This window comes from Mauremys mutica, chromosome 22 (genome assembly GCF_020497125.1).
Source record: "Mauremys mutica isolate MM-2020 ecotype Southern chromosome 22, ASM2049712v1, whole genome shotgun sequence".
Lineage (NCBI taxonomy): Eukaryota > Metazoa > Chordata > Testudines > Geoemydidae > Mauremys > Mauremys mutica.
The window spans coordinates 13,007,950-13,061,373 of record NC_059093.1 but is presented as its reverse complement, the minus strand read 5'-3'; the positions used below and the strand labels follow the sequence as shown (position 1 = coordinate 13,061,373).

The 53,424-nt window shown below is 50.1% G+C and overlaps 1 protein-coding gene and 1 long non-coding RNA gene across 3 annotated transcripts; one reads left to right on the top strand and one right to left on the bottom strand.

The window, feature by feature from the left end:
- Positions 1 to 3,634: 3,634 nt before the first annotated feature.
- Positions 3,635 to 12,720, bottom strand: LOC123354943. Of its 2 annotated transcripts, none has more exons than XR_006574974.1 (3): positions 12,633 to 12,720; positions 5,558 to 5,830; positions 3,635 to 4,805 (listed from the first exon to the last, which is right to left on the bottom strand). It is a non-coding gene; the product is annotated as an uncharacterized LOC123354943 (long non-coding RNA). The 2 variants fall into 2 exon arrangements; XR_006574975.1 differs by having other exon boundaries at positions 5,558 to 5,712.
- A 7,771-nt stretch (positions 12,721 to 20,491) lies between these two features.
- On the top strand, positions 20,492 to 49,209 carry ADAMTS15 (ADAM metallopeptidase with thrombospondin type 1 motif 15). Its single transcript, XM_044997165.1, has 8 exons — positions 20,492 to 21,899; positions 35,338 to 35,470; positions 37,319 to 37,486; positions 38,659 to 38,942; positions 39,913 to 40,090; positions 44,100 to 44,281; positions 45,159 to 45,334; positions 46,667 to 49,209. The coding sequence occupies exons 1-8, from the start codon at positions 20,934 to 20,936 to the stop codon at positions 47,445 to 47,447; spliced, it is 2,868 nt and encodes a 955-aa protein (XP_044853100.1). The 5' UTR covers positions 20,492 to 20,933; the 3' UTR covers positions 47,448 to 49,209.
- Positions 49,210 to 53,424: the final 4,215 nt, after the last annotated feature.

Genomic DNA, 53,424 nt, shown 5'->3' with positions numbered 1-53,424 from the left:
TACAGATACAGGCCATAAATATATATTTTGTAATTAAAGCCTGCAGGTATAACTCTGCTGGCACATGGCTGGGTGGTGTTAGAAGAGGCCATTTTTACATAATAATTTTTCTGGAAGAATGTCACTTTCAGAATCACTTCACATTTCTTAAAGTAACCCAAAAAATAGCAAAGTTCACAATTGCGACACGGCCCTTCTGTGGTGTCCTTCATCCAAGAACTTCAGCACACTGATGACTAGCGCCTCACAATCCTGTTTTGCGAGGTCGATATTCTCATCCCCATTTTAAAGAAACCGAGGCACAGATAGCTGATGTCTGACAGGGTCACGCAGAGAGTCAATGAATAGAACCCAGGCGTCCTGACCGACTCCTTTTCTTTAAGGATAGGCCATCCTTCTCGTCAACTCTCACTGCCCTAGCATACATCCATATAACGTGCGTAGAAAGAAATGTGACTAGGGTTTGGTAGAAGGGAATTTGGGAATAATTTATATCCTGTTATGACCCCCAGGAAGCTTGACTATGGCAGTAACATCTACACAAGGCATGGGGGGAGGGGGGGACACGACATCTTTCCAGTAGGATGCAGCTCATTTCTTATCCATGCCTTTGACCACATTTATACCTTAGATTTTAGGCAGCCCTGGCCTGGTTTTCATTAGTGGTTTTGTCTGCAAACAGTAGCTCGTAGTTTCTTATAACTGATACAAGTCTCTCAGGACTTGTTAAAGTGAGTTCTAAGGAGTGCTTTGGGATAACAGAACCAAACCTGGTTTTCACCTCCGGCGTCAGGCATTGTCCTTTCACAGATCTGAGGAGCAGATGAAAAAAGCCAAACAAAATGCACTGACTTCTCTGGAGTATTTGTTTCTCGTTGTAACCCTTTCAGATCCACTTTACAAACCACTAACGGAGGATGGGAGTTTATGGTTCAGTGCCAGTCTCACTGAAGTCAGTGGCAAAGCTCTCTTTGATTTCAAGGAGAGCAGGATTGGGACTTTAATTTCCATGAGAGGGGTTGAGCATATAAAAACATCTAATTCATAATCAGTGCGAGTTTAAAGCCCCTTTGATGAAGTTGCTTGCAAACTCTTTCCCCTTCCCCCTCTCCAAACACCCGGATCTATCACTGCACTGAACCAGGAGACTAAGAAACAGAAACTTCAGGGAAGCCACTATTCAAAACGCAGAACCCAAATTCTAAGGCGCTGCCTCCTGTGGGAGTTTTGTTTCCAGGATCGGGCCCATTGCACGTGCTCCCATGATTCTGTAGCAATGAGAAGCCGCCAGTATCTACTGATCACTTTCACCTGTCACCTATGATACATTGTCTTGGGTCACCTGCCTGATTTGGAAGTTTACTTCTTTTTTGCAGCACTGACCCTGGTTAATTTGCACTCACTCCTCCCCCTTCCCTGTGCTATCTAGTGACAACATCTAAGTACATACAGTCCTACCACTCCAAAAACAACCGCTAGATGTCAGTGCTGTTTTATCCTCTTGTGCTAGTGTAGATTATGAACTCCCAAGCAAGGGGAACAGTCAGTATCTTATAGAGTGTGTTCTCACCTCACACAGACTGTTATAAAAAGGGTTGGGGGATAGCCTTTAGTCAACTGAATTCAAGATCTATCCATCCATTCATCCAGTGCTAGACATAGATCAGCTGCTTGCAATCCAGGTTAAATTACCTTCACCCAGCAAGCATCACTCTGATTTGACTAACGCTTGGAAGTGTGTTCTCTACTGAATTCGCAGCTGGCCCTCAATATTCCACCCGTCTGACTGTGTCAGCAATGATCGGCCCTGGGAGACAACTTTTCCCACACAGGAGGACAATTTGAACAGGCCTTACACTGCAAATATTGGCTCAAGAAGCAGCAAGGCATCCGGAGTCATAGGATGTTGAATCTAAGGTTTTCATTCAGGCTTGTAGCTGACAGTGAAGTGTGCAAATGAAGATAGTGAATTATTTGTGTACACAGGGCCTGACTCTGAGTTCACTTGCATGGTGTAAACCCAGAGGAACTCAACTGAAACTATCAGAGTAACCGAGAACAGAATTTGGCCCAGCCTATGTAAATACTGTATCGCCCGAGGTTGAAATACATTTGATTAGTTTTCCTTTTAAACAAAACCCAGTTGGTAGGAACACATCTCTTTAGGAAAAGATCCATGGATAGGATTTGTTTCTTACCAGATTATTTTCTAGTGTGCTCAGTGAAAACCGTCTGGGTCATAAAGATGTGAAACTACAGTTTGGACATGTTGACAGCTTAGCATTTTCTTTAGCTAACTTGTGAAAAAGAATTGTGGCCATGATGAGCACCTGTACTGCTCAAGGTCAGGCCCTAATAAGTGGGTGAGTATCAAACACCAATATACGTGTATGTGTATTAAATACTCAATCATGTAAATTTGGCCACCAGAGGTCACCCTTGATTTATAAGTGCTGTTAATTTAGTCTACAAATACATAACCCTTTGCATAAAATTGCAGAGAATCATTCAGATTTCTCCTCACTATAATGAGTTACTCCATTTATGTGTGTCAGTTTAGGGCCTTGAAATTTTTGTTTCAGTTAGTTTAAGAAATATGTTTATACTGAATTACAGAACTAAGGATGATATTATCAGCCTCCAGAGGGCAGTCTTGATTGACTGTGGTTTCAAATTATTTTCCACACTGACGGTCCAGTCAGTGGTACCCTTATACACAAGTATATGAGTGTGCTTTAAGAAGAACAGGTTTAAAGCTTTCCAAACCCCCCTAAACAATAGTCCCATCATTCCAACTCCATTAGTCACAAGGAAACATGCTAAGAAAACGTAGGACGACAATTTTGTGGTTTAGGCACTGCCTGACGCCTCAGGAAACATGGGCTCAAGTCCCACCTCTGTGACCTTTGGCAAGTCAATGCCTCAGTCTCCCCTCTGTGAAATGGGGATAATGTTTCCTTTCTGCCTCTTGTTGTCTGGCTTGCCTATTTGGACATAACCTCATTTCATTATTTGTATTATGGCAGTGCCTAAGGACCACAGCTGAGATCAGGGCCCCATTGTGCTAGGCTCTGTATAGAATAAGAGCTAGAATGTAAACTCTTCAGGGAGGAACTATGATGTGTCTGGTACAATGGGACCCCGCTGTTGGTGCCGTCTTAATGCCTATAAATGACAATGATACGTTCCGACATTTCTGGACACAGCTAAAGTACAACTTGAATTTACCCTCACAGCACTCCTGGACTGAGGGACGTGCTAAGAACCCCCCATTTTTCCAATGCGGAACTGAGGAACTTGCTGAAAGCCTATAGCAGAGCTGGGACTTGTACCAGGGTTTCCTAAATCCTTGGCTAGAGCCCAACCACAGGAAACCCATCCCACTCCCCTAAGAATACTTCTTAGCTAATTTCATCAGCAAAGCTCCAAGTGCGATACAAAGGAGGGCAGTATTATTAGCCCCATTTTACAGATGGGGAAACCGAGGCCCAGGATGGTGAAGAGATTTGCCCAAGGTCACCCAGCAGGCCAGTGTCAGGCATAGACCCTAGCTCTCCTGAGTACCACTCTATCCACCAGGTGCACATACTGGTTTATTTCCACATTGCATTTCATACTCTTACTTTTAGTCCCCTTTTATACTACTATGGAAAAAAAAATCACATCTTTTCCTCCCATGTTTTGCCCTTTCCCCTGCTCAGTATTTCTCTTTCTTCAGTGAATTTAGCCCTGGAATGACACTGAACTCCTCTCTTCTACATGGTAACAGGCCTGGAGATGGGTGAGAGAATTGCACTTTCCATGGGCTTCTTGGTGCTTTTGCTGTCTCTGTGGAGATGGATGAAACACGCTGGTGATTTTGAGGATGTGCATTAGGCACCAGGCTGAGACGTGGCAACTCGTTCCATACAGGTCTTCACACACCCCTCACACGGCAGTTCCTTTTGGCCACTACGGACTGGTTCTTGATTTGACTAGGTCCCTTAGCCATGACAGATTTCCTAGCCCACTCTCAGTCCTCCAGTCCCCCCAGGCTTATGTTTCCTATGGCTCCTGAGACACACAAGCTCTGTCTTGTTTATCCTCATCAGCAGCTCTGATGCTGCCAGGCAAGCAATGGCCTGACAGGTCTGTGAGCCTTCTCCCTCTGCTGGGTGACTCCAAGAGAGCATGTGAGATGGAGGGGCAAGGCACATGGCATGAGTGGCTCCTGGCTGCACTATTTCAGTGATGGATCCATGAGCAAGCAGGGCTAGCCTAAGCCTGGCTTTGCAGCTGCAGGGCGAGCGGTCTGCCTCCCACAGCGTGGTGGCACCTGCACCATGATGTTGTATTGCCAAGGTCTCCTCCCCTGGGCCCTGAGATCCTCTCCACCCATCCCAAAGCCGCAGGCAGAAGAAAGCCAGGTTGTAGGGCAGTAGCAGAAGCCAGACTCCAGCATGAACTTCCCCAGCTGGGATGGGTTCCTGTGTGGGGCTTTCACCCAGCCGCTGGGGCAGGGAGGTGCTGCTCCCAGGCATGCAAGTTTTGAATGGTACAACAGGGGCATCACCGGGTGAAACCCTGCAGAGCTGGATGAGGGAAGAGGAAGGGCAAATCCTACTCGCTAGTGAAACTCGGGGACTGATGTACCTCCTGGCGACTCTGCAGCAGTTCAAGTAGGTGCAAACAGGAGGGGGCATTCTGCTTCTTTCCCTTGTGTGTGATCCTGCTCCACAGTCCCCTTCCTCATGCCCTGGGAGCACAGCACGCCTCCGGCCAGCTCCTCTGCCTCAGACCCTCTGACCCATCCACACAGCTTGAACCTGGGGGCCAGGAGCAGAGAGGTGAGCCCCAGCCAGAGGAGATGGGGAATTCCCCCCCCCAAATACATCATTCAGATAAGACAGATCAGTCAGGGAGCAGCTGCAATGTGACTCTGCCTTCAGTTTTAACACGGAGCAGGGGTCACAGATCGAACTGTGGCTGGGAATCCCACCCATCGGCAAATACCCCCAGTACCCTACAGCCCTGGGTAGGGCTCTTACAAGGGGCACGGTTTGAGATTGTGGGACAGTCTCCCGCCTACCGCAGAGGGAGCGAGAGGCGTGTGGGAGATGCTGCCTGCCCCAATGGGCCCCCGTTTAATTCAAGCTCTGCTCCTGCCAGCACAGCTGTGTTTGAGGGTTGTACTTATTTCCCCTTCCGCAGGGCCAGACTAGGCCACGGCAGGTCTGAGAGCTCAGGGGATGCTGGTGGACCACAGAGCAGAGGTTGTCATGGCACAAGGCCTCCCCAGAGGGAAAGGTGTAGGGCTCCCCCCAGCCTGTTTCTCACAGGCCTACCAGGCCCTGGGTTTGGGTTTGGCTCTAGATCTTGGGGGAAGAGAGGTGGAGAGTGAGATTCTGACTAGCAGCCTCCACCGCAGGCCAGGCCGGCCTTACACAATGCAATGTACTGGTTGGTGCCTATGGGTTCCACTGCCCCCGGAGGTCTATTAGAGATAAAAATCAGTGCAGCTACCCCGACAGCTAAGGATGATTCTCCCACAGAGGATGTATGAAGGCTTGTGGTTTACCTGCAATACCCCATCTTTGATGTCACAGGTTCCCAGTTCAGTGGTCGATCCATCTGCACTGATCCATTACAGGGTGGCACCTGGCTGTGGGATCCACCTTGTTTCAGGATGAGCTATGCCTGGCTTGGAGCACGTGTGTGCACCAATGACCCCTCCTGCAGGCCCAGAGAAGGTAAAAGTGCTGTTCCAGGTGGCAGATCTTACTTGGCCTCATGTGTCAGGCCACCGTGGAGCCAAAAGGCTGATGCTCTGTTTCCTAGGCAGGATGCAAAGCTGGTAGCAGAAGAGTTTAGACATTTTTTTGCAGACTTTCCCCCTCCACTCACTTGGCTGAAATGTCAAATGTCTAGAACTGGAAAGAAAGTTTTGCTACACCAGAGATCTCTGTACACAGGCAGCACAGATCTGCACAGGACAGATCTTTCAGACCAGAGTTGGCTGGTTCTAGGCCATCTGATTACCAAAACCTTGCCAGGGGCTGCAGAATACTGGCTGGTCACCTGGTTCTGGCTCCTCTTTAGTCCCAGCAGCTAGATCCCCGATGTAGTGGGAGGAAGCAGGTGGCCTAGTGGTTAGGAGCGTGAGTTTCCAGTCTCGGCTCTCAGTCTATCTGTAAATTGGGGGTAAGCGGCAGTGCCTTACCTCACTGGGGCGTTGAGGAGAAATTCATGAAAGATTTGGAGGTGCTCAACTATGGCACCGACAGCAGCCAAATAAGTATCAGTGATAAATTAAAGTCGGCTACCAATATGTCCAATACTGCCCCAGTGTTACTTGCCACATAGGCAGTTGCTGCAGGGATCTTGCATGTTTATGGAGGGGAAAGAGATGGGCTGTGCAAAGCCAGATGGGAGGGGAGGAATCTCTGACACAATCATTTTACTGAGAGAGAAAGGGTGGTTGTACGGTTACGGTGCAGGATTAAGTCTCATGAGTAGTGAGTTCACTCCTGGCTTTGCCACAGACTGTGTGACCTCGAGCAAGTCCCTTAAAAAGTCACAGGTGCTCAGTTCCCTTTGGCCAGGGCAGGGAGCCGATGGGAAAAGCGTGAGAATCCCTGCTCTAACTCTGCTGGGTTATAGGCTGACAAGGAACCAAATCATTGTAGAACAGCTTGCTCAGTCCACATGGGTCTTTGGATTGTGAATCCCCATTACACCAGGTTTATTCCAGAAGCGTAAACTAGAAAAGCACCAATCTACAAAGATCAGTCGATTTGGAAGGACAGTTCACCTACCCATTGCTTGTCCCAGGGCCAACAGAACTGGCCCCCTGGGCCCAAAGGAGGGTTGAACCTTAGAAAGGTTCAAGGGTTCCAGAAAAGAGCAGTTGGATGCTTTGCTGAAGCTCAGATAAACTACATGCAGCCCTCAGGCCTGCCAAGCTGGGCTGGAGGTGCGGTAAGAACTGACTTGCTTGTGATATTTAGGTATTTCCAGACTGAGCACCAGCCAATGCAGGCGTGACAGAAGAGTACCTCTAAGCAGTGCTGGAGCAGTGTCAGTCCCAGGATACTAGAGACAAGATTGGGGAGGTAATAGCTTTTATTGGACCAACGTCTGTTGGTGAGAGAGACAGACAAGTCTGAGCTACACACAGGGCCATCCCCTAGTGGGGTGCAGGGCTTGGGACGGAAGTGACAAATCAGTCACTTCCAGGACCGACCCATCACTTCCAAGACTGACTGTGGGGCCCGGAGTAGTCACCCTGATTCACCGAACCCCAGGGACGGCTCTGGCTACACAGAGCTCTTCAGATCTGGGAAATGTACTAAGCGTCACAGCTCAATACAAGATGGAGCAGATTGCTTAGCATCAGTAGGTAACACACGTTTAAGGACCCATTCAAGGTGAAGTGGCCCATACCTGGACAGTCTCAGAGCTCTGCAGAAATGAGACTTCCTGCCTGTTGGGAACTAGAGCATGGGAGCAGGGAATGCCGCTTGAAAAAATAAACTGGTTTGCTCATCCCTAGCCTCCGTGTAGAGGGGATCCGGAAGGGCAGAGACCTATGGAGCAACAGAAGAAATTCCTATTTCTTCCTCCAAACAGTTGCTTAGCAGGGTGGCCCACTCGAGGGGAATTGGCTGTCTTAAAGACTTTGGTACACCAGGGAATTCTGGCATTGCTGTAGTTTCACTAGTGAAAACCCCTAATTGTAGATGTGCTGCACAATGTACAAAAAGTGACTTGCATTAGTGAAGTTTACTCCACTTTTTACACCAGAATGATACATTTACACTAGGGGTTTGCACAAATGCAGCTACAAGCGTGCAAAACACTCCAGCGTAGACAGGACACACAACAATATTTGGGGCCCAAGTTTGAGCAATTCCTGTGTAAGAATTACTTTTTAACTAAGAATCAGGTGATTCACATGGGCTTGTCCTTTGGGGCCGTGTTCAGTAGAGTTTTCAGCAGAGGACGAGGCCCTGTACATTTACACTCTACTCTGGCTCCTAATCAGTTGGCATTGATTTGTTTAGACAAATGTGTAACTCTCCCAGGCCAACTGTGTATATCTGCAGCTTTCGCATGCATAAAATAGACAGATGGGTTCAGTGTATTTATATGGCCCCCCAGTCACTGTGGTATCCGAGCACCTTACAATCATTAGTGTATTTAGACACCCACAAGAGCAGAGCAGTGCTATTACTGCCACTGCACAGAGAGACTAAGTGAGCGAGAATTGCTCCCAAATTTCCCCAGGCCACCTAAGCTCCACACCAGTGTTATTTGGCGAATACCATGGGCCAGATTGATCGCTGCTGCAAAGCCTCTGAGTGCTTCGAATTACAGCGGGGATGGGTTTGGCCCTAGGTGTAGAACGGCCTCCAAACAGCTCGGTTTGATTCATCCTCTCTCCCTGGAGACAGGATACTTCTTCCTGACCAGGTGGTCAGGACAGAGGCTCCTGGCTCAGGCAGCGGGGAGAGCTCAGTTTGTCCGATTGGGCTGCAGTCCAGTTTCTGACGCAGCCAACATGACAAGTGGGGTAATAAAGCCAGAATTTCCTCCGCTAGAACCTTTCCACTCTATCTTTGGCTTCGAGCGCTCTACCAGGCTATTTTAAACTACGTCTCTTTTTGGACTGCAGCTTATGGGAGATACTTGGGGTTCTCCCCCCCGCCATCATTTGAATTTGCAAAGTGGCTTCAGAATGTTAAACAGCAAAATTCTCTGCCTTTGGCAACACACCAACAGGAGCAGAGAGAGTTGGGAGAAGGGCCGAGGAGGAAGCATTTGGATCCAGAGCAGATTTAAAATTCCACATTAGGTTGGGATTTTGAGTTTAAAATGAAGGCAAGGGTTCATGTTTGGATCCAGTGCTGCCCAGATCTCACTAGCTATTCTTGGGAGAGTTTAGCATCATCTGAACCAGATCTGGAAAAAACCAGCTCCTGTGTGTGGATACTATCTATTTTAGATCACACCACTCCCACTGGCAACCTACAATTCAGAGCTGACTCCCATCAAAGAGAATGGAATTACTGGAGTGTAAAGCAGCAAAATCCAGCCCCAAGTGCCTTGAAAGAGATTTACAGTGCAATTCAATCAGTGCATCTTTCTCCTGCTTCTTGTCTTAGTTGATTCACAGATGCATCTACAAAGGGCATCATGGTGTTTGCAGTTTCCATAACACCAAGAGATACCATTTAGATTTCTCTTTACTGCACCTTTAAAGGTAATAGAGCCTCTCTGCCAGCAGCAGGTCAGACACCAGGGACCATTCTGTGTTAGAGGTCACATGCAGAATAGTACAAAGAGAATCACTGCATGTTCTCTCTTTGACTTGAGGCAAAACAAGAAAGAAAGAACAAAGATAATCTGAAATAAAAATTCCACCTGTGACCCTATGAGCCCCTCAGTGCCAACTGGCCAACAGCCCACTGTTCTGTAATTCCATTCGTTACACCTAACATTTCTCTCATAGTTATCTGTAAAGAGCATCATGTGAAGTAGCAAGTAAGAGCTGGTGATGCCCCAGTAATCTGGAGTACTGTGTCCAGTTTTGGGCCCCACACTACAAGAAGGATGTGGAACAATTGGAAAGAGTCCAGTGGAGGGCAACAAAAATGATTAGGGGGCTGGAGCACATGACTTATGAGGAGAGGCTGAGGGAACTGGGGTTGTTTAGTCTGCAGAAGAGAAGAATGAGGGGGGATTTGATAGCTGCTTTCAACTACCTGAAAAGGGGGTCTCAAAAAAAAGGATGGATCTAGACTGTTCTCAGTGGTAGCAGATGACAGAACAAGGAGCAATGGTCTCAAGTTGCAGTAGGGGAGGTCTAGGTTGGATATTAGGAAACACTATTCCACTAGGAGGGTGGTGAAGCACTGGAATGGGTTACCTAGGGAGGTGGTGGAATCTCCATCCTTAGAGGTTTTTAAGGCCCGGCTTGACAAAGCCCTGGCTGGGATGGTTTAATTGGGGTTGGTCCTGCTCTGAGCAGGGGGTTGGACTAGATGACCTCCTGAGGTCCCTCCCAACCCTGACATTCTATGAATGTTGTTGCATAATGTATGTACCAATGGGGGATAAAAGGTTGTGTACATGTGCTGGAAAAGATGGTCCTGAAATATCATTTTGGCGCAGGCTTGATAAACAAGTTGGTTTTACACAAAGGGATGTTGATTTGCCTGTGTCTGTAATATAAACTGAGCATGGGGACACCAGAGACAACGGGCAGTTCATTGCATCGGAGATAAACCCCAGTTATGAGGAGAATGAGGAAACAGCATTGTGTTAGGACACCCAGCAGTCTGAACCCCAGGGGTCATCTTGACACTTGAGACAAAGACAGTGAATGCTGGGGACTGCAAGGAGACGCAAAAGAGCTTCTTAACCATCACTGAGAGATCAGCGCTCTCTGCATCTATCGATGGCCTCTCCTACCACAGAGGAGGCACGTGTTCCCTTCAGAGATTTGGAAATCTGTGTAATCAAGGGGACTGGGTTGGGAATCAGAAGAGCTGGGTTTACTCCCAGCTGTTCTACTGCCTGTGACCTACAGGTAAATCACTTCATGTCCCTGTGCCTCAGTTTCCCCCCACCCCATGTAACATAGGTGTAGTACTACTGCCTCCCCTTTATAAGGCACTTAAAGAGCTGTTATGTGTACTCCAGTAGCCCCTAGAAGGCCCAACCAAGATTGAGAGCCCCAAATCTGTGGATGAAATACACTACATGAGAGCTAAGTGTTAGCTCCCTGAGGCGTCCTCCTCCTCCAGCAATGCCCAATATCTGAGGCATCAAAGGCAGGCAAGTAAGTGATTTGACTGACTGCAATGCTTGACCCTGTGTGCGATCCCTTTTCACCTCCTCGAGGCAGGGCTGGCTCCAGGCACCAGCATTCCAAGCTGGTGCTTGGGGCACCAATCTGCAAGGGGCAGCAGTCCCTGTTGTTTTGCCCCCAAGCAGCGCGCCGAATTGCCGCCGCAGACAGTGGGGGGAATCCGTGTGCCCTTAGGGCGGCTCGCGCATTTCTGCGGTGGCAGCAGTTCAGCAGCAGCTTCTGTGTTTAGCTGTCCGCAGCAGCTTCAGCTAAACATAGAAGCTGCTGCGGAATTGCCGCCGCGGAAACACGCCTGCCCCCGCCGTCCACGGCGGCAATTCGATGCGCTGCTTGGGGTGACGAAAACTGTAGAGCCGGCCCTGCCTCGAGGAATTCTTACAGCAACAGACTGAGATATCCCAAGGGAACAGACACACATGTGGGAGATCTCCCCTGCTTACACATAAACTACTCTCTTCAGTAGTGAAGCCATCCAGGGACAATGTTAATCACAGATACATGAGATGCAGGGCATGAATATTCTCTCTAACCGACTCTCAAGAGAAAGATCATTACAAAGAAACCTGTGTCTTCCTTATGTTTTTCAAGAGCATCCCAGCAGCAACAAGACACACCTGCAAGTTGTCATCAGCGTCAGGCCCAGAGACACTGTGGTGTGGGGTGCATAGGGCAATCTGCAGCCCCATGGTATTAGGAGAAGGTTCTGGACTCATTCCCTTCTTTTGCCTTCCAACAGGACTGTCAAAAGTTTAATCCACAGGCTATTTCATTCCCCTCCTCTGTACAGCTGAAAGGACAACAGTCACCCTCTGCCCCCTTGTATATTAATATTAATGGGTGTCAAGGCCATTGTACAAGGCACTGGTGAAACCTCAGCTGGAATACTGTGTCCAGCTCTGGTCACCCATGCTGATCTTTGTATTGCTGCAGCACCTAGGAGCCCCGCTCATGGACCCAGGCCCCTGTGTGCTAGGTGCTGTACAAATATTGAACAAAGACAGTACATGTTCAAGAAAGGCAAATTCAAACAAGCGCAAGTGCAGAAAAGAGCTATTGGATGATCAGCACCAATCTCACAAGGAGCAGGTAAGAGCACTTCACCCTCATTTTCCAAGGTGAAACAAGCCAAGAGGGGATCTGATTGCTCTGAAAATACATCAGGTGAAGGTTACAGGGAACGTGTACCCTCGTGCAGCACAGGCCCAGCTCACCTCAGTTGCCCCTTTATCTGCCCATTCAGAGGAAAAGCATCTTTCAGTGGCAAATTCAAGCCCTTCTATTCATAGGGATGTGCCAGAGGCTGCAGACCCCTCAGGGCAAACACAGCTCCTCCCAACATAAAACAAGGTTACACCACAGCAGGTCTTCAGTCCCATTTGAAGGCCACCATTCCCAACACAGCCACCCCCCAGTCATAAGCCCTCTGTCCCACTTCCTTTAGCTCCTGTTCCAGGGCTCCCCCCCCCCAGAGAGTGCCAAGACCCACTTCTTTCCCAGGAGTCTTCTCCTTGTACCCCAAGTCAAGGCTCCTGCAAGATGGCTCCCTACAGCATTTCACTTCCCAACCCCATCACCTGAGATGTCTACCTCCACTCCTGGGGACCACCACCCCTAAACCAACCCTTTGCTTCTAGGCCTGGCTTGCACAGGCTATGCTGGTTCTTCCCCTCACTCCTCAGCAGAAGCCTTCCCACAACTTAGCAGGGTCCCCCAGCTCTAGCCAGTCCTCCAAACACCTATCCACAGCACTCATCACCAGCTGCTTACAGGTACCACTCACCTTCAACTTTTCTGCAGCTTTTCCCCTCTGGCAACTCTCTGCTGCACCATCCATTTCTCCTCCATTCTCAGGAAGCTCTCACCTGAACTCTTCCTCACTTCCACTCTAGCTCAGCCTCAGGCCTTTTATACTTTTATTCTGAAGCCCAATTGGGAGGCAGCTGACCAGTCACAGGTGCACTGGACCGCACTCTCTCTTAAAGGGCCAGTTGTGCCATTGGTGCCAACTGGCAAAGGGTTCATTGTTTTTCACAAGCAACTCCTGTCTCAGACCCGACAAACTCGCTACACCTAATACACCACTTTCATGGTATTTATCCATGAAGGGTAGCATGTGAGGGCTTTCCTGAAAGCTTGTAACTTATGAATACTCCTAATCACTGTGAGATGAGTGTAAGGGTAATATTTAGGGAATAATGTAACTATCCTTAGAACTATGTCTTGTGGCCTTGGAGTAAAAGCTAGTCACCAGGGAATGATGTGTCTTGGGGAGAGCCCATTCCAGCGGGAGGGAGGTGTCACCCCTCCTCTGGTGATGTAATACAAGGCTCAATTGTCTACCCTTGTCCCATCCTGGAACAGTCAATGGAAAACCGTCAAAGACAAGTGCAAACAATCAAACCCACTTGGAGGTGAAAAGGAACATTATAATAGACAGGGATGGCCCTGCCTGTGAACAAAGACAAAAGACAGATTTGGTATATCGCAGGGTGGAGAAAGACACCCTGCATCCATTCACTGAGGAGGTATCTTGCTGAGCAGGGGTGTGTTGTGAAAGATTGGGTACTGGCTCCGGGGGGCTAGCAAGCACTGCAAAAAACAGAACTTTGGGGTGAGGATCTACTTTGCTGGATAGAAAGGGTGACTATTAGGAAGTGTAGGCCCTAGGTTGCATTATCTGATTTTGTTTTGAGTATATCTACGTGTTTCCAGCATGCACATTTGTTTCAGCTGGAGGCTCTGTTTTTTCTTAAACAAAATTTCCTCTTGTTTCACTAGAACTGAACGTGCCTGCTGTGTGTGGGATAGGAGCAGTGGGCTGAGGGAAAACTGGTTAACTGGGGTACACTGCTCCTTTGGGAACAGGGGATCTGGGATGTCTGGGGGTGCCCAGTGGTCAGGGGCTAGATACCACAGGGGGACACTTTGAAGGGACTCGGCAGCTGGGCAGGTTCAGAGGTGGGTGCTTAAGCAGTTGACAGGTTGGCTGTGTTAGGGAGCTGACACCCAGCTGGCATAGGCAAGACCATTGGGCTGGAAGAGGTGGCAACTTGGTGACTCCCAGCCCTGGGTGCCCTGAGAAGCGTCGCACCAGTCACCCTATGACAGGTGGTAAACCCGGGGGTGGGGCAGGGGGAAAGGAGAGGTATTTAAACTAAAGGACAATGTTGGCACAAGAACAAACAAATGGGGTAAACTGGCCAGCAAGAAATTGAGGCTGGAAATTAGAAGCAGGTTTCTAACCATCAGAGGGGGGCTCTGGCACAGACCCCAATGGAAGTAGTCAGAGCAAACAATCAAACTAGCTTTAAACTGGAGCTTGCTAAATTTATGAGCAGGCTTCCATGATAGCATTGCCTGTGATAGCAGGGGATGGGCATCTGTGACCAAAGAGGTCCCTCCCAGTCCGATATTCAAGCCCCCATTCAAGCCTATTAGGATGCTATGGCCAGAAACCAGTGCCAGACCCTTGGAGGAGAGGCAGGTGATCAGGAACAGTCAACATGGATTCACCAAGGGCAAGTCATGCCTGACTAACCTGATTGCCTTCTATGATGAGATAACTGGCTCTGTGAATACTGGGAAAGCAGTGGATGTGATATACCTTGACTTTAGCAAAGCTTTTGATACCATCTCCCACAGTATTCTTGCCAGCAAGTTAAAGAAGTCTGGGCTGGATGAATGGACTATCAGGTGGATAGAAAGCTGGCTAGATCGTCGGGCTCTACGGGTAGTGATCAATGGCTCGATCTCTAGTCGGCAGCCGGTATCAAGAGGCGTTCCCCAGAGGTCAGTCCTGGGGATGGTTTTGTTTAACATCTTCATTAATGATCTGGAGGATGGGATGGATTGTCAGCAAGTTCACGGATGACACTTAGATGGGGGGAGAGGTAGATACGCTGGAGTGTAGGGATAGGGTCTAGAGTGACCTAGACAAATTGGAGGATTGGGCCAAAAGAAATCTGATGAGTTTCAACAAGGACAAGTGCAGAGTCCTGCATTTAGGAAGGAAGAATCCCATGCACTGCTACAGGCTGGGGACCAACTGGCTAAGCAGCAGTTCTACAGAAAGGGACCTGGGGATTACAGCGGGTGAGAAGCTGGATATGAGTCAGCAGTGGGCCCTTGTTGCCAAGAAGGCTAATGGCATATTGGGCTGTATTGGTAGGAGCATTGCCAGCAGATCAAGGGAAGTGATTATTCCCCTCTATTGGGCATGGTGAGGCCAGATCTGGAGTATTGCGTCCAGTTTTGCCCCCCCCCCCCACTACAGAAAGGATGTGGACGAATTGGAGAGAGTCCAGCAGAGAGCAATGAAAATGATTATGTGGCTGGGGCACACAGGGGCGGCTCTACGTGTTTTGCCGCCCCAAGCACGGCAGTCAGGCGGCCTTCGGCGGCGCGCCTGCGGGTGGTCCGCTGGTCCCGTGCCTTCGACATACCTGCCGCCGAATTGCCGCCAAAACCGTGGGACTGGTGGACCTCCTGCAGGCATGCCGCGGAACGCTGCCAGACTGCTGCCCTCGCAGGGACCAGCACGCCGCTCCCCGCGGCTTGCAGCCCCAGGCATGCGCTTGCTGCGCTGGTGTCTGGAGCCACCCCTGGGAGCACATGCCTGATGAGGAGAAGCTGAGGGAACTGGGCTTATTTAGGTGCAGAAGAGAAGGGTGAGGGGGGATTTGATAGCAGCCTTCAACTACCTGAAGGGTAGAAAAAAGATGGAGCTAGGCTGTTCTCAGTGGTGGCAGATGACAGAACAGGAAGCAATGGTCTCAAGTTGCAGTGGGGGAGGTCTAGGTTGGATATTAGGAAACACTATTTCACTAGGAGGGTGGTGAAGCACTGGAATGGGTTACCTAGGGAGGAGGTGGAATCTCCATCCTTAGAGGTTTTTAAGGCCCGGCTTGACAAAGCCCTGCCTGGGATGATTTAGTTGGGGTTGGTCCTGCTTTGAGCAGGGGGTGGGACTAGATGACCTCCTGAGGTCCCTTCCAACCCTGAGATTCTATGATTCTATGACACTAGCCCGGTCCATCCCAAGTTTGACGCACAGGGAAAAAAAACCAGGAGTTGAGTTGCATGTTAAAATAACAGGGTTTTGTTTTCTTTAGACATGTGGCCACAAAGAATAAACAGAGTGGGAGGGTTAGATTAGAGCAAAAAAATGTCAGATTCAAAATGCCCATGTGCTCTGCTTGGGAGCTTTGAGTCATGGATTCCGGCAGGGCTTTCTGATTTGTGAGGATCCCCAGCAGCGGAGCCATGGTGAAAGAGAATTGGGTTATGAGTTGCACCTCCATTCCTGCTGCCAGAGGCAGGGATCATGTAGTGGGATAATTCCCTGAATGTCAAAGGAATGAAGAGCAATGAGATGAAAAGGCTGATTTTTAAAGGGTGGCATCCCCTAGGCTTCTATTCCCTGCCCATATGGCTGAATCACACTCTATAATTCTTCACTGAATTATGGAACAAAGGCCTTAGAATCCTGCTTGAGTAGGACTTAACTTGTACCTTGTCCTGGCCCTCTGCACCAGTGAGCATTTCACCCACGGTGCACTCTGCATCCATGTGGGATGTGTGATGTTAGCCTCCAGATAAGGGACATCCCTTCAGATACCAGGGGACCAGGCAATGATACGGAGTGTTGTCCACCACCCCCATGCAGTGTCGGTGTCAGATTGGGAGATTGGCCCATGGCCACATTCAAATCTGAATTCAGATTCTGAGCATCCCTGGACTTTGAGAATGTTTGGATCCAGGAGTTTGGTTCAGGCTCCTCTCTCCAGCATTGAGTCCTCAGAAGCCGGGTCCCCTGTCGTGTCTTGAGTTGCTCATACTTAAGCCTGGCCTTCTCCTCTTGCACATTCATTAACTGTGCTTCTGAGTCCATCTCAAAACATGTCCACATCAGGGCACACAGAATCTGATGCGTTATCAGGTTCAGTGTGAGATTATCTGAGGGGTTCCCTCCTCTGCTCATTACTTTCTGACTGCAGCATGCAAAAGAGAAAGCTTGGATAAGAACCCAAGTTTACCAGGCTATCAGCATGCAGGCGGGACTCTGTTTAGCTGGGTTAAATTAAGGATCCTCCGAGCAGTTCGGAAGGTCTGACATGAAACATGAAGTATGAATTCCCAGCTGAACCCAAGTCACTGCTGAGTTTTGGCTGGTGTACAAACGGAGTTTGATTCATTAAAGTCACTGAAAAAAAACAGGAGTACTTGTGGCACCTTAAAGACTAACAAATTTATTGTAGCATGAGCTTTCGTGAGCTAAAGCTCACTTCTTCGGATGCATAGAATGGAACACACAGACAGGAGATATTAGCTAAAATTATGGGTTCATCAAGTCTGATTTTTGGGTCACAAGTTCAGCTGGAAGGTAGTTTATGGGGTGACTTGATGGTGAATCCAGTCAGTGGTGAGATCCTGGTGCTAGGACAGGCAGGATTGCAGGCCAAGCAGCTCACACTCACCCTTAGGCAGGACTGTTGGTTTATATTTTGGAAATGCATAAAATTCTTCTGCTACCATCACTTCCATGCCAAATCATTTAAATCACATCAAAACCACCATGTCTACATGACCAGCTTAATTTACCATTAAATCAACTCGGTGGAGTAAAAACAAGCCTTTGCTTTGAATACGTGACTTATGTATAAGCTGTTAACTGTAGAGCATTATTTAAATGCATGTGTCTAATTCAAGCATAAAACCATTTAGCATGGAATGAGAGAAGCCAAAGATGGAAAAAACCTATTTGGTCACCTTGTGCATCCCTCCTGATCAGTACGGGATTGTTCCATACAGTATGATCGCCAGTGCTTTGGCAGCTGACAAAGACACTATAGGCCCAGATTCTCAAAGGATCAGTGGAAGTTAGGAGCTTAAATACATTTGAGGCTCTTACACTCCCCCAGACATCATTCCATACATCTGTTGACACTACTCCAATTCAGCAAGGCACAGGAGCAAGTACATGACCTTAAGCATCATTAAAGTGACGGAGACTCCTTGTGGGCTTAAGCACCTTGCTGAATCAAAGCCAGTGTGCTCATTGCTGTAATAGCTTATTATTATTACTCCCAAAGACTCCAATCAGGATCAGGGCCCCATTGTACTGGATGCTGTTCCGCAGAGAGTCAGAGAAACAGGTCTTGTTCCAAAGAGACTGCAGTTTAATGCAAGTCAAGAAGTAATAAACATGTAATGAACAATTGGAGGGAAGTGGGGAATGAGACACTGGAATTACAACACCAGACAAATAGCCCAAGGATTGCATTGTCTCCCTTGCACTGGGACATGCCCAGAAAGTATGTGTGCTAAAGGTTTTGTCTGGGGCAGTTATTGTCAAATGCACATAGGCTGAGATTTGCAAGACAGTGCAGGGGATTTAGCCGCACATCTCCGCTAACATTAAACCCTGCTCTGAAGAGCCCAGGCATCTTTACCATGGGCCAAATTCTGCTACCTTGATTCATTGGGCTAAATTGTGACTTGGACAGCACATCAATGCAGCAGAGGAGGAGGGAATAAGAGCCCTCACTTATGCCCCAGGGCAACCCTGACCTTGAGCCTGAGTGTATGAGAGTAAACAGGGCTAAGTGCTCAGATGGGGGAAGATTTTCAAGCACTATGCATCCAGTGTGCCAGACTGCTTTGAAAATCCAGCTACTTATTTTGGTGCCTAAATGAGAGCAGAGCGCTTCTGAAAATTCCAGCCTTTTTCCAGCAAAGCAGGCGTGTGGGGAGGGGCATAGGTGGAGACTTAACCCCACCCCCTCCATTCATTGGTTGGTGCAGCTAAAAGTGTGTGTATTAACTAACCGTTGGTAAAGGTTAGTAGCAAATTACTAGCCTGCAGGAGGCTGGTGGGGAGCAGAAGGGAATTGTGATGGGGGGCAGGCAGGACATTTTTTTTTTAATTTGGAAAATTCTCACAGGAGGCGAAAACAATTTCCTTGTCCTGAATTGGGCCAAAAATCAAAATCTTGAAAAATTTCATGAACCAACAAATTATTAGTGTTATTTTTTGTTTGGGCCAATTGAAATGTTTCCCTTTGATCATTTTGAAAAGTTTCATTTTGATTTTGCCCTTTTGTTCATTCTTAACTTTGTTTTTAGTAGAAATTAAGTGAAATTTCAAAAAAGACAAAAGTCGGTTTGAACTGTAAAACCCAAAGTTTTTCCATTTGAAAAAGTTAAACTAGGACCTTGTTACAATTACAAAACTTAATTTTTTTCCAATGCTTTTTCAAGTCAGGAACTTTCTCCAAACCAAACTGGGTGACAGAGGATGGATCACTTAAGAATATAAGAACATAAGAACGGCCATACTGGGTCAGATCCAAGGTCCATCTAGTCCAATAGCCTATCTTCTGACAGTGGCCAATGACAGGTGCCCCAGAGGGAATGAACAGAACAGGTAATCACCAAGTGATCCATCCCCTGTTGCCCATTCCCAGCTTCTGGCAAACAGATGCTAGGGACACCATCCTGCCCATCCTGGCTAATAGCCATTGATGGACCTGTCCTCCATGAACTTATCTAGTTCTTTTTTGAGCCCTGTTCTAGACTTGGCCTTCGCAACATCCTCTGGCAAGGAGTTCCACGGGTTGACTGTATGTTGTGTGAAAAATACTTCCTTTTGTTTGTTTTAAACCTGCTGCCTATTAATTTCATTTGGTGGCCCCTAGTTCTTGTGTTATGGGGTCACCAAATGAAACTAATAGGCAGCAGGTTTAAAACAAACAAAAGGATGACCTGTTCTGTTCATTCCCTCTGAAGCACCTGGCCACAATTGGAAGACAGGATACTGGGCTAGATGGACCATTGGTCTGATGCAGTATGGCCGCTCTTATGGTCTCATGTTCTTTCCCTTTCCCCACCCACAGTCTTGGATTCAAGAAATTGATATTTTGGGGTGAAAAAAAACATTTTGTGGCAAAAATTCCAGCCAGTTCCAACGGCGATTCTAGGAGCCAGTATTCCTTCCTTGGGACATTCTTGGGGTGACACCACTATATGCCGTGTCCTTGGGAGGGAAGCTAGCACACTGATTTCAGTAGGATCAAAGGCATTATTCAGCAAGTGCCGGGGAGGCAAGCTCAGGTTCTGGCTCTGAGGGGCAGAACTCGGTGTAACACTAATTTTAAATCAAATCTCCAAACTGCCAGGGCAATGGCAGAAAGGTTCCTTGTTTTAAAGACCTTTTTTTTTTTTTTTTTTTTTTTGCAACCAGTGGTCAGCAGTGAAGACTAATAGCTTCTCGGCAAGATAAAGCCAGCACTAATTAGGAGAAGGGAGACACAATGCAGCCTTTTTTAGACCCTCTAGTGCATTGCCTAGCGAGCCCTTTTTACATAACATGCCCTTGGCACTTCTTCTTGAGCTGTCAACACTCTGGGAGGGTCAGAACACTCAGATCCACAAACAAACACAATAATAAAGCAGGACAACAGACCCAGGGAAGCCAGGACTTTAATCAAAAACACCGCCCCCCCCCGCTCCCCCAACAAAAATTAAATCAAATCAAATCAAAGCTGCCAAAACAACCCCAAAGTGGAACAAAGTGCAAAGCAGCTGCAGGGGAGGAGAAGGGGAGCAAAGACCAAGAATAACACCAGCAACTCCAGCAGTTTGGTCACAAGCTGTTCTGGCTCTTTAAAAACGTGCAGCCCTGTGCAGGGATAATAGTATTTGGAGAGCTACAAGTGGCTGAGGGCAGGTCCAATAAGCGCCCTCAGCACCTCCCTCCCCCCCCCTCCAAGAACTCTGGTTACAAATCCTCGCTCTTTTGCCCATGGCAGAAATGTATATAAACCCCCAGAAAAGCAGATGCACTTGAAAAGACAGGTACGGGGGGCAGGGGCTGGGGAGCCCCTCCACGGGCGCTGGAGTTGGAGAGGCAGGTGCTGAGAAGAGCGCGCTGCTGGGGATCCTGACCGCTGGATTACCGGTGCGGGCGGGCTTAGGTGCAGGCTTTGATTGTTTCTTTCCCCCTCGCATGCCTGGCTCAGGCTGCTGCGGCTGCTGATCTGGAACTGCCCCCTCGCCATCCCTTTCGGCAGCGCCTGGGATCATGCTGCTGCTTCCGGGCATCTTTGGGCTGTGCCTGGCCGTCCTGCCCTCGCTCTGCTCCCCCCTGGAGAGCGAGATCGTGACCCCGCTCCGCTTAGACCCGGACATCAATGGCCGGCAGTATTTCAAGAGGGGCCCGGAGGAGCCCAGCCCCCAGGGGGTGATTTTCCAGATCACCGCTTTCCAGGAGGATTTCTACTTGAACCTGACTCCAGACGCGCAGTTCATTGCGCCCGCCTTCGCCATCCACTACCTGGGCGCATCCCCCAGCGCGGCCCGGGAGCGCCCCGACCTCAGGCACTGCTTCTACTCCGGAGATGTCAACTCCGACCGGGAATCCTTCGCAGCCCTCAGCCTCTGCGGGGGGCTCCGGGGGGCTTTCGGGTACCGAGGGGCGGAATATCTCATCAGCCCGCTCCGGAATGACACCGGGAACGGGGCGCTGAGGAACAGCCAGGGGGAGCACCTCTTGCAGCGCAGGAGCGCGCCTATCCAAGCCGGAGACCCCACCTCCAGGTGCGGCGTGGGCTCCAGCCTGAACCCGGCCATCCTGCAAGCGCTGGAGAAATACAAAGGCTCCCACCAGCAGCGGAAGAAGCAGCCGAACGAGACCAGGCTGCCCAGGAAGAGCGGCCGCGCCAAGCGCTTCGTCTCCATCCCCAGGTACGTGGAGACGCTGGTGGTGGCTGACGAGTCCATGGTGAAGTTCCACGGGGCTGACTTGAAGCACTATCTGCTCACCCTCATGGCCACGGCGGCCAGGCTCTACAAGCACCCCAGCATCCTCAACCCCATCCACCTCGCGGTGGTCAAGTTCCTGGTCATCGGCCAGGACGACAAAGGGCCCAAGGTCACCGGGAACGCGGCGCTCACCCTGCGGAACTTCTGCGCCTGGCAGAAGAAGTGGAACAAAGTGAGCGACAAGCACCCCGAGTACTGGGACACCGCCATCCTCTTCACCAAGCAGGTGGGGCTGGGGGCCGCGCGCGGGGAGGGGGGGGGCGCCGCAGGGGTGGGGGGCAGCGGGCCCGGCTTTCCTTCCCCCCGGCACTGGCTGGGACAAGGCCCCGGGCCAAGCGCAGCACTGCACCCTTGCTGCAAAGCTGCCCACGCGCAATGCACGCTGCGCGGCTTGCGCAAAGCAAGCCCCGTTCCGCTGCCAACCCTGCAGCCTCGCAGGTGAGCGCTAGATTGTCCTAGCAAAGGCAGGCCGGCTTGAGGCATGCGCAAAAGCGCCGTCTGGATTTTGCAATGTCACTTAACTTACAGAGTATTTCTGTTCTGGTTGCTCTGGCCAATACGGTCCGGTCTCCCCCAGCTCCAGCCTCCCAGAAAGCGCTGAGTGATAGGAACCACTAGCGTGGATTTAGCATTGAATCTGCGGGTGCGCCTCGTGGCCAGTAGGAGGCGCTCTAATGATGAAATGTAAAGCAGCTCAGGCTATTCCAGCAGAGCTGTGCGTGTGGATCCTGGGTCATTAGCTTGATTCTCAGTTCCAAAGGCAGGGGGAAGGCTGAATAACAGCCCTCCTCCCAAACAGCCGGTTACAGATTTCTTCAAGGGCCCGAACTCGGGCTGGAGGGCAAAGATGATGGTGAGGGCAGAGGGTCGAATCAGAAATACAGGGCAGCCCAGGGCTTCTGCTGGATGCATGGCATGCATGGAATGCCTTCTGAACAACAGCCCAGAAAAATCACTGCCACAGGCTGCATGCAGCCAGGAAACCGTTCGTGGTGACTAATTTCTCCATGGTGCATTTTCACCAGCCACTTTGCAGGTATTTTATATCTGACAGGTAGGAGACCCCCATGCCCAGCACTAGTATCTATCGCAGCTCCTGAGTCTCTGATACAAAACAGCAGAGGTGGGGTCACACTGGGGCTCCCAACAGGGCACAGGAACTTGCTTCTCTTTGCAACCTGCTCGAGTCCATCTGAGGACAGCCTCAGAAGCGGAGCAAGCATCCGGCCCTGGTTTCCGAGCCTTCCTCCTCAGCTGGGAGTAGCTGGAAAGCTCAGGCCTGGAGCCGGTGCCGTGCATTGCACCTGCCAAAGAGAGAGCCTCTCCCAGCTTCACACTTCCTCTGACTCATTCGCTTGAAGAGCCCCATGAGAACCTGGAACTTCTCTCCTCCATTGGTCCTGAGTGAATTTAGTGCTGGTGAAAGGCATCAGATCCCTGCAGGCTGGAGTCCTCTCCCTGTCCACAGAACAAGTACGGCACAAGCAGCAGTCGAGATGGCTTCCCCACAGCCCCTGCTGCTGTGGTCTGGAGGGAGACCCTCTGAGGCTCCGCTGAGAGATGGAAGCATTAGATCTGATGTGTTTCAAGCTCTTTCTCTGAGTCCCTGGACTCAGCTGATGCCGCCAGCAGTGGGGCCAATGTCAGTGCTGTTTGGGATGATTGTTTTGCTGCATGGTTAACTGTGCAATGGGAACAAGACTGAGAGCGGCAGCTCACTTGGCATGGGCCCCTAAACAGCCAGCAGATGGGAATGAGTGACTTTCAGTCACCGCCCACTCGGACTGGATGCAAACAGATGACATGCTTGAAACTTCCTTGGAGAAAGTCTGCCACACTCAGATAGCCTCTGGGCTCCTGACTGCCCTCGATCCCTGGGAGGAATCCCACTTCTCCCCATGGGAAATGCTTGCACACATCAAGTTTGATATTTGCCCCTTAAAATACTCAGAATACTTCACCCCAACTCGTTAAAGCACTCTGGGCTTTGCACTCCCTTTTCCATGGCTGCTGTTTGCTGAATCACGTCACATTGCTGCTCGGATGCTTATGTGTATATTGAAGCTTTTTCCTTTCTGCTACAGTGATGAGTGCTATTGACAGACTTAACTAATCACCTCCAATTACCTACCTGGGCCTTCAGACCAACATAGGCTAGATTGTACTCTCAGCTACCCCTCTGCAGTTCCTACACAGTGTGTAAACCAGGACAGAATCTGGCTCAGTGGACCGAATCCTCATCCTGTTGTTGAAAGCAATGGGAACTTGGTCACTGGCTTCAGTGGGACCCCGATTTAGGCCAGTGACCATGATACCGTGTGGTTATAGACATTAATGGGGTGAGATGTTACTTGCTGAATTTGGAAATCACCGATGGAAGGTGTCGGGCAGGAGAAAGAGGCTAGTCAGAAAAAGAGGAAGTGTCTATGAATACACGATATCATGGCAATCACCTATGGTGGGTTGGACAATAGGGAAAAAGCTCATAGAATAGTGACAGTGATTCTTCAATTCTCTTTTCTCTACCTCCCTGCCAACCTGCTCTCTTTATTCTGGGGGATTAGATTCCAGAGCGGAAGCTGGGGGGGGGGGGGATTCCATACCTCGTGTCCTAGTAAGGCACTCACGGAAGGAAAGCCTATTGACACCACAAGACTTAATGATCAATGTGATATGAGCACCACAGACCTGTGACAACAACTAGCAACCTCTGATCTAGCCTGGAATGGGAGCAACACAACCAGTGACAATTTCAGCAATGGAAATTCATCTCCTCAGACCACGTCCTTTAGCCGGACACAAATCTCTTTAATTGGGAACAAAGGCACATGGCCCGATCCCAAGCCTGCTCAAGTCAACCGCTTCGATTGGGCTTTGCATCGGGCCCTGTCTGGTTTACGACTGTTGCAAGAACAGGCAACTTGTCGACACTGTTCCCTAATGGGCCAGATTCACCCCGGCATAAACATGTCGAGGTTACTGGAGTTACACCAGGGATGAGTTTGGCCTTAAACATGCACGTGCTGCCACATTGGCTGCATTTTTTACGCATGACAAACCGTCCATTCCTGAAACCCCAATGCAAGGGCACATGATCAACGGAGACATCTGCCTTCCCTGAACTCATCCAGCTGTGGTCTCCTGGTACCCAAGAGTTTATCTCCCTGCCAAAAGCTGTTACATAAACCCTTAACTTTTATTTCGTTTAAAGGGCAATTGATAGGCAGTTTCCAGTTGTAGTCAGCAAGTCGCTGATAGATGGAGTTGTCCTTTCTCAATCTGGCATCAGGCGCTCCCACACAGCCTTGTTTGCTATGATGTCAGTTGCTCTGGATTGCGGATATATCCTTGGTGAACTCATTCTGTGCATCTGGCCAATTCAGGTCTGCCAACCAAGTGTGAGCAAGAGATCTCGATCTTCCCACTTTAGCTGGCGCTTGAATAAGGGGCCATTGGCGCATACGGCATTAAGATGCACAGCCGCCCCTTGTGACTGCACCTACGGAATGGAGAATGGTTCTGCAAGCGGTGTCCAGTAACTTGGCTGCATTTACAGCCATCTGGAAACTGATGCTCTGCAGCTTTGTCCGGCTTGACATCTGCCAACGATGACCATGGAAGTTCTTAAACTGTCTACTGTCGTTAAAGGGCTGGCTTTGCCAAACAGCTGTTCTCTTTACTGCTGTGCACCAGAGGCGGGAGAGGGTATAGAATTCCGTTACCCATGGACTCAAGGGTGGGGAGCTCAGAAAACAGGCAGCTGATAATGAAAAGCTCAAGCAGCTTTGAGTTAGGCTGACCCAGTTGTGTGTTTGTGGAGGGAGGAAGTTCCATCCTCTGAGTGCTTGACACAACTGCTGCAAGTTCCCTGCAGCCAACCTGCAAAGCATGCAGAAAGACACTGATTATGAATCACTGGGGAGGCGGCCAAGCCTGGAAGGAGAAATCCAATGGGGACAGCAGCGAGTGGTTGCATAATCCTGAGTTGCTTTAGTGGGGATAAGGAGAAAGCTGAGCATCATGGGATTATGGACCCCACGGGAGATGGGACCACAGTCGCTATGCTTGGCTGGCGAGAGGCAATGGCTCGGGTTCCACGTGGAGATGGTGGCATCTCTGCCAAGTTGCGGCAATGACAGTGTGTGTAGGCTGTTCTCCAATACCCACACAATGGAGGGGCATGAAAGAGGGCGGGCTAGGAAAGTCTAGGAAGGGACGGAGAAGAAATACCCCCTCTTAGAACTTGAACACCCTCATGCACAGAGCTACCTACCTTAGGAAGGAGGAGGAGAGGGGGAATTCTTATTCTATACTCCATTAACTCAGGAGTTTTTGGATTCAGATGGCGGAACACATCTTCTGCCCAGTTCATCGTCTCATGGCGGTGGGCAAATAAAAAAGAAGCATGTAGGCCCCCTGGCGACCCTCCGTGATGTTTGAGAAAGGAGCGTGGGCAGCGTGTGCATCTGTTTCATCTCCCACGAGCGCAGCTTGGCAGGGTCAGAGAACGGTCTACCCGGGAAGGATAGGTTCTCTTGCCTTGCTCTGCACTGACTCTGTCACCCTGGACGAGTTACTTCATCTCTCTGTGCATCGGTTTCCCTATTTGTGAAGTGGCCGGAAATACAGGGTTATGGTGAGGCTCGGGGCCTCGGGATGAGTGGGCTGTTGGAGCAAAGTATTATCACCTTGTAAAGGGCCAGAGGGCAGAGCCAGACCAGGAGAGCTGTGTCTAGATCAGGCAGGGAGCTGGCATGACAGGCAAGGCCTTAGTATACTGTAAAATCCCATTCTTGGACCGGTACTAGTATCATTTTCAGCATAGCCAAGACGAAGTGAAATAATGAGCATGACTTATCTGTGAACATTCTGCAAATCCCATTGGATGCAGCAGCTGTAACTGGGCTGTTTCCACCTTCCACCCTTTTCCCATCATAGTCAGATCTGAGGGGATTTTAAATGGGTGTCACTTGCGTATGCGGTTAGCATTTTCCTGGCTTCCAGTGGGATGGGAAAGCTCTCCCTAATCCAGGCTCGGATGCTTTCAGCCCCCTCTCGAGTTTTGGTGGAATCATGTTACACTACTTGATGCTGGAATCTCTGGGGAAATTCTCTGGCCTGTGCTATGCAGAAGATCAGATTAGATGAGCCTAAGGAATCCATTAGCCTTAAGATCTCTGAGGATTCAGGTAGGAAAGGAGACTGTTTTAAGGAAGGAATAGTTTGTTTGCCTCTTGCTTTGGATTCTTCCTGCTACCTCTTTCTAACATGTAGTCTGCCTATCTAGGCATCTATAAATTGCCATCCCCGTAGTACATAGCTCCTGCCTCTTCCCCGTAGTCCCACTAACAATCTGCCCTTGTGCTGCTACTGCAAAATCTTCCTGCGTTTAGGAATATGCTTTGCCCAGCTGCACATTTTGGGCTTGGTCCTCTCCTGTCTTGCCCCTGTGCAAGGCGGGTGCAAAATGCTGTGAGGCGAGGAGCCTCCACTCGCTTGCACCAGTGGTGCAATTTCACACCCACACATTGCACAAGTGTCAATGCTGACACGAGGCTGTGGAGGGTCAGGCTCTTTGCATTGCAAACTCTCACTCTCTTTTCTCTTTTGTTCTTCTCATTTACTCCCCCTATTTCCTTCCCTTCCCCATGACCTAATTGCCCCCTCTCTTTTCTCCCTCTCTCCTCTGTTCTTCATGCCCATCTGCTCTCTGTAGAGTCTCTCCCCATACAGAGGAGATGCTATCCCATTGTTTCTCTGGGGGCCCCCAGACACGTCCCCAATCCCATGTTTTGGAATCTCTTACTCTGCTGACTCCTCTTTGAAACTCCCCTCACTCTGTGCCCCTTCACTGACCTTTCTGAGCCAGGTTTGGGAGCTGGCTGGACCTCCAGCGTGGCTGGAGGAGGGATTCTCAGTGGGGGTGAGGGGCACGGCAGGTGGGTGTGGCGCTGCCATCTGGCATTTCAAAGGGGAATGGCACCAGGAGGCTGAGGTTCAGATTTGAACCCAGGCCCAGAGATTAAAGGAGGGCCGGGGAAGAGCTGCTTGTTAATCTATCCCTGCAGTCAGCGGACAAGGTTCGCAGCAGTAAGTGGGTCAGTGTGTCAGTGCAGGTGTTCGGCAGGGAGCCAAGAGCGCTCTCAGCCAGCAAGGAAACAGGAACTCTTAAAAGAGCAATGAGCAAGGAGACTCCGCCGGCCGGCCTCTTCCCGGTGTGGCCCCACGGTGCCCTCGCCCCTTTTAACCAAGGCCGTTTGCCCTCAGTGGCTCTGCCTGTGGCAGATCCTCAAGCAGACTTACCTAAGCTGCAGCCCGGGGCTGCTTTGCTTCTCGGTCCCAGCAGGGAGCAAATGAGCCTAGAACTGGGAATCAATGGTTGTTCTGTAAACACGAGGCCATCTTCAGCTCAACACTGGCTCCTTCACAGAGTGCTGAGAAGGGTCCCGGCACCTGGCTTTCCCTGGCCAGTTTGAGGCATCAGCCCTTACTTGTACTGATACTACTACAACTCTGCCCTGACTAGTGTACAGCTCCAGGCACTTTACAAAGGGAAGGTCAGTATCAGTAGCCCATTGTACAGATGGGGAGGTTAAGCCGCGGAGAGGGGAAGTGAACTGAAAAGGGTCCCGTGGCACCTCTGTGTCTCCTGACTCCCCGTCCAGTGCCTCATCCATTGGAGGCTGCTGCTGCAGCCTTCGCGAACATGCATATTTCCCCTATATTTATCTAAGGCATTTATCTGGCCCCTGCTAGCATAGTACCTGAGCGCCTCATAACCGCTAACAAATTTATCCTTGGTAGAGATGTGCTTTTATTCCCATTTTTACAGATGGGAAAACTGAGTTATGAACAGTTAACTGACTCACAAGACGTCGGAGGCAGAGCAGGGACTTGAACCCAGATCTCCGGCTAGCATCCTAACCACTGGACCATCCTTCCAGGGGTGACGTTCAGAAGCAACACAATAATGGAGACTCACACCTCCTTCAGTCTGTGAACACTCAGACCCGCAGCCCTCAATGCTCCCCGGGAATGGCGATGGGGCTTTCCCTCCCTCCCTCCCCCAACAGAATCCAGGCCCTGACACTTTGGATTTCAGAGGGTCTGGTTCTGATCTCACTTACCTCAGTTCTAGACAGGTGTGGCTCTGTTGATTTCAGTGGGGTTACTCCTGGTTTGTACCAGCATGAGTGAAAGCAGTCAGGCCCCGGGGTCTTCACGCTGCTCACTGTTTCCCTTGGACAAGATTTAACAAAAAATGCAAAACCAGAAAGAGTGAGATGGAAAGTTAAAGGGCATAAAATAGGAGCGAGATCACAGACATCCGACTTGCTTGGCAACAAACGATCCTACTTCATCTAAACCAGATTATATTAGACTAAGCTAAACACCCTCCGCCCCTCCTGGGAAAGCCAAGTCAGCAGCAGTGCTGTCTAGTAGTTAGTAGACCAGACCAAGGCTCCCCCTCTGCTGGAGATGAACCACTCACCTCTCAAGGCGGGGGGCAGGCTAGGACTTGCAGGGGGCAGGCTAGGACTCCTGGCTTCTATTTCTAGCTGTGCCACTGACTAAAGCAGGTCACTTACCCGATCTGGGCTCCAGTGTAAAGTGAGGCTCATAATACCAGGAGGTATGAAGATTATTTCTCTGGTGGTTTGTTAAAGTGCTTTGAGATCATCAGCTGTGAATGTCCAAAGCACTGAATGATGGGAAGTTCCTGGGTGTTCCTACGCATTGCCGTGACGCCCACCTGGCACATAGGCAAGTCACGCTGCTGATCTTCCGGAGCCAGGGACAGCCGCAAGGGCAGCGTAGAGCCAGTCTGTCTGAGGAGTTGAGATCAATGTCCATCCCTGGCGGGCAGGATACAGGGGCCTGGCCATCCTGGCAGAGGCATGGGCACGACTCCCTCTGAAGTCAGTGGTCAGGAGTTCGTGCAATGGTGGTGCAGCCCACACATGATGGAGAGACTGTTGGCCGTAGGCCTATGGAATCCAACGGGGCCCCGTCGCCAAGAACTGACTCACCACAGCACTACAGGCCACTGCGACAGGTGGGGAGGAAACCGGGTAGTTCTCTCGTGTCTCGCTGCACATAGGCCCCCACAACCTAGAGCTGCCCCTTGGAGAACAACAGAGACAGAGCGGTTAGGCCAGCTCTCCTGAATTCCTCAGCAGCCATCAGGGCTATCTCGGTGATGGATTTGCTGAGTGCCCTCTTGTAATCCGCCTGTCAGAGAAAGGGAGATTTCCCTCCAGACATATGAGCTACAGCCCTCAGCAGTCACGGGAAGAAAGCTGCAGGAGCCTCCTGCCTGGGCCAGGCATTGGAGATAAGCCGCCAGTTTGCTCCCTGCCCAGTTGTGGCTTTAAGCTTCAAAGATCAAATAAACCAGATCAGGCTTCCACTCCCCCAGCTCTGTCCATGCACTTTAAGGGTGCACCTCCTTCCTGGGACTCCCCCTCAGCTCTGCCAATGCCCCACAACCCTAATCTGCAGCAACTCCTCCTAGTCCTTCCATGGGATCTCAGTGCAGCTCTGCCAGCTTATCTCTGATATCCGAGTTGTGGTCCTCGCCTTGTCATCAGTTGTGTCAAAGTGCGTGATGGCTTTGCGATGCCGATATGTTCTCACGAGGGACCAGGGTGAGCCCATCGCGTTCATTTCACATGCAGACAAGTGCAGGTTTGTCCATCCAGTTCTTCAGTCGTGAGAGGCTTGCTTCTTTACTATGCAAAGGCCAGCCCTTTCCCGACAAGTTATTACTCTGATGTTTTCCAAGTATTTCATGAATTGTCAGCCACGTGCTTGCTACTAAAGCCAGTGGGGCAGGGCCAGAACCCTCGGAAGTTGTTGATGTTGATATTTATCAATGGACGAACCTTGAATAAGCCCTCAACAGTTTGGATTCTTATAGGAACTTCAGTTTGGAGACCACCTCAGCCTCTCTTGTGCGATTACACAGCATAAGAATGGCCATACTGGGTCAGACCAATGGTTCAGCTAGCCCAGTATCCTGTCTTCCGACAGTGGCCAATGCCAGGTGCCCCAGAGGGAATGAACAGAACAGGGCAATTATTAAATGATCCCTCCCCTGTTGTTCAGTCCCAGCATCTGGAGAGTCAGCACTGGGCTGTGTCCCTGACCATCTTGGCGAATAGCCATTGATGGACCTGTCCTCCATGAACTTATCAATTTTTTTTTCTGCTGTTGGCCTGGACAGGAACGCAGCATGAATCACTTTTATTTATCATGTGGTAGCACCCCAAAGGCCCAACTGTTGCTTGATCCCATCAATACTGAAGGTGGGAGAGATTCCCTGCCCCTTCCCACAGCCTGTCCTGCGAGCACATCCTCTCCTGGATTCCTGCGTCTCCCACCTTGATCTCAGAAGATGATAAAGGGGTGAAAAATGATGCTGAGGGGTGAAAAATGAAATGTCAGCGTGTAAATTCCAGGCAGTTACTTCTCTTCCCAGACTCTCCCCTGTGGGAGCACTTCAAAGGAGAAGGCTGCACAGCCAGGGGCGAGTCCAGGGCCGCCTACAAGGGAAAAACGTTGTGGAGCTGTCAAGTGGAATCCGATCCGAGAGTCCTGGAGTGAGGCCGGCACTGGGGATGGGTCGCCCTCTGTAGGTCTCCTTAACTCCCTCTCTCCCTTGAGCTCTGGAGAAAGAGAAGCGTGTGGGGAAAAGGAGGAAGGACACTTTGTGCTTACGCAGCAATGATATTGTGTATTTGAACAGTGACTTATCTGACTGTATGATTTGTATTACAGTAGCACGTATTGGCCTCAACAGAGATTGAGGCCCTGTTGTGCTGGGCCCCCTTTGGACATAAAGTGAAGTACAATCCCCTGGCCTTTCTTCAAAGAGCTCACCACCGAAATAGACAGAACAGACAAAGGCTGGGAGAAAGGAAGTGTGGTTATCCCTATTTAACAGATGAGAAACTGAGCTAGAAAGACGCCAAGTGACTTGCCCAAGGTTACCCAGAGAGTCTGTGTCAGAGCCAAGAATTGCCCCTAGATCTTTCGCTCAAGGAATGTGATGGTCCAAGCACCGTACAGGGATTCTGGCCCCAATCCTGCCCCCTTTGCAGACAATAGCAAAACTCCCACAGATTTTAATGATGCAGGAGCTGACCCTAATGAATGCATTCTCATCACTCGCTCCATACCAGGTGTGTAAGGGTCACCACCAGCCTTTTACAGATGGGGAAATTGAGGCACTGAGAGGTTAAAGACCCAAACCTTCAAACAGGCGTACCAAAATCCATATTTTGATATCTAGATAATTGGTCTGGTTTTACCAGAGGCGCTGCACCCTGGCAGTTCCCATTAACCTCAGCAGGAGTTGTGGGTGCTCAGCACTTCCGAAAGAGGGGTTACACCTCTTGTAACCTGGCTCCTTCCACACCCACCCTTCCTCTGGAATTTAGATTGGAAGCTCCTTGGGGCAGGGCGTGTGCTTACCATGTCTCCTGTGACATGTCGAGCACGCTTTGGGGTGCTATAAGGTAATCAATACTGTGTCTGACTTTAGGCACCTCAGGGTGAAGATTCTGGTTTAAATGATTCATCAGTGGCAGAGGTGTGAGAAGAACCCAGGAGTCCTGACTCCAAGTGCCCTGCTTGGATTGTAGTTCTTTCAGAGGGGAAATTTCCCTCCCCCCACCATGGCTGTGCATCCCCAAGGTCTCTGGTATCTCTGTTATCTCTGTTATGTAGTAGACTATTAACATGACTGCATGTGTTCTGGTTTAAGGGAATTCCAGGCCCTAGTGTAGTTAGCCAATCTGGTTCTCTTCACCTGTGAGCTACAAAATAAGGAAGCAATTTATATCTGGCAATGGCACTGCCCAGCTGAAGTCTATATACCAGCCTCTGTCTCCAAAAGCAACATCTGCTAGACACGGTCAGTCCTGGCTCCGAACAACTCCAGCAGAGAGAATCTCTTATGGCATAGATGTGGCATAACCCCTGCTTGGGGCTTCTGCTTTCAGTGGCTGTCACTATTGTCTTCTTCAGCATTGTCTGTGTGGTCTCATGGGAACTAGGGGGAAAGATAGCATCAGACCTAAACCTCCCAGCCTGGGAAAGAAGGGGAATGGGTTACAAGGAGAGCAATTCGTTGCCTTCAGGGTTTCCAGCTCAGAGATAAAACTTACCTCTCTCTGGTGTTAACTGGGAGGCTGCAGATTTTCCCAGCTGCAAAGAACCTTTCGGCAGCATCTCATCAGAGCGGGAGAAGCTTCCTCTATGAAAGGCTGTTCTGGGTTTGACAGAGATACCCCCTTGTTTCTCTCTTTGGGGCTGGGGATAATCTCCCCACCTACCTGCTTCCTTAAATCTATCTGCCTCAGGTGTTTAGAAAGCCCCCATCTCATAGAAGTGTGACAGAAATAGGAATCAAACCCCACTTTGAGCCCCAGATTAGCATTTTAACCCTTGTTTAACTCGGACTGCCTGACTGCTCCTAGTGCAGTGCTGGACCACCCTTCCTAGTAGTTACAGTCTCACAACTGCATCCTTCATCTCCGGCACAGCTCCCCTATCTGTTTCACTTCCTCTGCCACTTCCATGCTCATTCCTTCTGAAAGGTTCTCCTTTGGTGTGGCACAGAGAGACAGCACCAGCTGGTGGCGAGGGCATGGCTATAGGTCTTCTATTTCCGGCACTGCCACTGGTTTGCTGTTACTTCCCGACTCTATGCCTCAGTCCTCACATCTATAAAATGGGGAGAGTGATACTTACGCTCTTGGAAATGTGCTCTGAGATCTTAGGATGAGTGGTGCAAAGTATGATGATCATTATCGGGGTTCAATCCATTGGTTAAAAAGGCAGCCCATTCCCTAGAAGCTTCACAGAGTGCCATCTCCTCCTCCGGAGAATGAATCGTGCCATTCACTGGCTTGTGTGAGCTATCTGTGTCTGGGATGCACAGATAAACTGCAATGACCTGTGAGGGCTGAGAGCTGAAAATAGCTTGTTTAGAGCAGGGGAGTTTAAGCAAATGTTAGAGGAAACTGGTGCACTGTTTGCATATTTGAAGGAGGAAGGCTGGTCTGGTGGTTAAGGTGCTAGCCAGGGAGACAGAAGGCCTAACTTCTTGTAGGACCTGGGGCAAGTCCCTTAATCTCCCCAGTCAAGATTTACTTACGACTTTGGATGTCTCAGTTCTTGTGGACCCAATCTGAGACGCCTTAAAGGGACCTGATATTCAGAGAGCAGATGCTCAGTGCTTTCTGAAAAATCAGCTCTTGTTTAAGGTGTCTTGAGTTGGGCACTCAAAATCGCCAGTCACTTTTGAAAACCTTGGTGTCTGTGTCAGTTTCCCCAGCTGTCCCAGGCTCCCCGTCCTTTGGCAGCCTGGAGCATTTCAACTCTAAACTCTTTGAGGCAGGAGCTATGTCTGCCTCTTTGTTTGTACACAGTCCACAGTCTTGATCTCAGCTGGGGCCCCTACACATACTCAATAATCAAAATGAATACGCATGTGTATGCACTGTGCCTATAACAATAAGCATGTGTGCAGAATATTTTGATGATATTTGCCTGTGCTTAAAAAATATCCCCACTGTGCAGAAGCCCATTCTGAGAGCGGACAGACACTTTACGACAGAGGGCATCCTCTGGCAGGGACTAGTCCTGCTTTGGTTTCATTCAGACAGACTAGTGCTGGACAACCCTCAGGCAGTTCACAGCTTTCGTTCAGATAATCCCTCTGCAGCCTGGCTCCTCCGAACCCTGCAGGCCTCTGGGATTTGCAGAATCAGGCTGGGAATCTGGTGCTTCTTTGTGCCATTTCTGCTGTGCCCAGGAAATACTCTCCTCCGAGTTCACAGTTGTCCAATGCTTCTGGACCCATCCAGAACTCAGACAGGCTGGAGCCACTATGAAACTGAAAGAGGAAAGGGGAAAGAATGGAATAATCTTCTGGCCCTTAAAAGGTCAATTTCCGTTTGAATTGCGGGCGAAGGTGGGGCCGGTTCTTGTTGAACTCGGCCTGCCTGCCTGCTCCCAGTGCAGTGCTGGCATAAGGCTTGAGCCAAAGCCCACGGAAGTCAATGGGAGCCTTTCCAAGGAATTCAACAGACTTTGGATCTGACCCATCAACCTCTCAAAGCCAAGCAGAGGTGAGAAACTGACCTGTCTCCTTCCTCTGGGTCTGGTCCAAAGCCAGGAGTCCTCCCATGGGCTTTGGGTCAGGTCCTTTGTCCTTCTGAAACAAAAGAAGTCAGGCTGCCTCCCCTGGGGTTTCGGCTGGCCCCCTCCCTGTGATAGGGGCCTTAGAAGTCAGGAATCAGTGTCACTGAAGACTCAGGAAGATGTTATATATATATATGGTATCGCTGGTGCCAGGGTTAATTCCAAACGTGTCATTTCATCGCACTGGACAGCCCAAGGTTGTGTGTATTTTAGGTCAGTGAGCCACAAAGGTTTCCTGGCTCCTACTCAGTGTAAACAGGGATGTATGGTTCCTATCCTGTTGTCCCCTGTCGTTCTTGTTTTCTAGGGGTTAGTTAGTGCAATAACAAAAGCCACGTTCTGGCATCTCAGAGGGGTTCCTCTGGTGCTGGTGTCTCAGGGTCTGTAGCATCAGTGCAATCCTTGCCTGCCGCTAACTGGTCCAATTTGTCCTCTCCCCACGTTCCCTGCAGGATTTGTGTGGCGCCACCACCTGCGACACCCTGGGGATGGCCGACGTTGGCACCATGTGTGACCCCAAGCGCAGCTGCTCGGTCATCGAGGACGACGGGCTGCCATCCGCCTTCACCACGGCTCACGAGCTGGGTAAGGGGCTGAGGTTCGGGGCAGCGTATGCCCATCCCCTTTCGGGGCTGCTCCCTCATTTGTTTGCAATGGGGAACAGAATTTGGCTTTCTGGATCCACCCCTGTGCCTCGACTTCACAGGTCTCAAAGCGCGTGGCACCCAGTGGGAATTTGAAGTGCAGGGGAGCGAAGTGACATGCCCCAGGTCACACAGGAAGGCTGTGGCAGAGTCAGGATAGAACTCAGGAGTCCTGATTCCTAGCCCACTGGAATGTGCTGCCCCGCTGATAACAGCATGACTGCGTTTTCTTGTACAGTTTGCTGACTCTCTCTTCCCCTTGCTGCACAATGCTAGCGTCACTGGGGGTGTGCTTCCATGACCCGCACGAGTGTCCGAGCTCCCGGGCAAGCCATTCATTCCCTGTGTTCTCATGCCTCCGCCTCGCACGTTGTCCCTCAAACAGTTGCCAGACCATTTCTGGTTTTAATAGCGGACGCCTCCATCCATCATTCTGTGGCTTAGAAAGCTGCCACTTTAACCAAACCCACAGCAGAGACGTGGAGCCCCAGGCTGCGGTTGCCACCTGGGGCGGGGGGGAAACCCATATCCCAAACCTGCTAATGTTTATGGCTCCATAATTAGGAGGGAAGGGGGAGGGAGGAAAGCCTGAGATGTTTAAAATAACCCTGAATTGCAGCCTCAGGAAGTTTAGACAATAGCCGAGTGTCCGGAACAGCTTTCTGGGGAAACTCCACCTCGGGGTGAGAAAGTGAGACGCACCGGCTTTCTTCCCAGTGCTTCTGGGAGGTGAGAGAGGAACTGTTGGAAAACAGCTGCTAGGAAAGCCAGTGGGGCCAGTGCGGGCGGGTCAGCCGTCCCAGCTATATTTTGTTGTTGTTATTGCCACTTTAGTGCAGTTTCCAGGATTCGGGTGTCCTGAAATAACACACCAAGGCTGGGATGCATTAGGCATGCACTTAAATCCGGAGACACTTGCAGTCTCTGGGGGACTGAGTAATGAAATCGCTCTCTCTCTTCAATGTTCTTTCCTTCTTTCTTTCTTTCTTTCTTTTCTCTCTGAATAACCCGCATCCATACATGAAGCAGATGGTGTGCGTTTTGGCCAGCAAAGTGCCGGCTCAGAGACCCCAATTGGCAGGTTTATAACTTGTCCGTCTTAAAGGCAATCTGATTTAAACACAAGGAATGGAGCTTGTGGAGCCCGGGGTCAGGGGGACAGGACACCCAGACCATTAACCACCGGGCTGCAGGTATTTCAGAGCTGTTAGTCCCACAGGCAAAAGGATTTTGTCTGGCTTAGCCAGAGTGGCCAAGATCTGGGGTGATGTGACTCATTAGCATCCGGGAAGATCACACAGGGACGGAGGGGAGAGACATCAGCTGCTGAGGCAGTGGTGGTTTGGCTGTTACAACAGGGCTCATATAGGTGTGGTGGTTCATCAAAGCAAATGAGGGTCTCCGTGGCATTAGCTAGAGCAGGATCCGTGCCAGCGGTCTGTGGCGCAGCTTGCCAGGATCCTAGGGGACTAGCCAGATATGTATATAAACCGAGACTAAGCACACTACCCACATATAGGAGACTTGCTCAGATCAGAGCCTCCTGCTAGGGAAGGAGAAGTTGCCTTGTGATGAAAGGATGGCCTTGTGGCTCAGACATGGGTCTCCTGGCTTCTCCTTCTGGCTCTGCCCTAGGCTTCTTAGACAAGTCACTTGGCTTCTTGGCCTCAGGCTTCTTAGCTGTAAAATGGGGATAATGGGACTGACGTTGTGAATTGCTCTGAGACCTACGGGTGAAAAGCGCTGCACGAGAGCTCGGAATGACTAACGGCCCCTCTCGCCCTTCCAGGGCACGTGTTCAACATGCCCCACGACAACGTGAAGGTCTGTGAGGAAGTCTTCGGCAGGCTGAAGACCAACCACATGATGTCACCCACCCTCATACAGATCGATCGTGCCAACCCCTGGTCAGCCTGCAGCGCCGCTATAATCACCGACTTCCTGGACAGCGGGCACGGTAAGCTGGGCACGCTGGGAAGGGGGACTTGGCTGCAGTTGCTGATGGAGACACTGCAGGGAGGAGAAGTGGGTAGGCAGCGAGGGCAGGCGTTGGGAGCCTACTCCGGTGATGGGACTCACGCTTGCTCCGTGGTGAGATCCGCTCCATCCCAGTGCTCTGGGTCATCTTGCCTTCTCCCAGCTGTGGGTCATCAGTCCCATTTCGCCTGCTGGGACTTTAAGTGTGAAGAATTAGAGCCTTTCCCTCTCACAGGGATGTGGGGGTGGGGAGGAAGGAAGCAACTGTGCGCCTCACACCAGATGTCTGCAGCCTTGAAGCCCTCACACAGCTGAGCTGGGACGTCCCTCGACTCCACAGACTCCGGCACGGTTCTCCCTTTTTAAACAGTTTACTCTTGGCAAGCAGTAAATCATATAAGCTGCGCTCATGCAGGAGGTCACTAGCGGCCGAGGGCAGGTCAGCTTGGGCCCTGGCTAACTCGGACTCAGTGGTTTCTTGGTTTCAACCTGATTAAACCAAAGCCAGGTCAGGATAGAGAATCCACCTGCCTCTGCCCACTGACATCTCCTCCCCCTGCATGCACCATTTCTATTGTGCTCATTGCTGTGGGGTCTACATGACACCACACCTGCAGCCCTCTCCTGGGATGCGCCTCTGAACAACTCACGGCCAACATGCTTATGTCTTGTGACCCAGAGGGGTTGGTTGAGATTTTCAAGGGCATTCAGCTTTAATGGGAGACGTGTGTCTAAATCCGCTAGACTGATCTCAAAAGCTCAATAGTTACTTCTAAGTGTGAGGGGAGGCTGGTCATTGGCCAGTCTGATGAAGCTGCTAGTCAGTGCCAGTTGCATTGGGAGGTTTTGTGTAATGGACCCCTGTACCTGTAGGAACTGGATGGAAACCATGGAAATGACAAATGCTGTTGATTAGAAAAATCACACAGGCCTTGTTAAGAGAGAAGTAAATCCAGCTGTAGCTTTACTTGCTGGCCTCCTGCAGCAGTGAGTTCCACAAGTTATATGGTGCCAAGTAACGGGTGTGCCTGCACCAGCCATGAACGTCTGCTTTGCATGATCTCCAAGAGTTGGGTGCAGCAACACCGTGTATTGAATGTCCCGTCAGTCGAATGGTATCTCCCATTTAATATTTCTCTCACTGCCCTGCAGGGGACTGCCTGCTGGATCAGCCCATCAAGCCCATCTCGCTGCCAGAGGACCTCCCTGGGGCCAGCTACAACCTCAACCAGCAGTGTGAGCTGGCCTTCGGCCTCGGCTCCAAACCCTGCCCCTACATGCAATACTGCACCAAGCTCTGGTGCACGGGGAAAGCCCGGGGTCAGATTGTTTGCCAGACGCGCCACTTCCCCTGGGCCGACGGCACCAGCTGCGGGGAGGGGAGGTTCTGCCTGAAGGGCACCTGTGTCGAGAGGCATAACATCAGTAAGTACAGGGTGAGTACCTGACCGCTCCGTGCTGGGGGATGCGAGTGGGGAGGGCGGGGGTATATAGGGTGAAGCCCGGCAAGGCAGCTTGGGCTGACGCTGAGAACATGTAGCTCAAAGTTCTTTGTGCACTGAAACCAGGCGACGTAGTGCCAACGCTCTCCCAGGGGCTGGCCACGGGAGGGGCATGGCTGAAAGCCACCGGGCTGTACCTCGCTGCAGGGAGGGAAGCAGCCAGAAGTTGAAGGGGTTTGTCCATTCCCCACTTGCACAGGCGTGCTATTCATCATCGTCCTCAAACCCAGCCACCGTGACCGTTTCCCCAGGGCGCTGGGCCTGGCTGCAGTTATCCAGGGCTCCTCCAGACCGGATAACCGCAGCGTACTCCTCATGGGGCGGCCTCACCGCGGAGCGAGCACTTGGAGGACTCAGAGTGGAGTTCATCTCCCCGGCCGCCATCCAAGACGCTGGCTGTGACGGGGTGTGTCGCTGGAACTTGTTGCAAACAGGCCGGCCAATTCCAAGCACGGCGGAAAGTCAGCAAGCTAGATTGGAAAGGCCTCACTTCCCATCTGTAACCCCGGAGGCCAAACTCAGTCCCCAGCAGGTGTATAAACAGCAAATGCGCTCGTGGGGATGGAGCAGAGGAGGAAACAAATGATTATCTTTTGCAAAGGACTTGCGGCGAGGTTGCTCCCCTCGCCTTAGCTCTTGCCCCAGGACAGAGCTATGCCCAAAACGCCGCTCTGAAGCAGCTCTGCTCGCCTCTTGGTGCCTGGCAAGTGTTTTCTCATGGCACCAGGTTTATGCTGGGTGTGGCAGCCATAGAGGGTAGAGTCCCTTCTGCTTAATGCTGGGTACCCGCCTCTGAGTCTGATTCCCCCCACAGGGGGACCCAAAGATTGCACGTCCGGCTGCTTTTGAAGAGACATGGCTGTAGGGCAAGGGGGTTTTCCTCTTAACACCCTCTCTCCCGCAGGTGGATGGCAGCTGGGGGAAGTGGACCCCGTATGGTCAGTGCTCTCGGACCTGCGGTGGGGGAGTCCAGCTAGCCAAGCGCGAGTGCAACAGCCCCGCGCCTGCCAATGGAGGGAAGTACTGCGAAGGCGTCCGAGTCAAGTACCGCTCCTGTAACCTCGACCTTTGTTCTGAGTCAGGTGAGGCTTCCCCAAGGGACGGGGCCAGCCGGGAGGGCAGAGACCTGCCCTGGCACTAGTTCCTAATGGGCACAGTTGGGCCTTGCAAAGTGCTGTACATGTTAAAAGCAAACCACCAAGCCCAAGCAGCTACCTGCTATCCCGCTCAGTCCCATTGCTGTTGGTTCTCCGTTGTGCTAACGGTGCTATTCGGTGTCACTGAAGTTAGTGGCGGATGAGGGTTTTGGAGGTGTGAGCCTCAAGAGCTATGGAGGTTTGGGTCAGGTGACCCCAAAAGTTTGGCAGCTTTTCTGCAGGTGACACAGATCTCTCTGGTCTGCAAATCAAGTTAGAGATCTCAGTAGGTACCAGAGGAAGGCACTTCATTGGTTACAGTACCTAGTACTTAAGGGGAGACAGACTCCGTGTGTGGCCTCGGGCAAGTAACTTAGCCTCTCTGGACCTCAGTGCCCTGTCAGTGAAATGGGGACAACAACACTGCCCACCTCGCAGGGGAGTCGTGAGGATAAAAACACTAGAGACTGTGAGGCGTTCAGACACTGTGATGGGACCTGTAAGTGGAGAGATGTTCCACAGGTTGAGTGTGTGCTCAGTACGGATGCACAAACAGAGCGGTGTCGCAACCTCTTGAGGCTGCAAAAACGAGCAGGCGAATGAGGGAAGCCAGACGGTCAGAAGGGATTTTCATGCCAGAAGTGAAGAAACCAGCTCTAAATATCAGTCTTACAATGGGTCTGGGGAGATCTAAAGTAGGTAACGGTTTAATGGGAGCGCGTGTCTTAGTAGAACCCACTTTGGCCCATTCCTTCTCTGCTCTATTTCCACTCAATCCAGTGGAGCTGGAAATACCATAAAAATCCCAGTTCTCATGGTATTTCTGCCCTGGCCAACATTCAAAGGCTCACAAAACCTGGTTGATGGGGCAGAAAAGGAACGTTGATCACACCTGAAAATAGCTGGTTTGGGTTTTAATTTGCCCACGTTGATTAGGAGGTGGGATTTGCAGCTGGGAACGTCTGACCTAGCTCCACCTGTGGTATCAGGCAAACAATACATCATTAGAGACTAAAGCTCGGACAGATGTCTGCAACTGTTGTTTCATCTGCGCACAGCAGAGCTAAAGTTAGAGTATGTGAAAAATATGCAGAAATGTTTTGTGCGTGTGCAAAATAACTGCAATCAAAAATCCAATTTTCTGGAACATTTTGAGCACTTTAAGCTGGTAAAAAATAAGCAAGAACATTTTGCAAAAAATGTCAAACATTTTTGACCAGCTGGAGCTAGCATCGCCATAGCAACCACTGCCAGGTTTGCAAGTTTAGGGACAATTTCACTAGAGAGAGTGGGCCCAATTCTCCTTGGCCTTGCTGCTGTGTGCAGTCATTTACAGCAGCCTATTTTATTGAAGCCAAAGAGCATCGTCAGCTTACCCAATCGGAGACCCAGGCCTGGCCATGGTCCTGCAGTAGAATATTACATACTGGATAGGTGGAAGTGACTGCACAGCTTGCAGGGCAGGGGAATATAGTGCTAGTGCATTTGTGTGTGAGAGAAAGATTATACACTCCAAAGTCACTACGCACCACCACAACAGCTGTGCTCTTCTGGGGGCTACGCAGATCACTAAGCTCAAGACAAAGCCACTGAGAGCTGAGTACAGAGCACAGTCAGCTGAGGGGTTCTGGCTAGGGAACAGTCTTCCAGGGGAGGTCGAGCACATTCAGTGTCTGAGTATCGTTGGAAAACGCTGCACAACTTTGAGAAAGCCGGATCCCATAAGTGACACTAACAGTACAAACCCCTACTTTCTATTTCCAACTCCAAAAACACCATCCCCCAAGCAGAGTTTTGACCCCAAAAAGGGAGAGTTGCCAAAGATGCCATGAAATCCTCTTGGAGCTTTGCTCCTCTTACTGATTATGTGTGGAAGCTGCCCAGATGCTATGGCGATGGGCAGCAGTCTAAAACCTTTCAGATAGATCTGTAACAACCCCCTAACATCCCGGCACAGTGTGAGACCAATACCTCAAGCTCTGGAAGGCCTTCTGAGCGTGGCCTTCTCACAGAATTATTCAGAAGGTCTGGAGAGTAACCAAGATTTGTGCAGCTCCAGTGTGGATCCATTTGGAAAGGCCTGTTCAGTTAGCTTATCCTCCTCCTTCCCACCAGCAGGACCTCGCTCCTCATGCCAGCTACTCCAGCTTTCTCCCAGCACATGCCTCTTCTAATGTGCTGGGGGGAATTGCCTAATTTACCACAGCTGGGCTCAGCCATAATCTCTGCACTGAGGGGCTGCAGCTGTGTACTGTAGTTTCCTCTGCTCAAGAGAGAGTGTTAACTCTTTCCTTGCCATCTCCTGGATAGGGTCTCTGTGTCTCTTCTAATAATATAGCTGTCAGATGTCTTCTTCAGGTTTTATTGCACACTGCTCAGAGGCCTCGCAAGGAGTGCCTAATACACAGATAAACAAACATAGTTTGGAATATCCATGGTATGCCCACACGTTGAATACTGTGTGCCGTTCTGGTGGCCCCATCTTAAAAAAAGAGATACTAGAATTGGAAAAGGTACCAAGAAGGGCAACAAAAATGATCAGAGGCATGGAAAAGCTTCCATATGAGGACAGACTCCAAAGACTGGGACTCCTTAGCTTAGAAGAGAGACAACTAAGGGGAGGGGAGGAAGAGAAGATAGGATAGAGGTCTATAAAATCATGAATTGTGTGCAGAAAAACTGTTATTTACCACTTCACATAACACAAGTACCAGGGTCACCCAATTAAATTAATAGGCAGCAGGTTTAAAACAAACAAAAGGAAGTATTTCTTCACACAACGCACAGTCAACCTGCGGAACTCATTGCCAAGGGATGATGTGAAGGCCAAAAATATAACTGGGCTCAAAAAAGAATTAGATAAGTTCACAGAGGATAGGTCCATCCATGTCTATTAGCCAAGATGGTCAGGGATCTAACCCCATGCTCTGGATGTCCCTAAACCTCTGACTGCCAGAAGCTGGGACTGGATGACAGTGGATGGATCACTCAAGAATTGCTCTGTTCTGTCCATTCCCTCTGAAGCATCTGGCACTGACGACTGTCAGCAGACTGGATACTGGGCTAGATGGACCATTGCTCTGACCCAGCATGGCCGTTCTTATATTCTTACTGTGTTGCTTTGAGCAAGTCACTGCCCAACTCTGTGTCTCACTGCTTCCCTATCTGTAAAATGGGGATAATACTATTTACTTTCCTTTGAGACCCTTGGGTGAAGAGCTGTATTATCTTTTATTACACATCTTGTTCCCATTTCTGAAAGACTGCAGGAACATCAAGTGGCCACCCCCGCCTTACTAGATATGGCCTGCAATATGAGGCAGTGATTGCCAAGGAGTGAGCCAGGCACGCAGACTTTACAGTCTTGCTGGTTTCATTTTTCCCTGGAGTAAAAAGGTGGCAGTTGTTTCGAGCAATGGTTGTGGGATGTTACCCCTGGAACTGACACTGCCTTAGCTGTGAGTGTGGCTTGAAGTGGCTCCCTGTACCCTCCACCACTGGTGATACCGTCCCGCTGTTATCGTACCTCCACAAACCACTCTCCCTTGTATCATCTCTTCATTGGGGGTGCCTTGACTATAAAAAGAGTCAGACAAGTTTCCTCTGAGTCTAGGACATAACATGTCTCACGAATCACAACACCAAAGCTTCATTTGCTTTAGTAAACCCAGAGAGCCAGATAGTCTGGCAGACACCTACAATCCTTAATAGTCCAGTTGGGGACCAACTCAGACCAGCCATACATTTGGAACCAGAGCCTAGCCACACTCATGTAAATCAGTAGTGACTCCACTTCAGTCAGTGGAGCAGAACTGGAGTAAAACCAGTTGCAGGGAGAGAAGAATCTGACCCTGGGCATCCCCAGATTCCATGGTGCAATACTGTATGGTTGATGCTGCCTAGCTGAGGATTTCCTCTCCGGTGAAATGCCCATGCATGCTTTGTATCCTTCCAGGGCTAGGAAAGAGTTTCCGAGAGGAGCAGTGCGAGGCTTTCAACGGCTACAATCATAGCACCAACCGGCTCACCGCCACCGTCTCTTGGGTCCCGAAGTACTCGGGAGTCTCGCCTCGGGACAAATGCAAGCTCATCTGCAGAGCTAATGGCACCGGTTACTTCTACGTATTGGCTCCTAAGGTGAGCAGGAGAACAAACAGTGTGAACTGGGGACCATGGGGGAAGAGGGTAAATGAAATTGGGTAAGGAGCTATAGGGAAACACAAGGGCACCTGGAAATGAATGAACAGAAGGATTTTTTTTTGACCCAGCGGGTGACGTTTAGAATTCACTGCCCCGGAGGCTGGGAGTCAAGAAAAAATAGCCTGTTCTTTGGCTATCAGTGTTATCATGGGGCATAAAGGGGATCAGATGAGAGGCCATGTGCCAGATCAGCTGGTGTAAATCAGTGGAGCTGTGCTAATTTACACCGGCTGTGGATCTGGCCCCATGCCTGGACCTGTGTTTGTAAAGCATCCCAGCTTGCATGCCTATGGCACTAGAACAGGAATAAAGGATAACAACTAGACACTTCCCTCCGGGGATTCTGGCTCACACGCACAGGGCGGGGCCGGCTGCCAGACTTGGGACTGGGAATGTGGTGTGCACATGACACTGCCAAAGGGTTAAGCAGCTCTCCAAAGCTGCTAGTTTGCAGGGTGCTGCCCTCAGGATTATATGTGAGGAAAGAGAGAGAGATGTGGTTATAGACGTGGCAGTCAGCAGTCAAAGAGCACCGTTTTGTTTAGTGCCTCTCGAAGGCACAGCCCGTAATGGAGGCAATGGCGGCTTTATGTCCTCCAGCATAACACCTCCTCCATATTGGGCTGCACAGTCAACTTAGCTTAGAGCAGCTGCTGGCTCACTGGCACGTAGGGCTATGATAGTCCCGGATGGGCACCCAAAAGTTCTTTCTTGGAATGCCGGCGGAACACACACAGGTGGGGCAAATATCTCCGCCTGAACACAAAGTGACTTGATGGCTTGTGCTTTCCCTCTGCCTGCGGGTAAACTTCAGGTTGTGGATGGCACTCCCTGCGCGCCCGACTCCACCTCGGTCTGCGTCCAGGGCAAATGCATCAAAGCAGGATGCGACGGCAAGCTGGGCTCCAAGAAGAAGTTTGACAAGTGCAGCGTGTGTGGAGGAGACAACAAGAGCTGCAAGAAGGTCTCGGGCTTGTTCACCAAACCCATGTGAGTGCCAGAGGATCCTGCTGCTTTCTCCGTGTGCCCTATAAAATAGGCCTCAGAAAACATAGGGCTCATGGAAGGGAGGGACCAATGGTACTGTTTCCAGGGATGGCTCTTCTGCCTTTAGCTTCATCGATAGGCCCTGATTCTTTGGAGGAGAAGGTTCCAACTTCTAGGCTACTCTCAGGGGTTTCAATCTGGTCTCTTGCACTGGAAGTGAACTGTCTACAGTTGAACCTCAAATGGGTATGCTAGATCAGTGGCTCTCCACCAGGGGTGCATGTACCCCTGGGGGTACACAGAGGTCTTCTAGTGGGTACATCAATGCATCTAGATATTTGCCTAGTTTTACAACAAGCTACATAAAAAGCACTAGCAAAGTCAGTACAAACTAAAATTTCATATAATGACTTGTTTATACTGTTCTATATACTATATACAGAAACAGAAGTATTTATATTCCAATTGATTTTATATTTTTATATGGCAAAAATGAGAAAGGAAGCAATTTTTTAGTAAGCGGGTGCTGCAACACTTTTGTATGGTTTTGGAGGCAAGTAGTTTTTAAGTGAGATTAAACTTGGGGTTACGTAAGACAAATCAGACTCTTGGAAGGGGTACAGTCATCTGGACAAGTTGAGAGCCGCTGTACTAGATGACTCAGGGGCTGATCCTGGACCAGTGACTCTTTCAGCTGTAGGTTTCAGAATCAGACCCAGACCAGGTTGGGAGTGAGTGTGTGGTTTTACTGTGGCTTTCTAGTGGACTGTGTAAAATGAATGATTGCTCTCAGCCTGGTTCCTAGTGGTCAGGTGTCTACATCAGAAAGACTCAGCACCACAATTGCTTGCCTTGGTAGCCATCTCAGCAGAGGGACCAAGGAAACCCATGGAGACTGAACTCCTCTCTCATCACTAGAGGTGACCCCTTCAAGTCAGGGTTGAGGCCCATTGAGGGGACAGGGAAGCCTACCCTGATGCTGTCTGTCCAGTGCCTCTTGTGGGGATTTTTTAGGGCCAGGAAAGTCTCAGAGACAGAGCTATAGAGCTGCTGTAGGGCTGCAGAGCACTGGCGGGGCTGGAATGGGGTTCTGTGGGTCAGGACTGAGGCTCATTGGCAGAGCTGTGGGGTCCCTCTCTTGGTCTAGCAGAGGGGGGTTCAGGCAAGGGGAAGGGTCCTGGCAGAGCTAGGAGGAAGAAGTTTGGGAAGCACTGGCCCTAGAGAGGACAAGTCTCACCTCTAAGAGCAACAGCTTATGAATGAAAGGCCCATGGCCCGTGATGTCGGTGGTGCTGACACCACCTCTCGGGTGGCTTGTCTGCTGTTCTCTTACAGGCACGGCTACAACTTTGTGGTGATCATCCCAGCAGGAGCCTCCAGCATTGACATCAGGCAGCGGGGCTACAAGGGCCTCATCAGCGACGATAACTACCTAGCTCTGAAGAACAGCCAAGGCAAGTATCTGCTGAACGGGCACTTCATCGTCTCGGCTGTGGAGAGGGACCTGATGGTGAAGGGCAGCGTGCTGCGGTACAGCGGGACGGGCACGGCGGTGGAAAGCCTCCAGGCCTTCAAGCCCATCCAGGAGCCGCTGACCGTGGAGGTGTTGTCAGTGGGGAAGATGACCCCACCACGCGTGCGCTACTCCTTCTACCTGCCCAAGGACAGCAAAGACGATAAGTCCTCTTACCGGAAAGACGGGAAAAACCCGCCCGTGCTCAGCAACAACGTCCTGAGCTTGTCCAACCGCTTGGATCCGGGCAGGCCGAATTACAAACGTGTGTCCTACAAGTGGGCGGCCAGTGGTTGGGAGGCCTGTTCCGTCTCCTGCGGCAACGGGCTGCAGAAGCGCTCCGTACACTGTCGCGACTCCTACGGCCAACTGGCCTCCGTGTGCGATGCTGCCCAGCGGCCCGTCGATGTCAGGATATGCGGCGACCCCTGCCCCATGTGGGAGGTGAGCCCCTGGTCCCCCTGCTCCAAAACCTGCGGCCGGGGCTTCAAGAGGCGCATGTTGAAATGCACGGCGCGGGCCGGCCAGCTCTTGCCTCGGGATCGCTGCAACCTCAGGAAGAAGCCTCAGGAGCTGGACTTCTGCACCCTGAGGCCATGCTGACCCCGCGGGCGCTGCTTCCAAAGAAGGCCTGGTGTCTCTCTGGCTGGAGATAAATGGCTGAAGGCTGAACAGCAGCTGGGGGGAGGGAGAGGGGGAGCTGTCTGAAGTGAGGGGTCTGTTACATAGGGCATATCAGTGGACAAAGGACTTGTACGCAGGGCGAGAGCGTGCACACGTGAGAGGGGCCCAGTGTGGTGTTATAGAACAGGTTGCTCAGAGATGAAGTAAAATAAACATCTACCTCGAAGCTGCCAAACTCTCCAGGCTCCCTCCCCATCCAGAGGAGGCTATGGGCGTGAGGGGGCAGGATCGGTCTCTGGGGACTGCTCTCCGGGATCCACCAAAACATCAAGGACAACAAGAGTGTGTTTCTATATCGCCATGGCCGGCCTCCCTCTAGGCTTCAAAGGGTCACGCCCCAACCTCCAAAACACTAGTGCTAGATGGGACCAAAAGGAATTACCATTGCAAAGACGACAAACTATACTGCTTAACGACCGGTGCAATAAAGTGCTGGGGTCTATTAAGAACTGATGCCTTCAGGGCTTGCTAGCAATGACTCCGCAGCCGATGTGTTGCTGCTCTCCAGACCTGTGCAGCAGCGTTGTCGTGCAGGGCTGTACGTGGGTCATTGATCGGCGGCTTTTGCTTTTCATGTGTATGGACCGAACAACGTAGATTCTTATGGTGCTTAATATCTGTATTTTTATTTTTCTTCCTCGTGGTTGACGCAAACCCTGCGTGCCTGGGGTAATTTTGTCATTTTTTCCATTGGATCCTCTCAGAAGACTATGCCTCTTTATATGGTGCTTTGAGAAGGGTGTGTGGAGGGGCAGGGTATCCCTAATACAAGGTGGGTATGTATTTTAAAGAAACCTCTTTAGACCAAATACCATTTACACTTAGGTCCCTTTTTGCTTTGCTAATAGTGTAAAGGTGCCTTAAAACGAGCACAAATTGCATTCCCACCACCCCTTTACCCAGCTGAAGCTTAAAGAGATCTTGGTGTACGTGAGAATATGGCTGTAATTCTAGGAGGTACTGCACAATGGTGCCCCACCATAGTGCTTCCTGTTGGAAGAATGAGAAAGAGCATTGTATGCGTGACTGCCACGGGTGGCAAATACTGAGTCTTTTTTCAAAATGGTGCTCTGTGTATGGCCCTGTCACTCCGTGCCCAGTAGTCGTACTATCCTCCACCCTCTTCTCCTAACATCGTTGTTCAGGGTTATTTCTCAAAGACACATAGAGATCTTTGGTGCTGAAGTATAAAAGAAACGGGGACTAACTCTCCTCCCAGAAGACGATTGCATGGGCCTTTCTGGCCTTAAGATCTATGCTATGTACCCTGCTTAAGCCCCTCTCTAGTTTTATGGGGTGTGTCTATCCTGCAATTGTGGAGCGTGATTACATCTTGTGCAGACATACCTGAGCTAGCTTTAATCTAGCAAGCTCAGGTCCCGGAGCAGTGACGCTGCAGTAATGCATGCTTCAGCCCAGGCTAGCATCAGCAGGGGTCCAGGAAAGCTTGGACAACCCGTGCTGAAGCACAAGCCAGCACAGTTTCATTTCTCCAGGACCCAGACTATGTAGACTGAAGATAGTTTGGATAGGTCAACTCAAGCTATAATCAGACCCTAAGGGTCTGTCTACACTACCTGCCGGATTGGCGGGCAGTGATCGATCCAGCAGCGATGGATTTATCATGCCTAGTCTAGATGCGATAAATTAACCCCCGAGCGCTCTCCCATCAACTCCTGTACTCCAGCTTGGCGAGAGGCGCAGGCAGAGTCAACGGGAGAGCGTCAGCTGTTGACTTACTGCAGTGAAGACACTGCAGTAGGTAGAGCTAAGTACGTCGACTTCAGCTACGTTATTCACGTAGCTGAAGTTGCGTAACTTAGATTGATACCCCCCAGGGCTGTCTGCAAGTGTTCCCACTGGCATCAAAGGGACAACTCACCGGGTTAAAGTGAGGCATATGCCTTGCTGAATTTGTGGTCCCTGTGGCCCGATTTCCCCACCTGTTCAATGGGGATCACGATACTTGCTCATTTTTTGCAGAGCTTTTTGAGATCTTAGCATGGAAGATACCAGAGCAGGGGAAAGTATTTTTTTATTATTGGTCCTTGGCCGGGTTGTAACTCAGGCGTTGAACCGAAGACCAACCCCCTTCCAGTGCGAGAGAACAGCAGCTAGCTGTAGACCCCCTGCACTCTAAACAACTCATGAACAACTCACATGTAAATGTTGCTTGGCAATGGGCTAATTGTCAATTCCTGCCCCTCTACTGGACTCCCCATGGCTCTACCATTCTTACCTTTCTTACCCACATGCCCCCTTCCAGCCAGCCCACTGGATACATTTTGATAGGACACTCTTCTAGAGCGAGCTTGCCCTGATGAGCCCACCTCCCAAGCGTGGGCCCATAACAGAGCATCCAAATCTCTCGTTTGAGCGTACAACTGCGTACTGAAGGGCACAAAGTCTGTCTTATAGATAAAGTGCTGCACTGAGCATCGTTGGATGTTTTGTCCAAGCTTTGCCCATGCCCATTCTCCAGCCCCCAAGCCCTATATTGTCCAGAGGATTCCATCTAGTGTTGGGATGCCAGCAACAGTAGTTAGGGAATGTCTTGCGAGGCAGCCTCTCCACTCTATGGGGAAGATGATTCTTCCTTGTCTCACTGAAGCAAGTAGGAATTCTGGCATAGACTTGCGTGGGACGGGACTGGGCCCAAAGATCTCTGGGCTTCAAAATAACCCCACCTGGAAATTCAACCGATTTTTTTATTACAAAGGGCATTAACCACACCTAATGCTGAATTTCAGATCAAGGAACTATCGCACTGGGATTATAGACAGTTCTTCGATGGCAAAACCCCTTTCTGATGGATAGATTTAGGGCTTCTGGGCTGGATCCTCCTCAGATGTAAATCAGCATAGCTCTGTTGCCTTAATTACGCCATTGACTTTGAAAGAGCTACACCAAATTACACCAACTTTCTCTCCCCACTGTCCTTCGCAGATGCTGTGCTGAGTGGGTGATGGGGTTTGTTGTTACCTAACTCCAGCTATGATTCAGCACTGCATCTCATCCTACTTAAAGGCCCTGGTTAACTTCATCCAATATCCCCTTAAAAATGTGCCCAGTCTCCAGAACAAATCAGCTCTTGAGTGTTCACTTCACTTTTCTTCCCAGTGTTTAATGATCAATGAGCATTGATAAGATAGTGTCAACTCTCAGCATTCCCATAATCTCTCATGATATAAAATTAGTATCAACATAGGGGAGAGAGAACTTGGACCGGTTGGTTACTGGTTACAGAAGAGAAATAGTATGTTTTAGTGGGAGAGGATCAAGAGAAAGGAAACAAAATCCCATTGGGCAAGCGGTTACCAGGGTTGTCAAAGAGTTCTGCACTAGGCCAGACTGGAGCAGGCCCTAGACCAATCAGTGTCTGTATGTAACACTTCTACTTTACCTCTTTCCTTGTCTCAGAGTCCACCCCCTCATCCTTAGGAATATACATTACGTTTATTGGTGGGTTTGCTGTGCCTAGCACAGCTGACCCCCTCCCGGTTCCAGCTGTGTAGCTGGTCCTGAGGGGCTGCCCTTTGGGTCTTTCCATCGAAAAGAATTGGTTCCCAACACCATCAAGAATTGTCACAGTCGTGGGGGCGGGAGGGGGGCGGCGGGGGGGGGTTGTTTTGTTTTTTTGTGGTTCTTTTGCAAGATGTATGGCAGAAGGACAGAAATGCCTATTGTACTGGCTGCTTTGTGTATACCATGTATACTGTACATCAGTCTTTGCTGTTTGTGCATTGATAGCAAACCTGAAATAAAGTGGTATTTAAAGTTCCATCCGATTCTTTGGGCGTATGGGTCTGTGCATTCTGGCTATTTGGGAGCAGAATCTGGCCATGCTTTCAACCTAACCCCACTAGGGTTCGACTTTTATTCCATAAGGGTGTAGTTTTCCTACACGTTAACGGGTCAAGATACATCCTAAGGAGCCTAAAGTTTACGGTGAGGAGAGAGCATGTGCCAAACAACAAGCTTGGCTTACCTCCATGGAGGCTGGAAGAATTAGATTTGTTTTTAAATATAATTTCAGATATATTGATGTTTAAAATTTTTTAAAAAATGGTTAAACCCAATCAATTTACGTGTCCACGGTTGTGTGAGGGGCGGGTCAGACAATTATTTGACAGCAAAGATTCAAAAAGTTAGCGCTTCGTAACTGCTAAAACAGAGAGTTGACATTGGAGCACCTCTGAGGCCAGGCTGATGCTATAGACATTCCTATCCCCCGGGACCTGCCAAAAAGATGTGGAAAAGGTTGTCAAGTGGCTGACTGGCTCACCGGTCCCCCGTCTTGACGCCACAAAACAGCGAAAACCTTTGGCCCTGGATAGAAGGACCTTCATCCTTGGCAATGTGGAGGGACTTGTTTCAATGTTCTGCTCAGTGGTTTTGGTTCCAATGCAGCTCCTCAGCGGACCTGAAGGTTCTCTTACCCCTCCAGGCCGGGGATCCATTTGTGTTAGTTCCAACAAAGGTATCAATGTCTTTTCGTGGCAGGCTTGCCAATTCCTTCTTCAGCGACTCCACCGGGGCTCATGGGACTCTGTATTTTGGTAGCCTTATGGGCTGCACATGAGGTCCCCCCCCGCAACTTCAGCTTGCCTTCTAAGTGTGCATCTCCTGAAAGTAGGTCCTTATATTCTGTTACAATGCTGGACAGGGCCCAGGGCGACTGTTCTCCCTCTTCTCTCACATTGAGGATATTCTGGGATTGCTCTGTGATTAAATGTATGGCTTTCGCTGCCCTGCTGCCCAGCAGCGGGTGGTACTTTTGTGGGCGAACATATTTGCTAAGTGATAATGTCTCTTATCTACAGCCTGCAGTTTTGCTAATTGGCCTAACAATGGTTTTATTGTACATCACTAGCACTTGGTCACATTTCTCCACTGGAACATTGCTGCTTATCACTGTTGCTAGGATTACATTGCAGCTGGTTCCACAGTCTAGCTGGAATAAACTTTGTCATTATTCCAAATATGGCAGTTACATGGCTGGCAGCCTCCTCCTGCAGTGCATTGAATCTTTGGATATGCTAAAATCCTATTGCGGACATCTTCCTCTTCATTCTCTCTTTCCTCCGTCACCGCATGGACTGTTGCTTTTTTCTTCTCGGGGGCAGCTGTACCTTGGGACATAAAATGGTTCCTCTTCCTCACACTCCTTGCCCCACTGCCCATAGGCCAAGCACTTTAACTTCTGCCATTTGTGCTGCTCTCCATAGTATATACACTGATGTCTGCAATCCCAGTTGGTCTGCCTCCATCCTGCTTCTTTTAGCTAGAGCCTGCATTCCTGTTCTGATCCTGTCTCTGGACAGTTCAGACACCTGCAAACAGGGTTAGAGCAGTTTCTCTCCACAATCCCTCTTGTAAGCGTGAATCATGTCATGCGCATGCCCCCCGTCAAGGAATCTTAATGTCTCCAGAATTACATGTGGGTGCCAGAGCTCTCAGTTCTGCAAATGTTAGTATCCATTCCCTCTTCTGCTTTTGGTTTCCAGTAAAAAAACCAAAAACACTATTCTCTCTACAGTCTCTCTGCCTATGGTCACAGTACTCAAACACACATATTAGCTGTTCATGTTTTGGGCATTATTTCTGGCAACAGTGTCTCTCTCACGTCTTCTCCTTTTCCCCAGTGAGAAAGCTTTTTTTAATTGTATCTTCATTTTCTCATCTTTTGCCCCATGGTCAGCTTCCTATAAAGACTCATTTCTTGCTTCCATGCTTGTGCAAGGTAGATAGGAATCTAGTATTACCTGTGGTCTCCGTTCCTCCATGCTGCTGTTTGCTCTGTTTCTGGATGATGCTTTGTTTGTTTCATTCTTGCTCACTGAGTCTCACTAGACTGACTGTTTCCACTCTATTTCATGCCCTGTGAGCTGGATAA

Bases quoted from the DNA above. Each gene is read 5' to 3' on its own strand.
- ADAMTS15 (XM_044997165.1), top strand. From the start codon at position 20,934: ATGCTGCTGCTTCCGGGCATCTTTGGGCTGTGCCTGGCCGTCCTGCCC. The intron at 35,471-37,318 runs GTAAGGGGCTGA...TCGCCCTTCCAG, and splicing joins CACCACGGCTCACGAGCTGG to GGCACGTGTTCAACATGCCC. The intron at 37,487-38,658 runs GTAAGCTGGGCA...ACTGCCCTGCAG, and splicing joins CTTCCTGGACAGCGGGCACG to GGGACTGCCTGCTGGATCAG.